The 60,948-nt window shown below is 47.8% G+C and overlaps 1 protein-coding gene across 1 annotated transcript; it reads left to right on the top strand.

Annotated features, from left to right (window-relative positions):
- Nucleotides 1-2,239: 2,239 nt before the first annotated feature.
- On the top strand, nucleotides 2,240-39,416 carry Cdh26 (cadherin 26). The gene is given in 14 exon segments (XM_035446558.1): nucleotides 2,240-2,488; nucleotides 5,829-5,990; nucleotides 13,026-13,173; nucleotides 15,210-15,376; nucleotides 15,921-16,049; nucleotides 17,458-17,643; nucleotides 18,918-19,186; nucleotides 21,886-22,028; nucleotides 24,616-24,861; nucleotides 26,525-26,740; nucleotides 27,255-27,385; nucleotides 31,971-32,024; nucleotides 35,362-35,436; nucleotides 39,213-39,416. Coding segments are annotated over 14 exon segments (2,379 nt in total).
- The last annotated feature ends 21,532 nt before the right edge of the window (nucleotides 39,417-60,948 follow it).

Here is a 60,948-nt window from a genome sequence, read left to right as displayed (position 1 = left end):
ATCATCTACCTATCCCAAATATGGAACCAGCATCATGCGGCCCAAAGTAATGGTAACACCGAAGACCAACTTGGTGAACCAATGAGTTTATTGGAGTTACTTCCAAGAGTATGGGTTAGGAGTACTTACAGACAGGAGTACTTACAGACAGGAGTACTCACAGACAGGAGTACTCACAGACAGGAGTACTCACAGACAGGAGTACTTACAGACAGGATACTTACAGACAGGATACTTACAGACAGGATACTTACAGACAGGAGTACTTACAGACAGGATACTTACAGACAGGAGTACTTACAGACAGGATACTTACAGACAGGATACTTACAGACAGGAGTACTTACAGACAGGAGTACTTACAGACAGGATACTTACAGACAGGACAACTCAAAGGCAGCTGTATCATTGAAAGCCTACCCTAGCAGTCATGATGGCTCATGAAAGGTAGAGCTCAATGCACAACTTACAAGCAGCTCTATTAGTTGAAGGGTCTCCTCTCCTTAGCCCTCCTTACTGCTTATATAATCTTGAAATCAGGGAGGGACTGTAAATGGAAGTTTCTCTGTCCCACCTGGTCCCACAGGCACTTCTAAATAATCACTCAGAGGCTTAATATTAATTACAAACTGCTTGGCCTCTAGTTCAGGCTTATTACTAACTAGCTTTTACATTTAAATTAACATATTTTTATTAATCTATGTATTGCCACATGGCTGTGGCTGTGGCTTTTAGCAGTCTGCTGGTATCTTGTTTCTTGGGTGTCTGGTTTGTGTCTCTTCTTGACTCTGCCCTTTTTGCTCCTTGTCTTCTGTTTGGTTTTCTTTTCTTTTCTTTTTTCTTTTTTTTTGTTTGTTATTTTTCGAGACAGGGTTTCTCTGTGTAGCTTTGGAGCCTATCCTGGCACGCACTCTGGAGACTAGGCTGGCCTTAAACTCACAGAGATCTGCCTGCCTCTGCCTCCCGAGTGCTGGGATTAAAGGTATGCGCCACCACCGCCTGCTTGTTTGGTTTTCTCACCTTGCTATATTCTGCCTTGCTATAGGCCAAATCAGCTTTTCTTATCAACCAGTGAGTGTTGTAGAATATTATTTTTGTTTATGTTGTGAAACATTTGTTTTAATGATGCAAAGATGTGTTGCTTTTGTTTACACTGCATTTGTTTACCTCTGTGAAGTTGTGTTACTTTGCCTGCCTAAAAGTCCTGATGGTCTAATAAAGAGATGAACAGCCAATAGTGAGGCAGGAGAAAGGAGAGGCAGGGCTGGCAGGCGGAGAGTATAAATAGAAAGAGCAAGATAAAACAAGGAGAGGAGGACTTCAGGGTCCAGCCTCCCATTCACCCATCCAGCCACAGTGGAAGAGCAAAATATATATAGAAGTAAAAAAAAAGGAAAAATTCCAGAAGTAGTCAGGTTAATTTAAGTTAAAAGCTGGCAAGAAACAAGTCAAGCTAAAGCAAGGCATTTATAAGCCTGTGTGTGTGTGTGTGTGTGTGTGTGTGTGGTGTCTGACTGGTCTATATGCCTGTCTGTGTTCATGTGTGTGTATGTGTGTGTGTATATGTGTGTGTGTATGTATCCATTGTGTGTGTATATTGTCCGTGTCTGTGTGTGTGCATGTGTGTGTGTCTGTGTGTGAGTGAGTGTCTGTGTGTGTGTGAGTGTGTGTGTGTCTGTGTGTGTGTGAGTGTCTGTGTGTGTGTGAGTGTCTGTGTGTGTGTGGTGTCTGACTGTGTCTGTATGCCTGTCTGTGTTCATGTGTGTGTATGTGTGTGTGTATATGTGTGTGTATGTATCCATTGTGTGTGTATATTGTCCGTGTCTGTGTGTGTGTGCGCGTGTGTGTGTGTGTGTCTGTGTGTGTGTGTCTGTGTGTGTGTGTGTGTGAGTGTCTGTGTGTGTGTGTGTGTGAGTGTCTGTGTGTGTGTGTGTGTGTGTGTGTGTGTGTGTTTAAAGGGAGACTAGTAGATATTAACATTAAAACCCTGTTAGCACCAAATGGAAATTTGCTTGTCAATGATTTCAGGAAAACTGAGAGACAATGAAGGGGATGACTCTCTCTTCATTATGTTATTTGCTTATTGTTGATGGTCACACATGCATCCCTGGTAGTTAATGATCTTTAATGCCATGCCTGTATAACTCCTAAGGCTATCTCACAGACCTTGTGAAATCAGTAGGTACCCGGGCCTCCCTCTTAGGAATGACAGCAGCCATTAAGAGGACAGACACTTGCAATGCCCAAGCTCAGCTGGCTGCTGTGGCTTCAAGAGACAGAACACTCACACCGAGTCAGCTCAGTGCCCTGCTATGAAGCTCAGATACCACGGATCCAGGCTGCTGGCCTGACCACCATGAAATTGTCATTCTGTGCCCTGCAGGGACAGAGCCACCAGCCTCTACGGAGATCCAAGAGAAGATGGGTTCTCACCACCCTAGAACTGGAAGAGGAAGACCCAGGGCCCTTTCCCAAACTAGTTGGGGAGGTAAGAACATACTTGTACTTCTATGACCAGCGCGTCCCTTCTGGAGGGAGGAGTGAAAGGATTCCTGCTGGCATTTATTGATTATCTCTTTAGGGAAAGGCATTTATTGATTATCTCTTTAGGGAAAGAACCCAGGACCACACCACCCACATTAGAAAGGGCCCGACTCACAGTCAAGCAATGAGGACAAGCAGGCAGGACACTGGCTGGGACTCTGATGCCTGATTGCTGGGGACCATCTGAGTTTGTACCTTTGGGCTGGTGGCTTCTCCCTGTGACTGTGTGATAGTAACTCTAACATGCAGGTCTGCTTCACTGGTCCCATGCAGACATTTATTTTTTATTTCATTCTTGATGTAGGGAGAGCTTATTTAAAGACCTGCATTGCTATAGGGTATGGTGGTATACACCTGTAAAATTCCATCACTGGGAGAGAAGATGCTTGCTGCCAAGCCTGACAACCTGAGTTTGATCCCCAGGACTCAGGTAGAAGAGAGAACTATTTCCTGGTAGTTGTCCTCTGATCTCCACTAGCATGTACATGCACACACACACACACACACACACACACACACACACACACACACACTCTTTCACACACACAACACACACACACACACTTTCACACACACAACACACTCACACACACACACACACACTCACACACACACACACTCACACAGACTCACAAATGATGATTATGTAGTAATTTATTTTGAAAAGAGTAAGATTCAGCTCTTCATAGCGTCTCTTTGTGAAAAGTTAAATGTGAGCTTCCATTCTCTTCCTCTCAAGAGAAAGCCATTAACAAATTGGTATGTGTTCTTCCAGACATGTTGGTGCAGACTTAGGAATATGTGTAAGGAAAAGGTGCCAGCTAAAGAAACACACTTTGGCCCTGCAAACAGAACCAAAGAAATGCACCATGACCCTAAAACCAGTGCCAAAGAAACACACTTTGGTCCTGAAACCAGAGCCAAATCTGACCCTAAGCCTGTGCAGAAAACTGACCAATCCCTGAGCAGGAGATCTAGCCATCCTAAGCTTAAGGATTGAAATCTGACCAATCCCCACCCTGGAAAAACTCTGCCCCTTAAGAATCCCTATATAAACCCTGTGTCTGTTCAGCTTGTGGCTGTTCAGACTGCCTGGCTGTCCTCTGACACCCTGGCAGAGGGCAGCCACTCTCCTGGATTCTTCCCTCCCAATAAATTTCCTGAATGACTTTGGGTGAGACCTTCTTTTGTGGTGGAGCAGATCAGGGCTGTAACACTTTCACCAGGGAAACCTTCCTCTGGCAGAGCAGAGTTGTTACACCCGGCTCTCCACTCTCCCAGGAGCAGAGCTGTACTGTAACAACTTTGCTGGGGAAACCCTTTCCTGAAGGAGCAGAGCTGATACACTGGGGAAACCTTCCCTGAAGCAGGGCTGTAAGCTGCTGTGCTTACTGTATTCCTTGGTTCCCAAGCTCCAGGATACTTTTCATTCTGAGCTGTGTAACCCTCAGTATTCTGAGACTCCAGAATACCTGTCCCTTCCGATCCTCCCAAACCCTTACAATGTGAGAGTGGATTTATTAAAGGACCAAGATCACAGCTCGAGTTCCCTTCTGGGACTTGCCTTTCTTATTGAAGGGTGTGGCTGCCAGACTGTCCTGGCAGGACACATCCTTAACCTTCTTGAAGGAAGAAGAATGTCCGAGGCAATGGGATGGGCATTCCGGTGTGGGGGGTTTTCTAATCCCATAAACATCCGTGCAATTTCCAGGTTCTCTAGTCCAGTCCAAGGTGCAGCCCACATATTTTGTTGTTGTTGTTGTTGTTTGCTTTTCAAGGCAGGGTTTCTCTGTGGCTCTGGAGCCTGTCCTGGCACTCACTCTGTAGACTAGGCTGATCTCAAACTCAAAGAGATCCGCCTGCCTCTGCCTCCCGAGTGCTGGGATTAAAGGCGTGCACCACCAACGCCTGGCTCACATCTTCATTTTTAAAAAGACTTTTTTCTTCTAAGTGTGTGTGTGTGTGTGTGTGTGTGTGTGTGTGTGTGTGTGTGGTGTGTATGTGTATGTGATGTATGTATGTGTGTGTATGTTGTGTGGTGTGTGTGTATGAGTGTGGTGTGTGTATGTGTATGTGTGTGTAGTGTGTGTATGTGTGTGTGTATGTGTGTATGTGTGTGTGTTTGTGTGTGTGGTGTGTGTGTATGTGTGTGCTGTGTGTGTATGTATATGTGGTGTGTGTGTGTATGTTTTGTGGTGTGTGTGTATGTGTGTGTATGTGTGTGTGGTGTGTGTGTATGTATGTGTGGTATGTGTGTGTATGTGTGTGTGGTGTGTGCGTGTGGTGTGTGCATGTGTGTGTATGTGTGTGGTGTGTGTGTGTGTGTGTGTGTGTATGTATGTGTGGTATGTGTGTGTATGTGTGTGCTGTGTGTGTATGTATATGTGGTGTGTGTGTATGTTTTGTGGTGTGTGTGTATGTGTGTGTGTATGTGTGTGTGGTGTGTGTGTATGTATGTGTGGTATGTGTGTGTATGTGTGTGTGGTGTGTGTGTGTGTGTGGTGTGTGCATGTGTGTGTGTATGTGTGTGGTGTGTGTGTGATTGTGTGTGTGTGTATGTATGTGTGGTATGTGTGTGTATGTGTGTGTGGTGTATGTGTGTGTGTGTGTGTGTGTGTGTGGTGTGTGCATGTGTGTGTGTTTGTGTGTGGTGTGTGTGTGTATGTATGTGTGTGTGTGTATGTATGTGTGTGGTGTGTGTGTATGTGTATGTGGTGTGTGCATGTGTGTGTGTGTGGTGTGTGTGCTCATGTGCACCCATGCATATGCGTGTAGGTGTCTGTGGATGCCAGAGGAACAGAATCTCCCTGGAACTGGACTTATAAGGGGTTGTGAGACTCCTGAAATGGATGCCGGGAACCAAACTCTGGTCTTCTGCAAGGACAGATAAGTAAGCACTCTTAACCACTGAGCCAGCTCTCCAGTCCCAGACTGCATTTTTATTATTTGTAGTGACATGTATCTACATGTCCTTGTGTAGGTTTGTGCATGAATGCAGACAGAAGCCAGGGGTGTCTCAGAGCTAGAATCACAGGTAGTTTTAAGCTATAAGGGAACTGGGAAGCAAACGCTTGTTTTCCGGAAGAACATGGTGCTCCTCTCCAGCCCCCACCCCAATGTCATCTATGCTGAGCCCTCTGCTTCCTTAGCACAACCCCTCAGAAGTGTGATGGCTTGCTTAGACTCCTGAAAGAGGCCTTGCTTCTTAGCCTTGATTTTTGAGGATCACCATGTTTGTTAGCAGGTTCCTGTAATTTTTTTTTCTGTCCTCCCCTACTTTCCAGCTGTTCAATAATATGTCAAATAATGTGTCACTGATGTACTTGATCAGAGGACCTGGCGTGGATGAATTCCCAGAGATCGGTTTATTCTCTATAGAAGACCACCAGAGTGGAAAAGTGTATGTCCACCGACCTGTCGATCGAGAAGCAACGCCGTCTTTTATGGTATCTACAAGGGGATATATTCTAAGCTTGTGTTTAGTGCAAAGCTCTTGTAAGACATTGAACTTGGTAAGCACTTGTTGGCTAACTCTGTTGGGATCTGGGAAATTGGTGCATTATCTGGTGTGGCAGGTTTTGGAGGTATGTGTGGGGCACAGCTAACTTTGGAGTCACCGTTGGAGTGTGGTGCAATGGGGATGGGGTACTATTGACAAGCTTTCAGGCCAATGTCCCAACAGGACCAAGAGACGGGAAGTCACTTGGGGGATGGAGTCACAGAGTGTCTGTAGAATGCTGTGATTTGGTTTCTGGCGGCTAGCATTTGGAGTGTGGAGAGCAGCTAAACACAGAACCAGGGGTTGCCAAGTAGCTTCTACAGGATGGTTTGCTGACCAGGTCTGTGTGTGCTCAGGGACTTTATCACTTCAATGCCTTTGTTGAGGTTGAAATTCAGGTTCCAAACCAGGAATGAGAATTACAAAGAAAAGAGCCTCAAGTCACAGTGGTTGGCATCTCATGTTCCAGCCTCCCCTGGCTACACAGGTTGTCATCCTTTGTTCCTGTAGATTGTGGGAACAGACCTTGGCTGTCAGTTAACCCCTTCAGGGTGGGAGTGCGATGTTTACTATCTGAGAAAAGTAATTTATAATGCATTCCCTCAGAAGCCTCAAAATACTTACAAACACAACAAAATATAAGTCTTAAAGTCATCAGAAGGCTCTGACTCATTTTTAAAGGCACAGGAATGCTCCTCAAACCAAGCTCCTCAGGAGGCAAAGTTGAATCTGTGGTTCTTCTCTAGCCGCGTGGTCTTTGTCTTCTCTAGCTTCCCTGTCTGCAGGATTTATGATGTCATTAAAAAGGGTAAAGTATGAGAGAGATGTTGAAGGAGCTTCTCAGTTCTTCATAAACAAACCAACCACCGGAGGATCTTGGGAAAATGCAGATTCCGGGGTGGGGCAGTGTCTCAGTGTGCAAAGTGCTTGCTGTCCAGACATGAAGCCCCAAGTTTGAGTCCCAGAACCTGTGTAAAACTCTGAAAGCTGTGTGTACCATGGCATCAGAGCTGGGGATGCAGAGACAGGAGGATGGATCCCTAGGGCTGGCCGGTCAGTAGAGCAAAAACTAGTGAGCTCCAGTGTATGAGAGACACTTTCAGAAAAAATGCTGTGGAGAAATTGAGGCAGACACTTGATGTAGGCCTCTGGTTTCCACGAACAGGTGCACACATGTTTACATATTCATGAACACACATGTACAGACTGCTCATTCATTTGGACAGGACCAGACAGTCTGTATCTCTAAGGAGCCCTGAAGTGATGCTGGCCCTTCTGTTCTGGGCTGCTGTGCTAAGGGGCATGGTCCTGGTGCACTGTAGAGAGGAGCTTCAGCAAGATCGAACCACATGTTTAGTTCCAGTGTGGTTGTTGTTTGTTGTATGTGTTTGACACAACTCGGGCTTGACAGTATGTTTGGTACCCGTAAGCCGTTAACAGCCCCATCCCTAGGAGCTTTTTTAAATTTTGGGTTGGACTGAATTTTGGGTTGAACTGAATGGTTTTGTGTGTCAACTTGACACAAGCTAGAGTCATCAGAGAGAAAGGACACACCGCTGAGGAAATGACTCCATGAGATCCAGCTGTAAAACATTTGCTCAAGTAGTGACCAATGGGGGCCGGCCCAGCCTATAGTGGGTGGTGCCAACCACGGGCTGGTGGTCCTGGGTTCTGTAAGAAAGCAGGCTGAGCAAGCCATGGAGAGCAAGCCAATAAAGCAGCACCCTCCATCAGCACCCCTGTGTTATAGGCTTCTGCCTCCAGGATCCAGCCTTATGTAATCTCCTGTCCTGACTTCCTCCAGTGACTACGATCTGGAAGTGAAAGCTAAATAAACCCTTTTCCCCAACTTGCTTTTTGGTCATGGTATTTGACCCCGACTAACATACTGTGTAAGTCATAGATAGTTCCCAGGCATTTAGAACAAAAAGCTGTAACATGTTAGACACTCTTCCAAAGGGACATGCATCTCACTGGATGTGTGTGTGTGTGTGTGTGTGTGTGTGTGTGTGTGTGTGTGTGGAGGGGGGTGGTGTCTGAGGTAGCCACTAGAGCAGACCACCTGGACACAGGTTCAAGCCAATAGAAAGTCCTTATTAGCCAGCTGGTGACTAAACTGGGTATTTGGGACCCAAGTGCAGCCCAGAGCCTTCAGGATGGGCTTTTAGAGCACAATAATCATATCCTAGGTTGGCACACCTCAGTTAGCAAGAACAGTTAGCCAGAAGCAGAACTACAGAAGCCAAAAAGCAAGGTTAGTACATTCAGGGGCTTTCCCCAGAACTATGGTCTCTGATGGATTAATTAGGTCTTTGTTATGCTTTGGCAGTTGGTGCCACCTGTGCCCTGGATCCCAAGGCCTGAATGGTACTTCCATCATGGTGTCAGTTTTACAGAGGTCTGGGGCCTGTTGCACCATGACACCAAAAAATCACATTTGTCTTTTTATATTGACTTGAGTGTGTGTGTGTGTGTGTGTGTGTGAGCGTGTGTTGTGAGTGTGAGTGTGTGTGCATGTGTGTGAGTGTGTGTGTGTGTGTGTGTGTGTGTGTGTTTCCGTGAGTGTTCCTGTGCATGTGGAGGTTTCATGTTTTACTCTATTACTCTCCACCTTATTTTTGAGACAGGGTCTCTCACTGAACCCAAATTCACCTATTTTCTAGGCTGGCTGCCCAGCCAGCTAGGAGGGCCTACTTGTCGCCACATCCTCAGGGCTAGGGTACAGATGAATGCTACTAATGTTGGTGTTTTCATGGGTCCTGGGAATCCCAACTCTTTTTGCATGGTAGATATTTTACTAGCCAAGCCATCTCTCCAGTTCCCTATAATGGTCCTTTATATAGATTTATTTAAATATTTATGTAAATATGCAAATGCTACTAGAAATCAGGCCACCTGGCCCTCTCATTTGACTATCAGCTTCCACAAGGGAAAATACAGGGTGGGAATTCTGAGCTGGCACCACCCATCCATCACCCTCTATTCCATGACTCCAATTCACTTTCTCTTTAATGTCAGAATTTTCTGGAATTTGGGCACTTGTATTTGGTTTTAAAGTCCATCTCTCCCACCAGAATATATGTTCTAAGAGGTGAGAGAGCCTGGCTGCCCTCATGACCATCTCTCCAGACTTAAGAGCAGGGATCTTTGTGTACTGGTGTCTCAGATAAGTACATTGGATGACAGGTGAGGTACCAGACTGGTGAAATCAACTCTTCTTTCCAGGGTCTAGGAGTCTAATCACTAATCACACCTAGCAAAAAAGATGGGCTTGAATCTCAATCCATGGCAGCCACGAATGTGTTCTCATTAGACCATGGAGTTAAGGCGAGGTTACACTGGACCAGGACTGTCCAATGTCCTAATAGGAGGAGGGATATCTGGACAAGGAGACAGAGGCAGAGAGGGACATGGACATTGGTAAGACCAGGGATCCTCAGACTTACAGTAGCCAGAAACCACATGCAGAGAACCCTGAGCAGTCTCCAGAGGTCCCCCGGGTATACTGCATTGCAATCCTAGCCTCCAGAGCATGAGGACAAATTCCACTGTGGTGGTGAGAATGTCACCCTCCCAGGGCAGAAGCATATCAGATGGAGATCAGCAGGGTGGGAAGTGGTGTAAGCCAAGTGTCACCTGGCACGTTTGACTCTAACCAGCTGCTTCTCTGCACAAACACTGGTTATCGCTTCTGAGATACTGGAAAGACAGGACACACCACTACAAACCAAGCAAACACATGGAGGCTGCAGAGAGAAACTCCAGAAGCATGCTATTCCCGATACAACTTGGTGGGGGGTGGGGTTCTCTAAAATCAGACAAAGCATGTAGAATTTGGGTTTTGGGGTATGAAGGGTCGGACTAGCTTGTTAATGTTATAAAACGAACATCTGTAAAAATCTGGCAAGAACTGCAATGTGGTGTGTGATAGATTCATAAAGAGAAGAATGTATTTTTTTTTAGCCTTCTCTATTTCAAATCTCACTTGTTTCACAGGACACAAGTGCCCGTCCAGCCCATCCCTTTACATTCTTTCAAATCCTGGTGTATTTGGCCATCCCTGCACCGTCACTCTGACCCACTTCTAAGTCATGCATGTAACTGATTTCCCACTGGGCCTCTGACATCTCAGATGCTTCCTTCTGCTGCTTTGGGTGTGAGGCTACAGCCCCTGTGTGTGTGATTACAAATGGCCATATGGTGGTCCATCATGCAAGTGCTGCATGGTTTGTTTATCCAAGGGTGTAAATCTCCGGGCTATAACAAAAGGCTGAAAACCATTCCAAGTACAGAAAGCACCGGCAGTATTTCCTTTCTGCGCTGTGACTGAGTCCCCTGGAATTTCTTAACATCTTGCCAATGAATAAACAGCACTCACGCTCCTCGGGCATCTGTCAGAACTAAAGGCCTCAGATGTAGCTTTTAGGATAATAAATGGAATATGAAATAATAAACAGAAAACAAACACATGGTTCTTATTTAAGTGGGAGGATTACGGTTGGCCCCGTTTGAGAGCTAGGAGTCAGGGTGATTAAGGAGCAGAGCTGCCAGCACCGCAATGAATTATGGAGGAAGAGGGAGCAACAGTGTGGGAGAGAGCCAATTTGCTTGTGAAAACTTTAAAAATGTATGCTAGAGTCCCTGAAGCGGAGCAGCTCAGGAGTAGGAGCCTTGCAGCATCCATCAGCCTTCCTGGGGGGGGGGGAGGGGAGGGCGCAGAAGCTGACCGGAAGGAGACTGAGAAGCATCACGCTGTCTCTGAGATGCCGGGTGAGAAATGAAAGACTAGACCGTGCTTCAGGCTCTGCCTGTCTAGCTGTGGTATAGGTTCCTCTACCTCTTCCAGGGGTTAAGTATCCAATCACTCTCGGTACCGAGGAAGCAAGGTGCACCCTAGCCTTGCCAGGGTGCAAGGGGTTCATCTGCCCATGCACTCCCCATTCTTCCTTAAGGAACCCATTTTTCTTGATACCTCTAGCAGGATCCTGTGCCTGCAACCAAGGTCCTGTTGCGGAGTGCCCCTGTGCTTGAGAGCACCCCCACACTGCAGCTCATGGGCATTGTATTCCTCTAGCTGCAACTGACTTCCTGCAGGCTCTCTGCAGGCCTGCCAGCCTTCATCAGATCAGACCCTTGCATCCTAGAGCAAGGGAGACACAGCAGTCAAGCAGGCTACACTCACTTCAAAATAAACTTGCAGGTCTTGCAGCATGCAGCAGATCAATAGCTAGAAATATATTTATCATTATCCAACTTTTTAATTTCATAATTAATGGCATATTTTAAGTTATGTGGTCATCATTGCCCTGCTTTAAAATTGTAATTGGGAACATCCTGTAATTAGTGAGCTGTGTCTTTTGTAACAGTTTCAGATTTGTGAAAGAACAGAACAGCAAGTGGTGTGAGAAGTACCCCCTGTCAGCCTCTTGCCCGGGGTGGTGCATACATTTCTCTCCTTATGTGAACCAGGTTTTACATTAGTACAACCAAAGTCCATCGCTTGCCTAGTCTCTGCTCAGGTGTACTCCTGATGTTTTGCATTACATGGCTTGATAACGGTGCCCCCACCACAGCCTCCTAGAGAGTTGTTTCCCTGCTTTAAAATCCCGTGTCCTCCACCTGGTCACCCCTCCCTTATTGAGAACCACAAGCTTCTTATTATCACCACAAGTTTGCTGTTTCCAAGCAGTTATGGAGCTACACTCCTATAGCTTATTTATAGTCCTTTTAGACAGGTTCTTTATAAAGAAAAATTATGTGCACATGTGTGTTTTACTTGTGTGTATATGTGCATGCACATGCATGTGCACATGTGTGAAGGCATTCATGTGCGTGTGTGTGCGTATGTGTGTGCGTGTGCGTGCGTATGTGTGTGAGTGTGTGTGTGTGTGTGTGTGTGTGTGTGTGTGTGTGTGTGTGTGTTCTAGTTTCATTTCTGGTGCAGTGACAAAATACCCTGACAAGAAGCAACTTAGGGGAGAAAGGGCACGTGTCTCTCTTAGAAATATAAGATCGTTGGCAATGTCTCACCTTTCACTTCTGGTCTTGATGCCCTCTTTCGCCCTCGTCCTCTTTCTGTGCCCCAAACCCACATCAGCTTTTCTAGAGCATTGTTCATTTAATCAACCATTTAAAGAGCCACTGTCTAGTTCCATGACAGCTGTTTGGCGTTTTCCACTCCATCGATAATCTACTCTGATCTTTGTCATTTCCTCCTTTCTATCTGGGTTAATTAGTTTAGTTTTCCCAAATGTTCTCAACATACAAGCTTAGCTTACTAGTTTGATGCCTCCAGGAAGGGAGGGCTCCTGGACATGCTGGAGAGGTGTGGTCATTCCTCTTCACTACATCAGTGAGGACAGTGACCTTCTATTAACCTGACATATCAACAATGACTGTGTTGGTTCCCCTGGGCATCCCTGTCTCCAAAGCCTATCCTGGCTCTTCTTCTTCTTCTTCTTCTTCTTCTTCTTCTTCTTCTTCTTCTTCTTCTTCTTCTTCTTCTTCTTCTTCTTCTTCTTCTTCAATACAGGGTTTCTCTGTGTAGCTTTGGAGGCTGTCCTGGAACTACCTCTAGAGACCAGGCTGGCCTCGAACTCACAGAGATCCGCCTGCCTCTGCCTCCCAAGTGCTGTGATTAAAGGCGTGCACCACCAACGCCCAGAACCTGGCTACTATTCTAAAGGCCCAGTAATAGCCACTGTGTCTTCCTTTCTCAAGTCAACACTGATAAGCTGTAGCAACAGCTTACCTGCATCTTGCTTGGGTCTACCCAAATGCCTTGATAGCAACTGAAGTGTTTCACCCTAATCTGGGCATAGCCGCTCTGCCAGAGCCAGTGCTCAGTCCCTGGGGCAACATGGTACATGGTGCTTAAGCAATTCCTTGGGACTGTACCACACATCTTTGCATTAATAGGCTCTTTGATCAGTGCCCTCAGGTGTAAGCACCCACACTGTTTACAGAGTTCTCTTCTTCCCAGGTTTACTTTGATGCTGTGGATCGATCCACGGGAGAAGTTGTGGACGAATCCCTCATTTTCAACATTAGAATCAGAGATGTGAATGACCACGCACCCCAGTTTGCTGAGAAGGAATTTAACATCACTGTGAAAGAGAGCCAAGCTTCAGGTCTGTTGGGTGTGTTCTACTGAGTGAATACTCCTGTCTTGCTCTGTATGGCTCCCCGCTTCCTGCTTTGATAGCCATGAGGACTTTGATCCAGGTAACTCAGGGAGACTTCATTGCTCACATAAAAGTTGGAAGGCCCAGAATCATTGGAGGCTTTGCTCTCTGTCAGCTGTGTTTTGTGTTGGCAGTGGAAGGATGTGGACATTGTGCTGTGTGGAAGAGCTGGTGTGTAAATGTAGCCTAACAACAAAGCCACACCTACAGAGACAGAGAGGGACCCGTGGGAGGCTCACTGGGGCTCTGCAAGGGTCTCCTCTGCAGGATGGCAGGAAGATGACATCTGGCCTCTGGGTTTCAGAAACTAAATCTCTACATGATTTTCCTAGAAGGAGAATCTATTTTTATAATAAAAGCAGTGTTTAATATTTTAAAATAGTCTTTGGAAATTTCCAAGAACTAAAGCTGTGGAAATAGAAAGCATTTTCAGAAGTTTGTGAAATTTTAGTATTTTTTCCTTAGCGTTTTATATGCATGTTTACACACAATTTGTTTTGTTTGTGTTCACGCATTGTCAGGTTTTATATAGGAGTGTAAATACACATTTACATATATACTTTTTATCATAGCAGAAAATATACATGTATCAGTACTTAAACATTTATAGGCACTGGGTAATTACTTTCTTTCTTTTTTAAATCATTTATGGAGGATTCAGACCATTGATTTTTACAAAGATAATAAGCCAGAACAAGTAACAGAAATGCCAGAACAACTTTCTAGCAAACTGAGGGAAAATAAAGTTTTGTTTTTAACTTTTATATTTTTAATTAATTAATTTTACATACCAATCACATTTTTCCTTCCCTCCTCTCCTTCCCTCCCAGCCCCCCCCCCCGCCTCCCCCCCCCCCCTCACCCACTCCTCCTCGGTCTCCATTCAGAAGGGGTAAGACCTCCCACTGGAGGCAGGACCAAGCTTCTCCCTCTTACATCAAGGCTGGGTGAGGCATCCCACCACAGGGAATAGGGGTATTTCTTTTTTTATGTGTGTGTTTCCTCTTTTTGAAAGCTGTGTTGGATCAGTGTGATGGCTCAGCCGGTAAAGGTGATGCTAAAGCCTATACTCCAAGATCTATCCCCAGAACTCAGAGGTCGAAGAAGAAAACGGACTCCACAGAGCTGTCTGTCCTTGGACCTCCACAGTTGGTCTGTGGCAAGCATGCTCTCATCATACAGATGTGTAGCCATAATATAAATACTTAACCTACAACACTTCCCTGCACATCTTGTACACTAGGTCTTCTGTGGATAAGCCCTGAGATATCTTCCTTGGTCTCCAATTGTTGAGTGTTTTGTCAATGCCCTTTAAAAAGCATTTTTGTAAACTGTTTGAGGAACATACCTGAGCTAACTTACACTGCTGCCAGGCATCACTCATGATGTATAAGCTCAGGGGAGAAGACTGGCTGCTTCAAAAGGGCCGTGAGATTGACGAGGGTCAAGTACGCATTGGACAGCGGTGTGCAAGAGCGTGCCAAGTGTTGTCTGCATGTCTTTCCTACTATGGCTGAACATTTTCATACATCTCTCAGGCTTTTGTTTTCTTTTTAATCAATGGTTTGCTTCTTTGTTCTGTCCATTTTCTGTTAATGTGTTTGTTGTTTTCTTCCTGATCACAACTTGCTCCTTCCATGTGAAGAGCACATACTTGCCACGTACATTTCAAATGTATTAACTCAGTCTATTATCCACTTTCAAATTTTGTTTATGTTTTTTATACATTTAAAAACTTCATGAATCTGTTGTGCCCCCCAAACTCTTCTGCAACAGCAGTCATAGCTAGGAAGCTCTTTGAAGTTTACCCTTAGTTAAACTTCCAACTTTATTTTATGTAGTGCGTCTGTAAGCTGATTTCTCATTCAAACATCCCATTCATTCTGTTGTGTGTCCTGATGCCGTTTGTGAAGACTCTTCCCTCATTCTACTTTAGCAAACTACCTTCAGCCAGCAATAACATTCTTAAAAACTTCTTTCTAGGTCAACCTATTTTTCAGTTGTTAACGGTCGATTTGGATCAAGAAAACACTCCAAATTCTCAAGTCCTTTATTTCCTCGTTTCTCAAACACCATTACTGAGAGAAAGTGGCTTTCGAATTGATCTCATCAGTGGGGAAGTACGACTCTCGGGATGCTTAAATTATGAGGTTATGTAGATTTTATTATTTTAAAAGCACCAGGGCCGGTGAGCTTAATTCTGTCAGCAAAGAGCTTACTGCACTAGCAGGAGCACCTTGGTTCCAGCCCCAGCACCCATGTTACCTGAGTGCTGTGGCAGGGTGTCTATTGTCCCAATGCTACAGTGGCAGAGAAAGGCACATCACTGGGGCTTCCTGGCCAGCCAGTATAGCCAAATTGGTGAGCTCCGGGCTCCATGAGAGACATTGAATCAAAAATGAAGGTGGATAATGCCTGAAGAACAGCAGAACAGCACCCGTGTGTGTGTGTGTGTGTGTGTGTGTGTGTGTGTGTGTGTGTGTGTGTGTGTGCGCGTGTGTGTGTGCGCGCGCGCACGCGCATATGCACACACAGAATGTTGCTTACGCTTGAGCCCCAGATTGAGGTCTACATTTGCAGTTGGAAGTTTTTTGTGGTTAAGATTGCTCTGGAAATTGCTAGAAGGAAATATCTTTGTTAATGTTTCCCTCTCCTATGTTTGTGGGCTTAACATTCCTTCTCCTTTCCACATAGACTGCTCCTTGGTTTACTCTGGTAATCAGAGCCACAGATTGTGGAGAGCCATCCCTGTCATCCACAGCCATCATTCACATCAGTGTGGAAGAAGGCAACAACCACATGCCCACATTTATGGAAAACCATGTAAGGCATAGGCTGCCTAAATTGTAGGCCTTCTACAGATGGTCCCCAAGTCCCAGTCTTAGGTATTTCTTTCTATTGGGTCATGAGTAAGATACACACAATTCTCCAAGGTGACCTAGACTGGAACTAGGAAGTCCACCTGGGCCTAGAGAGATAGGCCAATCTATTCAACACTTGCTCCCCATGTGTGAAGACCCATACTCATATAAAACTCTGATCATAGTGGTATCCATTGAGGACAGGCAGGAAGATTCATGGGGTCCATTGGCAGCCATCCTTGCCTAATTTGTGAGTCCTAGATCTCAGAGGAAAACCTGTCTCCAAAAGCAAGGTTGGAGCCATCAAGATGGCTCAGTGGGCAAAGGAGCATGCTGTCATCCTAACAGCTTGTGTTCCATCTTTGCAACACAGATAGAAGGCTAGACCTGACACTTTCAAGTTATCTTGGTAGTGGTGGTGCGATGGTGGTGGTGGTGGGGAGACTTTGGCACAGGTATCTTTGTGCACACACAAATTGATTCTGAGAGGAATTTTCTTTGATGACCCCTGCATCCCTCCTGGTTACTGTGAGACTTTTTGTTCTTTCATCTTCTTGTGGTGTTCTAGTTAATGAATCTATTTATTCTAGTTTCTACCTAATCTCCTCCCCAACACTCACGTTCCATTGTCAGACCCTTGCCGTGCATTCTAGTGTCAGCTCATTATTATCATTTATTATTATTATTATTATTATTATTATTATTATTATTATTATTAATTGTTTTGCCAGGGCATAGTAATGTTGCATTAATGATTCAACCAATTAACTTTGTTGCCATTTAAATTTTTTAATTACATAAACCAATATAGAATGTTTTTAGATGAAAGCACCTCATTCAAAAGTTTATACAAATGGCAAAATAATGTCACAGTGAAACCTTGTGTGAGAATCCTTCCCTGGTTTAGGAAAAAATCTATGCACTCAAAAGTAAGTCTGGAAAAGAATCCCTTGCTGTCTGGCTGGGCTGGCTTAGAGGCTGTCTATGAAACTACTGGAAAATGAGCTGGTTCAACTATGTGTGCTGGTATTTACTTGACCCAAGTAAATATCTCCCCACTGTGGAAAAGCTAGGATAATTAAGGCACGTGGGCTGGGTGTGTATTGCATCTTAAAAATTCTCAGCAAAACAATGCACTGAGTTGGATTGGAAGAATGCTTTAAAATTGCCCAGCTTTAGACACAGTCTCAGGGAATGCCAGGTATAGGAGGAACCAAGCTCCTGACTTAAAGGTTTTTCTAATACGCCTGAAGGAATTCAGATGCTTGAAGGTCAAGGGTGTCTGGATGAGGGCCCAGCCCTTTCTTCTCTCCCTGCCCCTCTTCTCCACGGTGTGTCTGTGATGTGACAGTGATGATGATTTCTTCCAGTACAGGATTCAGATTTCTGAAGGTCAAGTCGAATGGGGAGTGTTGTATCTTCCTGTTCAAGACCAAGATTCACCATTTACAGCAGCTTGGAGAACACAGTTCCACATATTGGGTGGCAATGAGGAGGAGCATTTTGACATCATGACTGACCCTGAGACCAACCAAGGAGTATTAAATGTTATCAAGGTAAAGTCAGGGCCAGGTGGTGTGGATGCTGTGGTCCCTGTCGAGGGACAGCCGTGATGACTCAAGGGCTGGCTAGTGCCTGCTGAACACTCACTGTGTGCTGAGTGTCCTGTGCCACCCTTAGGAGAAGGCAGGACCCTCTGACCCCTTTGTGTAGAGGCCGAGGGCTCCTCCTGAAAAAGCCATAATAATCAAACCTTATTCTTTGATTTTTTTTCTGTTGTTGCAGGCAAAATTTACCACATTCACATAGGGCTGGAGTTTTTTTTATTTTTTTTCTGATGTGATAAAAAGTGAACTTAAAAAATATTTATTTGGGGGGACAGGGTCTCAAGTATTAGAGACTGGCCTTGAACTTCTGATCTTGTTTCTAACTCTAGAGTGTCGGGATTATGGGCATGCACCACCGAGCTTGCTTTATGTGGTGCTGGGGATCAAACCCAGGGCTTTGTGCAGGCTAGGCAAACGCATGGCTAGGTGGGCAACATTCACTCTTCCTTCAGAATGTTTCTCTAATTAAAAAGTTCTTGTTTATTCTACCTGGTTTAAAAACATATAAAACTTTGAAGTGTAAATATTGGGACATTCGTGTGGGTTGTAATGAGTGTGATCATGAGGAAGCTGGCCCTGGAGGAGATTATTGTGGCCATAATTTATGGGTGAGGAAACCAAAGGCCAAAGAGATCTTTATGTAAAGTCACATAGCTGAGAACAGTGGGCTCTGACAGAGGCAAGCAGCTGCCTTCAAGCAGACCTGAGAATCGCCAGTTCCTTCCTCACAGAGGACCAGCTGGTGTCTGGGTGGAGTCGAGATTCTCCCTGTCAGTTGGACAAGCTCCAGGAAATATTGAGGGGCCACAGTCTACACTGTGAATAGCAAATATCTGACAGCATGCTGCACAGTCACCTACCACTGAGTTTGCCAACCTTTTGGGTTCTCAGTCCTTCCAAGTCCCTGGCCACTTTGTACCCGAGTAGCTATGATCATTAGTATCTATATTTCTCTAAGTTCCTCTGATTTTTTTCCTGTGGCATGGTTAACATTTGAATGTTTCATGAGTTCTGGGTTTTGTTGCATTTTTTATCACCTTCTGATGGAGGGCGGCTCTGTGAGTCAGAGGAGGTGGAAGAGAGTGAACCCCATGAGTGATTTGAAAGGGAGCCAAAGATAGGCTTTTGATCACCTCCCTCCTCTGCTGGGTTTTTGATGACTCTGCTAAGCCTCCTCCAGCAGGGGAGCAGAGGGCGCTGATCAACCCTCCTTACCTCGACAGCCTTTGGATTATGAAACTCAAGCAGCCCACAGCCTCATCATTGTCGTGGAGAATCAGGAGCAACTCTTCTCTTGTGAGGAAGGCCAGCCACAGCCATCCACAAAGGCGATGGCCAGTGCCACTGTGAGCATTCACGTGGTGGACACCAATGACCCACCAGCCTTTCACCCCAGGAGCTTCATCGTCAGTGAGGAGGATGGAGCCAGGCCCGGCATCCGGCTGGGAGCTTTCAATGCTACAGACCCAGACAGGGTCGCTAGCCAGATAAGGTGGGCACAGAAGAGCAGGCAGAAGGGCTGGCTACAAGGTTGGCCACCGTCTGTTAGAGAATGTGGCTGAGACTGATTCAGTCTCAGGAGTAAAAATGTAAGAAGCTACTTGGTGAATTGGCTAGGTTAATCGAACTTGCACCCTCATCCTGAAGTACCTACCCTCCTGGAGTACCCCCGCTTACCCCACTTACTCCCTTTGACCTTTCATAGTCTTTTTTTTTTTTTTTGTACAAAAATGATGTGTTACATGTTTCTATGTTTTTCTTTGCCAGATGTTGTAGCTCTCTTGCTTCTGGATAAACACTTTTAACAATATTTGTTATTTTAAATGGAATACTTAATAGTCAATTCTATGTGGTGGTACATATGTGTTACCACTTTAAGAGTTCAGGCACTGGATACATTCATACACCACCCAGAACATGCTTTATCCAGAAGGAACTCTGTACCCAGTAAAGCCAACTCCCCAGGTCCCTCCCCAGACTCTCTTCCCACTTCCCCAGATCCCATCACTGTCCTGACCAGCAGGACGTCAACCTGAGGCAAGAGAGTCAGGGAGAGGGAATGGGGACAAGAGACACAGAAAGAACGACCACAAGACAGGATTCTGATCAAGTGGCAAACTTTACTTTTCTCAGGCTAGCTTATATAGTCGGCAGAGCAGGATATGGGGAGGGGTAGAGTGGGTTGTTTGTGAGCCACGTGTTAGTGTAGGCAGGATATTAGGAAGCCACAGAGAGGATGTTTGGCAGGGTAAAGAGTTCATGAGTAAGAGGTCCAGGAAGGGTTGCCTAGGTGACTGAGCCTGTGGGTGGAGGACTGGGTCAAGTTTTTCTTTTCTTGAGCTGAGGTTCTAAGGAGCTGCTATGTAAAGATTAATATATAATTATGTGGCCTAGGATCTCATGCTAAGCCCTGAGATTTGGCTCCCAACACATCACCAAGCCCCTTCCCTCAACCTGTTTTCCAGTCCACTTCCTCACTTCCCTTCCCCAGACCCCCCCCCCCCCAGCAACCACCACTCACCTCTGGTCCCTATGTCTTGACCACTCCAGTGATGGAATCCTAGTGTAGCCTCAGACACTGCTTGATCAAGGTGATGGTTGTATGTCTTCAGTGACAGAGTAGAGTTAGTTTTGATTTGTTCTGTCTAATTTACATCAGTTGAAATTAGTTTTCATGCCCAAATTTGCCTTGAGGGCTCTTTTGGCCTCAGATGATCTATGAATGAACTGTTGAGTTTCTTCCCCTGGCTTGTAGGCATTATAGAACCACAAAAACTTCTAGAACCTTCCCTAATTGTTAAAGTTGTACATGAGAAAACAGTCTCTTTAAAAGCTATGACTGACTATCAAAGAGGGGTCAAGGTGGACCCTGTTGAGAGCATTTTCCCAGATGAGGAAGACAAAGCCCATGGGGAAGCTACCCTTCTTTGGCCCTTTCTTTGCCTGAGCTTTGTGCTGCTGGCTTGAGTACAGGAATCCCATACTGTGGTCCCTCCAGAGGCATAGTGGTTGGTAACATGGCAAGGTTCTAATGGATACCGTCTGATGCCAGCCACTCTCAGGAATCCTGGAATATTCTGCTCACCTCTTTTTTGTTTGTTTGTTTGTTTTTGTTTTCTGAGACAGGGTTTCTCTGTATAGCTTTGTAGACCAGGCTGGCCTCGAACTCACAGAGATCCGCCTGCCTCTGCTTCCTCAGTGCTGGGATTAAAGGTGTGTGCCACCAACGCCTGGCTCTGCTCACCTCTTAAAATAGCTCCAGGTTTACAAATGAGGGGTAGAAAGATAACTCTCAGGCTGACATGCCAAGAGAAAGACCCAAGCTTCTGTGACACACTGTGCTGAACAGGAAGCAACCATCCAATACCTATAGACTCGCTCTGTTCCTGCACCAAGTCTTTCCCCAAGGCAGACAAAGTTCTGTTCAGGCCAACCAGGAAGAGGGAACTTACTCCAATGACCCTGGACCTGACACCGTGGAGCAGTCTTTACTGATGCCCCAGAGCCTTCTTTAAGCTTATGAGCACTTGGGTGAGCACTTGGATTTCAATTGTCTTTGAATTCCCAAATTTCTTGTGAAGGGAACTGTAGTTGTTTAAGTCAGTGCTCTGTTGCTCTGAAGAGGCACTCTTACCATATTACCATGGAAACTCTTGAAAAAGAAAGCATTTAATTGTGGCTTGCTTACTGTTTGAGAAGCTAGTCCATTGTCATGATGGCAGGAAACATGGCAGCATGCAGGCAGACATGGTGCTGGTCAAATAGTTGAGAGTTCTACATCTAGATCCATAGGCAGCAGGAAGACAGAGAAGCCCTGGACCTGTCTTGGGTTTCTGAAACCTCAACATTCACTCCCAGTGACATACTTGCTCCAACAAGGCCACACCTCCTAATCTTTTCAAATAGTGCCACTCCTTGGTGACCAAGTATTCAAAGCTTGGAACCTATGGAGGCCATTTGTGTTCAACCCGCCACAGAAGTTCTATTTGTATTTTGATTTGTCATTAAAAATATTTTTGAAGCAAGATCTTGAACCCTCTATGTAGTTAAAGATGGTCTTGAACTTACCCCCTGACTCCACATCCTAAGTGGCATGGACCACCATACACCACCATGGTCATGATTTGTCTTTTGTAAGGCTTTCCAATTTAAAAACAAACAAAATAAATGTGTCTGTGTTCCTTCTACAAGATACAAACTGGTTCATGATCCAGCAGATTGGATGATCGTGGATGAAAGATCAGGAGTTGTCACCACCAAGAGGCAAATAGACCGAGAGTCCCCTCATGTGAATGACAGCTTTTACACAGTCACTGTCCATGCAGTTGACAATGGTGAGTACCAAGGCAAAGCTGGGAACTAACAGGGCTGGCTCCTCCCTTGGGAGGCCATTTTTAGCATTGCTGAGGAAATTATAAAGTAAACCTTGTTTTCACTTTGCCTTGATGCTGGAGATTATTTTTGATAATAACGTCTGAAATGGTAAACTAGGGAGCAATACCTCTGAAAGAGGGGCAGTATTCACTCAGCAGAGACAATTAAACCAGCGAGGAAGCCGCCATCAGGCCCACCGTTTTCATCTGTTCATAAGATAACGCAGTATCTCTTTGTCAAGCCCAACGATGTGTGATAAATATTTAGCAGTTTCCTGTACCTGGAATTGCTCATAAGCTCCAGCAAATGTGACTGACTGGAATGTGATTGTCATAAACTAGGACTAGTGGTTTTAAAAACATGTCTTAGCACATTTCTCCAAATTCCCACAAGGCTGAAGTTAAACGCATCAAAATCTAAAGCTGCGTTGTGGGAACACTTCCAGTAACATTAACAATTGCACCTGAAGAAGTCTGTGGATGAAAACCCAGGTGCCAAGTGCTACGGGCCTGTCCAACCCATTTTCAGGATCTTCTGCTAGAATGTCAGTGAAGCAAGGTCCTAGCTCGTGTCCAGGGAAGAGAAGCGGCCCAACCTGAACTCCAGGGTGTCACGATTCTGTTGTGGATGGTTTCGTGATTGTCATGATTTATTTTTAATTTGGAAAGATGATTTTTAAATAATGACAAATTTGTTGCCATCATCCCATTCTGCCCTCCCTTGTGCTCCCCAGTCCTTGTGGTTTCCACCAGAATAATTCAGAGATCATATGTGGAAGTGTAGAGATGAGTGTCTGATAGAGAAAAGTGGGGGACCTCACGGGATGAGAGTGGACAGTGGCCCTAGGGCCCATTGAGGAGAAACACATACTTACGGGGTGAGGAGAATGGCCAGTGATCAGAGAGGCCACCCACTAACTTTCGCTTTTAAGTGGGCTTCATACTATCCCTAAAATGTCTAAATAGACACTTTCCCTCCCCGGTGATTGGTGGGTCTTTGTTCTTTACCAGATTTGTACTATTGTTTGTAGTAGGTTATTACCAGATAGTCATAATCTTTCAGACAGTTCTGATTGATTGCCATGTATCCGCCTGGGGTCAGAGACCAGAGTTTCAGTACCTGATTTTAGCAGCTGCTGACTGACCATGAGGGAAGATCCACCCTCAGTGACGCCCAAACCTGCTGGCAGATTCACGTGCGGCTTTAGCATCCTAGTACCCTTTACCCAGCTTAACCTGTATAGTCCACCATCACAGGCAACATCCCCACCAGGTCAGAACTGACCCATCTTCCCTGGGGATCCCACATGCTGCCCTTTTATAGGCACTATGTCCCCCAACACCTCCTTAACATGTAACATGGCTGACAGGACATGGAGAGCGTCTACACTCTACCTCATCTATAAATGCTCACGATGGCAAGGAATCAAATGCTTTTCCTGGTCTGCCTTGCCTTTTCATATAGACAAGACGCAGCTTGAGCACAGGCCTGGGTGGTTCCTGGTCTTGAAAGAGAAATGGCCGGCTGTTTCAGTGAGTGGATTTGTCTTGGCAGCCCTGAGCACGGTCATTTGCCAGGCCTATGTGCACAAGGAGGGCTCTCTCAATGGATGGACCAGGTCTGGAAGGCTCCACTACCTCAGCTTGATCCAAGTCCAGGCTTGGGAAGTGGGAGGGAGAGTAAAGCAGTCTGTCTTACAAAAAGAGCACCCCATCTTCACAGGTTAAGTCTTAGGAGCTGTGATGAGGTGATGGGTGGGAGGACCCTGCTTTCCTGCTCCTGGGGAAACTTGGGCCTCCTTTGGCTTCTGTGAAGGATTTGTAGGGCAGAGACTGGCTACAGCAGCTTCTTTGCAAATCAGGGTCCAGTCCAACCTCCTGTGTCCTGTTAGCACTCCAATTTTGCAATTCAAATATAGAGAGAGGCAGAGGAAGGAGGGTGAAACACAGGTGTGCTACCCCCCCCAGGACAGGCAGAAGCAGGGAAGATGAGCTCAGTCTGCCTTTGTTGGCATTGAGCCTCCAAGCTGGGTAAAAGGCTGGAGGGAGGTGGTTTCTTCCACTGAAAACCCTGCTGGGCTTTGTCTGTTTGATTGACTTAAATTATTCATTTAGTCACAGTTTTCTCAGTTCTGTGAGAATTCCATGTAATGTGTTTTGATCATGTTTACCCGCCTGCATCGCTCCCTCTCAATTGGCACCCCTCCCCCACACACCTGGCTTTGTGTTCTCTTCTTATCTAAAACCCATTGGGAATAGTTGGTGCTGCCCACATACTCGTGTGTGTGTGTGTGTGTGTGTGTGTGTGTGTGTGTGTGTGTGTGTCTGTCTGTCTGTCTGTCTGTATGCATGTCCACCAGAGGGTGGTCAACCAACCAGGGGCCACACCCTGACTGAAAATTGCCTCCCCCTCCAGAGAGCTAGCAATTGTCATGAAGCCGTCTAGTGCAGGAGCTGTTGACACTGCCAATTTTGTAAGTGCATTTTCATTCTCTCACTTTAGTATTTTAACCTACTCTGTCATTCCCGGGACTCTTTTTATTCCAAGGCCTCCCGCCACTGACTGGCACAGGGACCCTGGTGCTTTACCTATCTGATGTCAATGACAATGCTCCATCTCTCCAATCCCATTCAAGATACTTGGAGGTCTGCGAGTCTGCCAGGGACAAGCCCCTGCTCTTAGAGGCTGAGGACTCAGACCTGCACCCCTACTCTGACCCCTTTACTTTTGATTTGGACTCTGCCCAGAGAGATGTAGAAGATACTTGGATGCTGAGGACAAAGCAAGGTGAAGGTTTGTATGAGTTGGGGGCTAACCCAGACTGTAACAATGATTTAGGGTGGGGACACTGGGTCACACAGTCTCAGGAGACCCTTGGAGAACCTAAAGACCAGAGTGTGTTGTGTGGGAGGCCAGCCAGGCTTACTTACCAAGTCCCAGAAAGGACTCTGGGCATGAGGACTGGGGTGGGCTTGCTTAGATGGAGTATTGCATGCATGTTGTCACTTGTGGATTTCCTGACACCATGGAAGAAGATGACTGTCTGCTCTGTGCTCTTCTGTCCCCCAGTTTTCATCTACGCCCTTGTCCATGTAGTGAATAGCAGTCACGGCTCTAATAGTGTGCATGAGAATCTAGAGCATGTCACCATATGGCTTTTCTGGGATGATGTAAAGCCATGTGTTTACTCTGGGTAGAGAGACTGAAAACCAAAGAGAGGACTCCATCCCAGTTCAGCTTCGAAAACTGAGGAATTTTACAGGAGCATGGGGGAGTCGAAGGCTGCCGCTCATCAGGTGTCTCCAGGCAACCGAGAGGCAGTTGTACCTGATATAACCCCACCCTCAGTCAATCCTCCATCTCTTGCATAGCCTGCCTGTCCCCAAGACCACATGCAGTGGGGATAGGAATCTCAGTAAGGGTCTGGAGGTTCCTTCATCACCATAGACAGACTACTCTTTATCCCATTGCTGGGACCAAGGACTATAAAGTTTCTACTAGGTCCCTGATGCCAGTGGGCAAAAATGCCTGGAAGACATGTCTCCACTGCTGTTGTCAACCCTGGGCATGGTCATGATGGGATGTGAACTTGCAGTTGCTATCAGAAGTGAAACTAATCTTGGGACTTTCCCTCTAATGTTGCCGATGGCTCCTTTTGCCAGTGGCAAGCATGTGGTGGCTAATATGGGGTAGATATGATTGAGGCATGGATCCACGTTGTTAGGGAGAAAAGTTCCTTCTCCCCTAGGGACCTTGACTCAGGATTCCTGGCTTTGCCACAGGAAAGACTTTCAGGATGAGTCTGAGTGAAGGAGAGCTGGACTTTATTAAAATTTTGAGAGCAATAGGCTCTTGGCAAGTCTAAGACACACCCAAGTGTGGGTGTGGGTTTCTCAAGGCCAGATCCTGTGGGTGTAGACAGGATCCTGTGGTCCAAGTCACAACCCATGGGTATTGGCAGGGTCCTGTAGGTGTAGGCAGGATCTGTGGGGATAGCCTGGGTCTGTGTGTAGACAGGATCCTGTGGGTGTAGGTTCTTGTTCAGATAGTATAATTTACAGTAAGGTCTAAGGGTTACAGGTTTTCCTTCTGTCAATGAAGTTGTAAAGTAGGTTTATGAGGGAGTTGTTTATGTTTAGGAATGAGGGGAGTGCTAAAACCTCAAGGTAGTGAATCATTTGGGCCCTAAGTTAGCACAGCTAATCTGCCACCCTCATTTGGGCTGTCTTTAGGAAGACACATGTGGTCCTCTCTGTAGGCACTTTGGCTTTATCAATGGTATCCGATAGAAAAGGTTACCCAGATCCTGGGACAAAGGACCTCTTTTCTTTCCTACGTGCTCTTTGCTTTCTGATTTTCTATCTTTCCCATTTCCATGCAGAGACTCAGCTATGAGGGATGAGGAGATACACACGGGACGGATGAGTCTACTCATGTCTTTCTGCCTTTGCAGGAGGCCGCTCTGCTGAGCTCCTAATGCTGAGGAGCCTCCCTCCTGGGGATTACTTGGTGCCATTATTCATAGCAGACAGACAGGGCCTCACCCAGAAGCAGACGGTCCACGTGAGGGTCTGCTCCTGTCCCAGTGGATCTGAGTGTGAGAATCGCTCAGACGTGCGGCTCCTGTGGTGGGCCCTGTCCCCTGTTTGTGCAGCGCTTGCGGTTCTGGCAGGTTAGTGCTTCCGGGAGCTCAGCCCCGCTTATTGACCAAGGGGCAAGGGGACAGTCTCTGCATGGGTGGGAGGAGGATGAGCTCTGGGTTTGTTCAGGTCAAAGGTTGCCAGACACACCTAATTGCCAGAAATTCAGTTTCCATCGGCAGGCAATTATGTAAACAATGGAATCCACAGAGGAACACAGTCCAAGGGCGAGCATATGTTTGTAGTAACCATGGTTACAGCGGTGCACAGGTGTCTAGGTGTCTAGGTTCCTGGGCTTGGCTGAGGTTAATAAGGGCACTAGTTATTCCAAGAAACAACAGACTATTCCTGGCCAGTTAATATCAAGCAGTGAATTCAGCAAAGAGTGTTGCCATCTACCTGAGCCCCGCATGCTGCTCAGCTCCTGAGATGATTTAGATGGAGCCTGACCCTGTCAGGTGGCAGTGGGGTGGAAGTGAATGGAACCTGGTCTCCTGGAGTCTCTGACAGGGGCGAGCTTGTTCAGTCCTTTCTGTGTTCTCACAGCTGCTCTGCTTTGCCTGCTGCGGTGCCACTTTGCATTTGGACCCAAGAGGCTCAGAGGCTCCATCCCAAGTGAAAATGGCCACCAGACACTGATTGTGTACAATGAGGAAAGCAAAGCCCTTTCAGCCCAGGTAGGGACTGTGGAGCAGTGTGTTGCATGGCAGCGACATCAACAGCACAAATCCATAGAGCACACGTTCATAGATTAACGTATTTCGTGTGTGTATATGCCAGTGCCTGCATGTATGTCTATGCTCCAGGTATGTGCACTCACTGCAGAGACCAGAAAAGAGCCCTGGATACCCTGGAACTGGAGTAATGAGCTGTGATGGTTTTGGGCTGCCATAGGGATGCTGGGAACTGAACTTGGATCCTCTGGAAGAGCAGCCAGTGGTCTTAACTGCAAAGCCATCTCTCAGGCCCTCATTTCTTTGCTCTTAATTTGTGTTTGAGTGACACAGGAAAGCATTTCCTCAAAAATTGCATATCATAGCCGGATGCATTTGTGTTTTCTATCAGTGGTTCTCAACCTTCTCAGTTTGTCCCTGAGGGGACACTTGGCAATGACTGGAGGTACTTTGGATGGTTGCAATTAGAAGATGCTATGAGCCTCTAGGGAGCTGAGACCAGAGCTGTAGCCAACTATCATCCAACACAGAATTATCTGGCCCAGTGTCCCCAGGACTGGCTTGAGAAACCAAGCTCAGGTGAAAGCAATTCTGCCAGGTGGAGGTTTTCTGGGTGGCATTGCTTTTCTCCCTGGTGAAATCTGAGCTGGCTTCTCTGCCACTGGTCAGTCATCCTGTACAGAACCACTGCACCATCCTCCACAGAGGGCAAGAAGAGATCTCTCTGGTTTTGCAGGGACAAGACTCGACTCTCTTTCTGTCCTTACATTGTGCTAAGTTGGTGTATTTGAGCCAGCCATGCACTATTCAAGCTCACATTCCCATCTGTTGTCTGAAGTGTCCGCTCCCCAGGTACTGGATTGGGGGACAGGACCTAAGAAAGCTCCCAACACAACACAACTTGCACAGAGTCAGGACCAGTGACAGTTGGATGTCCCACCTGATGCTGCTGTAATGGAGCCTTTTGTCCCTGTAGCTACTTTGGGCTGGGTCCCATGGGCAAGGAGATGATGGTATCATGAACTCTCCTGTCTGTCTTCACTAAGAACTAGGAGTAGCTGATTAAGAAACAGCAAAACTGTCAAAAGGAAATCCTGTCTTTTTTGGTCGTTGAACATGCCTTGTGTTACTTTCTCTTTGCTGACCCTAAACTCTCAGCAGAAAAAACTTAAGACAGGCTGCTGTTTGCTTGTTTAGTTTCTTGTTCTTCTTGACCCATGGTTCAGGAGATTTAACCTATCACAGTGAGGAACTCATGGTGGCTGGAATGAGTGGGTCCATGGTGGCTGGGGCATACAGCAATGACTTCTCTTGTGGTAACAGAGCCCAGGCCAAAACCCAGAGTCATGCTATGACCCTCAAAGGTCCACCCCAGTGACCCACCTCCACCTGCTATGTCTTTCTCCTGCTAGATTCCATAAGCTGCCCCAAATAGCAGCTGAGAAACAAGTGTTCTACCCCAGGGTCTTTAGTGCCCTGAGAGCTGAGACCCAAGCAACCTGAGTTTTGATTCCACATTGGTGAGCAGCAGTTAGGTTACTTTGCTGGCCTGGGTTTTCCATATTTAAAGTGAGGTCAATGTTTCTACTCCCTTGCTGTTTATTGGACAAATTAATAAAAGCCATGTCCTCAGCTGAGCACAGACAGGTATGCAATAAATGCTGGCAGCTGACCCCATTGGTGCATAACACCATTCCATCAGGTGCATGCCCGCCTGTCTGTCCATCTCATCTGACCATGCTAGGCAATATGGTCCCTACACCAGGGACATTCTGTTTTGGGGGAAGACGCCATCTGAGATGCCACTCACCTGCACTGTCACATTCAGCTGCTGTGATGATCCCAGGGATCATGTGGACACCTGCCTATTTGTGGGGAGACTGGTGGCCCCACTGATGCACCCAGCATTGATTCCTGCTGAGTGAGGATGGGATGAGACCCCAAGGACCATTGCTGGTGCCTTAGAAGAGGAAGATTTTTGAGATCTAGGGTCTCATGACATAACGTGACATAAACTCTGCACAGTAGGAAGTTCACCACCCCCTCAAACAGCCGTTGAGGAAGACAAACAGTAAACCCTCCCCTCCCCAGATGCATCACCGGGGATATGGAATAAATAGCTCTTCCTCGACAGCTTTGCTGTTATATATGCTCTGGGTTGTACAGTTCTTCGCTTGCTGATTTTTATGACTCCCCTCTGACCTCTGTCATATTTCTTCCTCTGGTTTTCACAGATGCAGCCAACTGGGGAAGACCAGATGCCTGTTCTGTCCTTTAGCACAGCTATGTCCAGTGCCAGGCCTGACGTGAAGGTAACATGCCTCTGTAGACTCTGTCTGCTGCTAGTTCTGCAGGAGAAATGCCCTGGCGGCTTCTCTGGCCCACACACAAAGCTTCTGGAGAAGGAACTAGAGAGGGAAGCGCTTTCTCGCTGCTCAGTTTGGTGTAGCTTAGAACTGTTTACATACATGCCCAATCTTCCTTTACCTAAGTAGTAGGTTCCTCCAATTTTGGAAGCCAAAAATGACTGTGGGCTGCTGAATTTAAAGGCAGGACCAGGGGCTCCACTTACCCAGTTCATGCAGCCCTGCTAGTCAAGGAGGTCCACTTGTCCCCCCAACTGCAACCATGGCGGGTGGACTGGCATTGCTTTCTCTTTCTTTCTTAGTCTGGAACTTTCCGGAGGCCAGGTAATTACCTTGGTGTGACTTATTGGGCAACCCTGTGCATGCCCACTCCCACTGAGTTCACACTAGAACTATACCGGGGAGGGGGAAGTGTGTATCAGTCTTTTTCTATGATGAAATGCCATGAGCAAAGGTGACTTACAGAAGGAAGGGTCCCATCGTGGAGGGGAGGCATGGCAGGGGTAAGAGCAGAGAGATCACACCCTGATCACACACAGGAGGCAGAGGGGGAACTGAAGTGAGGTGAGGGTATAAACTCTCAAAGCGCACCCCCAGTGACACACTTCCCCCTGCAAAGCTCCTTCCTAAAGGGGACATAACCTCCCCAAACAGCACTAGCTGAAGTCCATGAGGCTATTTTCATTTAAACCACCACAGTGCTGGCCCCTACTTTACAGGAGGCCTTTTGCCCTCAAGTTTGTGGTATCTCTGGGCTTCCTTCCCAGGGTCCTGCATACACTAAGCACGTTCACAGTGGTGGTGAGATCAGCCTCTCTTCACACTTTTAGCGTCAAGTAGCCACTTGGGACTGATTGCTAGTGCAATGCCAGTGCGATGTGGCGAAGAAGGAGATATCTTCAAGCCAATGTCAAGAGCCACTGACAGCTGCATTTCCTTTGTTGTGTGTGTGTGTGTGTGTGTGTGTGTGTGTGTGTGTGTGTGTGTGTGATGTGCTTGAGGGTGCACACATTCTCTCTCTCTCTCTCTCTCTCTCTCTCTCACACACACACACACACACACACACACACACACACACCCCTGATGTTTGATAGCCCTCATCAAACATGACACAATTCAGACCTTCCACAAACAGAAGCATTTTCCTGTGTCCATCTGAGGGCACCAGAGCTTAGTCTCTCATGTCAAAGCTTGTGAACGAGCCCACACTGCCAGTGAGCAGAGCCCTGGTTCCCACTCCATAAAAGTGTCTGCATTTGCCCTACGTGCCAATTCTAGAATCACAGCCTTGTTTGGCAAAGTGATTTTTTATGGAATACTTTTAAAGTCAAAAGAAGCTATGGAGTAAGGGTACTTGTGGACTCTCCCAGACCCCCTGGAGAATACTTTATATGACCACAGCATATGTCCAAGCCAGGGAGTTACTTGTGCTCTCTCAACATGAGTCTGGGATGCCCATCTCATTGGGACCTCACCAGTTTGCTAAGCTACTATTTTAATAAAAGTTTAGTTTTGTGGCATATGAGGGAGAGGTATTCAAGGTGTGAATTGCCAAGGCCTCTTTACAGGAGGAGACATAGGATGGAACTCACAATGTGTGCAGGATCTTACTGTGGTCTCGGCTGCGCCTGGGAATTAGGATGTTGTACTTTGTACAGAATAGATGGCTTGAGTCCACCAGTGAGGGTCCAGGCCTTGAAGGCATGCTCCCCTGGTCCTGCAAGACTGGCTTTTTAGACATGGAATCTGTTCAGTGGCCTGGTGCAGGGCCTGTGGGGACAACACTTGAAAGCCCAGGAAGAATTCAGTCCTCTGCTGCCACCACCTTGCCAGCCCTCATGTTTTAACAAGTGGAGCTTCACCATTTCTTTGTGCACCAAGTCCTTCATGTAGCATGGCAAGTCCTGCATTCTAGGGTGTCCATGCACACTCTGAGGTCCTAGCCATGACCCAGGGTGCCTCCTTGGGTGCCTGAGAACACAAAGACAAATCTAATATCTTCATGCCCCAGTGCTACACAGCAGTGTAACCCTTTGTGAGGACTCCCTGCAGTGAGTGTTCCTGTGTGTGGGCTCTCTGCAATGAAGATGTGTACTGCTGTCTTTAGGCCTCTCCCCTTCAGCAATGAAAAGTAGCATCATCCCAAGGACTCCTAGTCTTGCATTTACCTCTGTCTCTGATTTCTATGAAATCAACAAAATCTCATTCTTCTTCAATTTAAGGGTCACGGCATGTTCTTTGAGCCAAGAGGCATGAGAAACCGATCTTCCACCCCGGTAAGTACAGCCATGCACGGCGCCATGAGCATTACGTTGCTCAAAACCACTAAAACAGGCGGTTCGGGAGAGGAGGGTGGGTTCAAAATACAGTTGACACCCAGCATACCTAGAGTGGATTGTGGAACATGGACTAGAAGTGGCCGAGACAGGCTCAGTCTGTAAGGTGTCCCTGCACACATGAAGGTCCCAGTGTGGGAGGGACAGGCATATCCTGAAGCTCGCTGGCCAGTCATCCTAGCCAAACTGATGAGTTTAAGGTTTACTGAGGAGCCATGAATCAAAAAATAAAGACTGGGGCCAGTGAGATGGCTCAGCAGGAAAATGTGATTGCTACCCAAGGATTGCTGCAGCTACATCCCAAGATCCCATGATAAGTGGTAGGAGAGAATCAACTCCTGCATGTTGTCCTCTGCCCTCCACATATACTCCGTGGCATAGACAGGACAACAGTCACCCAAAGGCATGTGCACACATGCACACAAATGATGAATTTTAAAGATAAAAAAGGTGGAATGGCCCAAAACAATTGATACTAACTTTAAGCCTCCACACATACATTGCACACACATGCGCACACCGAGACATGCATGTACACTAGTCTCCATTCACATGCACACAGGGGGTAGCTAAAGCACAGGTGTCTGAGGACGTGAAGGCACATGGGCGTCAGTCTTTGCACATGCATTTTGGCTGCTGCAAGCTTGGCCCTGGCAGATGTGTGTCTGCGCTTGTCTTTACCCTGACAGGCGTTTCGAGAGGTCGAGCTGCTGGAGGTGGGTGGATCCATTCCTCCTCTGAGCACCTGTGGTAGCAGACTCCCTCTTTCCCACTGAAATCCTACCAAGCATCCACTCTAAATGAGGCAGATGAGTGGCTGCTTCAAAGCCTTGCTGTGAGCGCATATTGACACAACTCTCGCTTGTTAAAGGAATGATGGATTCAGATAATGACTCAGGGAAGCTGGATCCCAAAGAAACGTGGATGCTGTGGTGAGGCTGCAGAAGTGCACATTCTCATACCCAATTCTTCCCTCTGGAAATTGCTTTTGGAGCATTGGGAAATGTTTGATATGTTCCTGGAATCATCCCAAATATCATCACTATTTAAACAGCCTTGGTCATCCTATGAAAATTCTCTTTGATTCATTAGATATGGGACAAAAAGCTTAATTCAAATTTCATAAAAAGCTGATTGGTGTGGCATCCCAGATGGGGTTCAAAATGATGAGGACCCATATTAAGAAATAAAAGGAGCTTGGGATAAAGATATCCTTTATTAGAAAAACACCAGCCATACGCAAGCCAGAGCGTGCCAGGAGCAGCAAGGCAGGGAGGCCAGAGAGAAGGACTTCCATGTGCTTTGCTGTCCCTTAAGAACACATCACCCATCATCCTGACCTCACCTTGACCACGCCCTAACAGGCGTGGTCAGGCACACCTGTAGCCAGCCTCTAACAGCTTACTGTCCCCTACAGAGCCACCCTCTGTTATATTGCAGAAGTAACATCAGAGAACACAGCTAAAATAGTTTGCAAACACCTAAGATGAGATTAAGTGTCTTTTGCTGAAGACTGTTGCATAGTCACAGACGTAGATACATGGCCCAAGACCAGCGACTGAGACCAGAGAGGTGCTGAGTCAGGAGATGGCATCGTCCTGGCTGTGGAGGAGTCTTCTATAGTGTGGTGTCAGGATGCTAGTGACTCAAGGCAAAACCAGCATGAGCTGTCTTTGGGAAGAAGACACACTATCTTCTGACCAGGAGTAGAAAAGACACGTGATAGCCTGAGGTTCTATGTTATACAAAGCCTGCATTCCTCCTTCCCTTTTCTCTGAGTGTGTACGTGCTTGCGTGCATGCATGTGTGTGTGGTGTGTGTGCACACGTGTGCTCTGGTGAGCACATGACTGTGGACTTTGTTGACATCCAGAATCATTCTCCATCACTTTTCCCCTTTCCTCCTTTCTGTAAGGCTGGTTCTTCCCCATCAACGCAGCCTCACAGGAGTGGCTGTTCCCCCTAGTCAGCTTTCTCGGGGAATCTCATCTCTACCCGTTGAGGCTGGAAGTATAGACAGACTGCTGTGCCCACACAGAATTCACACAGGCTCTAGAGATTTGAACTCTCGTTGCTTGCTCCCTTTGCAAGCACTTTAACCTCTGAGCCTTCCCTCCAGCCCCAGAGCTTGAATTTGAAGGAGTGTTCTTAGAGAAGCACCCAGAGCTAAACCGAGGACAGTGAGCAATGGTACCACATCTAATCCAGTGCTCCCAACCCTGGGAGCAGGCAGTGTATCCAGGACTGTAGGTGGCAGTCCATGCTTTGTTGCTGTTGTTGAATGTGTTTAGTTCCGTCTACCTTGGTGTGGTGAGCGCACTACTAGCCACTATGTATGCTCGTGTGTAAGTGTATATGTATTGAGACGGGTAGTCAAGCTTTCGTGTATACATCTGTGTGTGTACACAATGCATGTGTGTCATCAAAGAGATGTAAAATTGGCCTAGACATTGTCATATGTAGGTATGTCATTTGGATCAGGTATCTCAAACTCAGGACGGTCATAAGTCAGCTTAGCCACAACAGGCCACAAGTCCTTTATAGGCCTGGGTCAGCATGCCACTTCCACTTTACAGTCCCCAGCAGTTTGTCATTGCCCCGTGATGTCCTCCGTCTCCTCATCTCTGCCTTTGTCCTTCCCCTCCTCAGCGCTGCTTGCCGATTGCAGTGATCTCCTTCCCACCTAGATGAGGACACGCCACCCTCCCTCCTGACTTGGGGCCGCCTAGAAATACCTGCCCTGTGGCCCTCCCATTTCCCCTCGTGTTTCTCCATGTCCTAAGAGGTCTTCCTTAAAGGAACAGAATCGAACACAGGATATGGTTATTAATGGTATATTTATTAAGAAGGAATACTCACATGAGAGGCCGGTAACCAGATTGGCACGACAGGAAGTCCAGTCTCAGAGACCCGACCTGAACCCTGAAAAGAGGGCGAGAGCCTCCTCCTCAGTCCTTTTTATCCCATCCCTTCTGCATACCTGTGACCACACCCAAATCACCCAAATGGGTGTGGTTGGTGCTACAGGTACGTGGGATTTCTCCTACACTTTCTGGCTCTAGGACCCTTCTGTCATCCAGGACTCTTCATGTTTCTGCCACTCCTGGGTACTCGCCTAGCACATGCATGTATGAACTCAGAGTATTGGTGCTTGACAGCCAGGCCCGAGGCACCTGCCTGGCCTCTGCACAGGACCTGGCATGAGGACAGCAGGTACTGGTGCAAGAAGCTGTGTGGTAAGTGTTCCTCAGGCTGGATGCTTCTGATTCATCTTGCAGGTCTATCTGGATCCCTTGGTACCCAGATGCCCCCTGCAACTGATGGAAGGAAGGGTGGTGGAGACATGGAATCAGGTACGTGCTCTTTTTGTCCTTGCACTAGCCGTCAGCCCTTCCTCTCTTCTACCTTGTTCCATGTCTGATTGGGGACGCCCTCTCCTAAACCGCTGAATGGGTCAGCAAAGGATGCCATGACACAGTGTTATAATCTGATGGCTCAAGCCACAGAAGTTCATAAAAAACATCAACAGAGCCTCTAATCTGAGGTTCTGGGGCCCGGTCTATGAACCCCCGTGGTGCTGTAAGCCCGGGGTGCTAACAGAGCTTCTGAGATTAGTTTATTGGATCTTGTCTTGTGAACCTTCATGGTGCCGCTGGCATCTCCATCCCTGGTGCCACAGTGTGGACAAGAGACAGGGCTGTAGGAAGTGAGCCTGGACTGTTTGGATGTAGAGCCTCTGCCAGGGTCTCTGAGCACTGGCGCCTCTGCATTTCACCGCTGTTCCCTGGTTGGTGCTGCATATCTGTAGCTGCCATAGACTCCTTCCTGCCTGTGAGTTCTGCAGTATGGACCAAGCCTAGTGGCTGCTGGAATACACCAAAGGATAGATCCACCAGGCTCCTGAGTCAGAGACTTTGTGTCCAGATCTGGGCCTTTCTCAGGCCTGATCACTGGGAGGAATAGCCTTGAAATGTCCTTGAGGAGCCCCCTCTCCTTCCCCTCCCCTCCCCCTCCCCTTCCCCTCCCTCCCCTCCCCTCTTCCTTCCTATCCCCCTCCCCCTTCCTTCTCTGCTTCCCTCTCTTCCTCCCACCTTCCTTGCCTCCCCTCCCCTCTCCCTCCCCTCCCCCTCCCCTCTCTGCTTCCCTCTGTCCCCCCATCCTACCCTTCCTCTCCCTCCCCTCCCCTCCCCTCTCCTCTCCCTCTCCCTTCCTCCCCACTCTCTCTCCAGACTAGAACGTCTATGATGGAACCCTATATCCTTACAGAGTGCCAGATTTTCATCTCTGGAAAAATACCTGACAGAAAAAGGACCCTGAGCAGGAGGAAGGACTTATTTTGTCTCCTTTTCAGAGACATCAGCCCATGTTGGCTGTCCCCATTGCTGTGAGCCTATGGTTTGACCACCCATGCAGTGGGGACACATGGCACAGCAAAGGTGACCAACTCAAGGCTGCCATGAAGCAGAGTGGAGTAACAGGGAGAGTTCAGGGCAAGAGAGAGCAGGCAATGACACAACCCCAGTGACCCCCCTTCCTCCTCCCAGGCCCTGCCTTCCATCATTGCATCACTTCCCATTGGTGAAGGCAGAACCTTCAGGATCCAATCACAGTCCAGAAACCCCGCCCCTGAACTTCACTTCAGTGCACTTGAAGTCCAAGGGGAATAATCAGTGAAGAATGAAAGATGGATTTGTCAGAAAAGCTCCAGGAGAAAGGTGGGCCTGAAAACCAAGGCCCAGGGAGCTACTCTGCATGGCAGAGCCATGAAGGCAGAGCTTGGGCTGGACACAGGCCATGGACTCATCCATCCACAGGGTAGAGCTGAGGCTTGGCACAGGCTTCCAACTCACTCCCATTGAGCTATGAACGCAGAGCTGTGTCTGGGCATGGGCAGAGGTATGGGGAAATCCATCTGCGGCTAGAATAGAGGCCACAGAGTCCAAACCAGCCCACCTGGCTATTGAGCAATACCAGCAAAGCCTGTGCTTCTTAACCGTGAAGGATGGCTGGCCAATTCCACCTCATTGCCAGAGATGCTGTGCACCAACGAGGCCACCCACCTACCACACACCTCTCCTAGTGACCATGACATCTGGTGCCCATCTTCACATGTGCACACACCTAGCTGGAACCAAGTAGGCAGCACACATAGGGCCACAGGTCCTGTGTATCTAGTCAGGAGAAGGCTGTGTTCTGGTAGAGAAGCTCCCTCCTCCTGCGCCAGCCAGGCAAGCCGCTTTGTGCAGTACAACTTAAGCCCTGAGTTCCATGGTGTGAGAAAAAAAGAAAAAAAATCAAAAACCCAGATGAGAAGAGCAGTTCTTTCCCTCGTGAGCCTTCAGACTTAGTTGGTGGTTTGTGATGAATTATTGATCTTAGGGGACTCTGGAATTGCTGAATCAGGGCGCAGAGCCCTGCTGCTTGGCCCAGCCTTGGGGGTTTGAAGTTGAATTCCTGAGGTGCAGCCCCGCTGCTGAATCAGTTTTGCTCTGCACATACCGGGTTTGTCATGAATTATCTATTTAGCTTTGCCCAAAGGACGTGACTGGACTCCTAACATCTGGGCCAGGTTCCGACATTCCCTTCTCAGCCTTGAGAACTTCCTTTCCACCACCTGGGCGTGGAGTGCATGGCCACAGTCCTCAGATAACAGACCCAGCAGGTGTGTGGGATCCACTCTGGGTCTCTGGGCACCAGATTCCATGCACAGTGGGGGTTGGGTTTCTGCTCTGTGGAGGAAGGGGTGAGACAGGGATCTAGAGAGCAGCTGGCTGCCAGCTGAGAGTGCACCAACTGATGGTTGCTGTTAGGAGAATACGTGCAGGGGTCCTCAGGGCCCCACAACTTCCCCCCAGGCCTGACTCCAACTCCCATGTCGTGCTCTGAGCCACCATGGTCCAAATGCTTTCATCCTCCACACGCGGTGTCTGGAGTCCGTTTACATAACAACAGGCTAGGAAGCCCCACTAGATCCATTCCCACCACCACTGACTCAAGTGGCTCAGTTTCAAATAGGACCATTCTGGACCTCAGGAAATAGGTTGGAGCTCATACTTCACCCCTCCCTTCCTCCATCTCTTTGTCATCCATCCATCCATCCATCCATCCATCCATCCATCCATCATGCATACATTATACATGCATGCATGGTGCATAATACATGCATACACACATTTCTCCACTCGTATCTCCATCTGTCTGTCCCTTCGTCTTTACTTCTCTCCCTCCCTTCATAGCTCTACCACCCTTCCACCCCTCTACTATCCATCCTGAAGAACTCTGTCTGTCCACCTGCGCACCTACCAATTAAACACTTACTAAGTGACTCTGGAAGAAAAGGCCAGGCAGTGCTGCCAGAGGGATGTCTGGGCCCTGAGCACTGAGCTGGAGCTTCTAGACAGGAAGTTGGCTGCAGGGACCATCGTTCATGGAGAAGAGCAGCAGAGGCCAGGGGGAGAGCAAGCCAGTGACTCAGCAAGGCCACAACCCTAGGCAGGAGTGGTGTGTCTGTGCAGTGAGACGGCCTTAGGGGTTGGGGTAGGAAGATATGTCTGGCCATGTGGGAGATCTGCCTTGCTTGGGATTTGACAGTCTCTAGGGGTTTAGAGGCCAAGATATTGAGGAGCTTGGGGGGGGGGTCCAATTAGTTCAGAGGCCTAGAAAATTTTTTGGTCCTATTCAGAGGGTGGAGGAAAGTATGGAAGTTAGTGAAGGGCAGGCAGAAGGGAAGGGCATTTGTGAGTTAGGAAGGCTCCCCAGACAAGAAACATGGTAAGCACGAGAAAAGAGAGGGCACCGCCTTAAGTGAAGATGCAGGTGGGTTAGAAGTAGGACGCGTCCAGGACGTGGAAGGTTGAGGACTGTGCCCAGGACAAGTGCACAAGGGAGAAAGAACGGGTGACAGGTCCTCAGAAGAGCCTCTACCAGTGCCTAGGATGTTCACCATCATAGCTGGAATAGGGATGAGAAGGCAGTATCTCCCACTTCAGCTTGGCCACCACAGTTGAGTCTGTAGGGCTGAGGTCTTCCCCCACAGTACAGAGACTTCCCTCAAGTCTACCCGAGAGGACACTGATGCTGTCTGGGCGCCCAGGACAGTGACTGTCTCCTTCCCTGGCTTTCCCCACAGAAGCTCCACGCTGTTGATGTTCTGGACAGCGACACTGGCTACCAACCTCATGTCTACAGAGAGGAGGGAGAGTATGAAGGAGCTGAGACCCTCAGCTCTCTGACCGTCTTGGAGCAGGACCTCTCCCCTGAGTTGCCAGACTGCTTGACTTAAAAATCTCCTCCATCTGAAACAATGTGTTCTGAATCAAGAGTCCCCTCATAAAGACATTTGGGAGGATGGTCACTCCTCATGGACCCCTCCTTTTGTTCTTTATCCTTAAGTACATCCTAGTTCACAGTGGTTAGTGTTGCAAGCTTGGCAATTGCTCGGGAAACATCTGGGAGATGTACCTCTGGCCTGCCAGTGAGGGGTTATCTTGTTGGCATTGAGATGGGAAGAGATGTCCACTGTGGGTGGCACCATTCCTTGGCTGAGATCCTAGATGTTAAAAGTAGAGACAGAGAGCTGAGCATCAGCCTTCATTGCTCCCCGATTCCTGATTGAGCACGTCATGTGACCGGCCGCCTCAGATTCCTGTCACCTTGACTTCCCTCCATGATGGATTGTACCCTTGACTGTGAACCAGAACAACTCCCCTCCATCCTTTAAGATGCTTTTGTCAAAGTGTTTCATCACAGCAACAGGGGAGAACCTAAGATGTGGTCCTAGGATGAGGATCAACCATGAATCCAAACACAGTGTCTTGAAGCAAAGTGGAATGGTGGGCTGTGTGCTTTATAAATTTGATTTGTCACATTTTCTTGAAAGACTTAAATCGAATCATGTATTCTTTTGCTTCTGTTGGTGACCCAACTCTGATGGTGAATGAAAATATAACCCATGGATCACCTGGCTGTTTGGTGAGCAGTGGGTAATTCTGGAAGAAAATGAAAATGGGTTTTTAAAGGATTATTTACATTTCCATAATTGTCATTCTGCTTCATTTTAAGTGGAGAAAGCTAATAAACGGGAAAGTGCTTCCTAGAGTATATGTAATAAGTACTCTCTGTGATTTTAAAAAAGATAACAGTCCCTTCCACGCTTTGATTAGCTAAGCCAGCTATGTTATTTTGAGAAAAATAATTAAGCTTAAAATCATATAAACAGAGTGTGCTTTGAGAATCTAAGACGTGCTATGATTTAACTTCCTCATATCAGTATAGAAAAAGAATTTAGCAAACTTTGAAGGAATATGTTCTGATTAGATTTCTGTTTAAACAAAACCATATCTTTTTTTTAATAGCATTTCGTTGCCCACTCAGTGTTCATGTAAATTGTATGGTAGAAGTGGGGCAGGGTAGGAACATTCTTTCAAAACTTATTCACAAGGACATGTGTCTTTTGAAAAGTCTGAGCAGGTAGTAAGTTGTCCTCTGGGCTAAACATGTGCACTATGGCATGTGTACCCATGTACGAACATCATACATGCACACACATGCATTTTTTAAAGAAAACACAGTTTTGAGTCTGAGTTATGGACTAGGGTTGGTAGGTGGTCATCAGATCTTTCTAGACCTAAAGCCAAGAGAAAGAGAAAAAAGAGCACCATGGGGGAATCTGGCCCCTTGTCTGTTCTTGTAAATAAAGCTTTATTGACACTCAGCTCAACTTGTGGCACCAGGCTGCTCTGAGCTCTGACAACAGAGTTTCATAGCTACAACAGACACCTCCAAGGCCAGCAAGTCCTAATATGCAGCACTGGCTTCCAGGCTCTTCTGAGGAATCCAAGCTTGGCACCTTCCCTTAAGCATTCTTGGAAATCCCAGCCCACAGCAAATACATTCTGATGCCTCCATGCCTTGTGCTAGGAATACACGACTAGATGCTCCCAAGAGGTTTTAAGTCAGTGTGCCTCTGATGGTGGCTCATCTCAATTTCCCTTGGTCTTGTGTACACATTTGTAAATTCTTGCCTTGTAAGATGCTCTCACGGCACATTGTTTCCAAAAGTAATAAAATACTCATGCGATATTCATGAATGCAGATTCAGCAATTAGCAAGGAGAGCAAAGCGTTACATTGTGTAGACACTTAATTAGACATTTGTTAACACTTATCTTGCCAACATTTTTAGATATTTGTAAGGTAAGTCCCAGTATCCCCATGCCACTAGCTCATGGTCATTTCCCCAGGCCATAGACCTTGGGGTTCAGACATCCAGTCCTGTGGGTGTCTTCATGGAAATTTCCTAACTGTGACATGGCCCCCGTTTAGATGCCAGTTGGATACTGTCCTCTTCCTCTCCAGGAGACATTCTTGGGTGTCATCTGGCTGGTTCTTCCCACAGGTTCCTGCCAATACATGAACAGAGCATCCCTGAGTTCCATCCCCAGTGCCACAAAGCAAACCCTGAAACAATGAAATCTATCCACACCCCTGAGATGCTTCCTACGGGCAATGCCAGCACCAGGAGGCTTCCTTGAAAACCATCCACCTCTATCTAGTGCATTTCTGCCTCCTTGTGAAAGAAGCTGGTTCTTGCTTGCGGTGACGGAGTGTGAAATAAGACAACAGTGGTAAACATTTTCAGGGGAATGTGCTTTTATTAAGAAGCTCAGCTTCCAAATGACTTGCTAATCCAAAGTTAGCTACAGCCACTGGAGTTAAAAATTCATTCCGTGCTTCATTTAATTAAATTTGCTTATTTATTTTTATTTGTGCACGTGGTAACACCTGGGTTGTTCAGCTCCCAGCTCTGGCATGTGTTCAGCTGGCCTTTAGGATTACTGCATGCAGAAGACCTTGCCTTTGGAAAGCTTTCCTTTTCTGCCAGGCATGGTGGGGGAACACACTTGCAATCCAAGCCCTGGGAGAGAGGACTGTGTGAGCTGCAGAATGAGAGCCTATCTGAAACACAAATGAGCAACTATGGAAGCAAACATGCATCCATGCAAACAAAACCCTCACTAAACTTTCTTCATTTGCCAGGGGCACATCATTTATGTTCCTGTGAAGAGTGTCGGTGGCCTCCTTCAAGGATGACCCAGCCAGCTAGTCAGGAGCCAGGGCAGCACTTGGTGGGGAGTATTTATGAGACCAGATCTCTTCTCTATACTGTCCACAAACCAGCCCCTTCTGCCATAAAGAAGTGATTAGAATTCTGGAGGCTTAAAAACTTAAAAACCTGTTACAATAAATCTTTCCTCCAAAGCCGCCCGAGCGCTATCGCCACGTGGCCCGCTGTGTGGATGGACAAAATAATACAGAGACATATTAGGTACAAAGCTGCTTGGCCAATGACTAGGATTCCCATCTGTTAGCTCAGTCTCAATTATCATAAATCTATATATTTTATAAGACTTATCTTATGGGACGCCTTATTGGCGTCCCTCCTTGCTGGTGGATCACATCGTGCTGCTGGAGGAAGAGCGGAGAGGGAAAGGGCACACTTCCTGTTTCTCCTTGCTCAAATATGAGTCTTCTTGCTATGTCACTTCTGGCCTGGATCAGCACTTCTCTACTACATTTCCCAGAATCCTCTTTGACTCCTAGTCCTGTCTAACTTGCTATTTCATTGGCCAAACAGAACTTGATTAAACAATCAATAAGATAAACATACACAAAAGTACTTACCCCATCAAAAACCCTCAAGCTTTTCGTCATCAAGGACTCTGTAACTAAGTTTCAGGGGCTGCAGGAGGCCAGATATCCCCCCATATGCACCAATATAGGCTGTCTCTTCTTGCTCACGGAAAGAACCCAAAATCCCACCGTGCAGGAGCCGTCCGTTCTAGTAGTGACATTTCAGTTCCTCCAGCCAGACGCAGACATGTGACTACATTCTGGTCCAGGGAAGGCCACGTCTAGGAAGTATCTTTGCAGGGTGGAGATGCTCTGTCTAGTCCCTACCTCGGAGGGAGGGAGAGTGTGATGGTTGGAGCTGGGGCAGCCATGCCATGTTCCAAGGGCCACAGGACGGATGGAAGAGATTCCTCGACTCCCATGAGTCCCTCTTCTTCCCTCGCTTCCTCCCTGCACCACTTTGAGACTCAAAAAGAAGAATTAAATCCTCCTTGTTTAAGTGATTGCTGTTTTATAATTTCCCCGGCCTGGGGCCAGATTGAATTTTAGCTGACACAACATACAGAGCAGAGTGGAGTGAGCCATGAGAAGCAGAGCTTAGGCGTGAGGTATTGGCTTAATGAATGTGCCCAGGTGGCAGGGACTCACATACAGTAAGTGAGAGCTGGCGACTCTGGCTACACAGAAGCATGGCCTTGGATAACACTGGTTGTCTTTTGAAAAGCAGCCTGTGATCTGGACAGGAGTGCGCTAGGAAGCGGCAGGGGACATCCGTGATGTAGGGCACATTAGTGGCTGCTTTTAGCACCACACTAAGAGAGGGATGGGGACTCTGGCTAATGCCAGCCAGGAGACAAGCAGGAATGAAAGAGACACAGCTGTGCTAATGGGGCTGCTGTGGCCAGCTCTGCAATCTGTATCCACCAAGAGCTGGGCAATTTGGAGATTGAAAGGGTTGAAAACAGGGACTGCTGTGTCTTTCAAAGGACATCTGCCATCAAAGTGGTGTCTGCAACTCAGTACACTTAGCAGAAAATAAAACCAGTGCCCCATCTCGGATACTGGGGACCCATGTGAGAGTCACTGTAAGTACACTGCCTCCCCGGCCGTGATATTGCTCAGGCTGGCTCAATGTAAGTGCCACGGTGCAGGGCAGAGACCAGACCGGCCTGGCTATAACCCTCTTCTCTCTCAGGGAACTGGGGGTGGGCATCTTTGAAGATTCACATGGGGTTGTATCAGACAGCGCAGAGCCCTGTGGCTTGTACTCCATCCTCCTCTGGTGTGGCCATTCTTCCTCTTGCTAGTACCTGTGTGTATGCCACCTTATCACCTACATCTTCACCTCACAGACCTACAGGAGCAGCCTCACCACCCCTTTCCCACACACCACCCTCTTTCCCAGTCCCTTGGTAGCCACTATTCAAGCTTGAGTTTCTAAAATTCCTTCATTTATAAGGTTATATACATATGATTATCCTGGTTATAATGTTTGGAGACAGGTTCCCTTTGATCTGCTGAATTTTAATGCCCATCTTCTCTGTGGAGACCTCAGAAGACCCAAAGGAGGAGCTGTGAGCTGGGTCCCCAGCATCTTGGATTGCAGAGGCAGCCCTGTTTGCTGGCTGAATGGGACACATAAAGGAGCAGTGGCCAGCTGGCACCTGTGTCTTAGAGCAAGCAGGGAAGAGGGCACAGGAGGGCATGACCCCAAGGATGAATGGGAAGTTCACAGGCTAGGGTAGTACAGGAAAGGACACAGTGGGGATGAAAGCCTGGATTTAGGACTCCAAGTGAGGCTGCAAGCCCAAGAATGGTTTGTGTAACCAGTGCTGAGAGTTGTGGCTGGCAAGGATAAGGTTCTGCATAAACAGGCAGAGGGGACGACGGGCCCTGTTGTTCCCACCCCAGCTCCAAACATCTTGCTCTTGCTTTCTGTTTATTTCTCTCTTTTTGTTTTCCCTGCAGCTTTATCCTCATTTGGAAAAATCACTTTGGTCTGTCATGTTACTTGTCAATTAAGACTTCAGGTACTGTGGCCTCTATTAGGCCTTATGATGTTGGTGGCTCGGTTTGTCTTTGTCCAACAGCTTTAAACACTGCTAACATTGAGTTCACCAGAAGCCAAGGAGGTAAGATTCATACAGGACAATCCAGAAACTGTAATTAATAGGTGGACAGCCTGAAGGTCTGATTGCTGTGGAGAGAGAAGTCAGTGTGGTTGAGTTTGATGGGTCAGGGCGGTCACTACTTATGGCTGTAACAGACAAGTACACAGGGCCTCACAACCCAGAAAATGCTCATCTTGAACAGTAGTGGGTCAGGATGTGCCCTCCTTAGAGCCCTGTGTTCACTGTGACATGGGAAAAATTGAAGACGTCCTTTGGTCAGTGTTGTATTTGTGAGAAGACTGGGTGGGAGCATCTTCATACTGAAGACTCTCAGTGTGGCCACCTCACCACCAAAGATGAGTCCACCCTTGTGTTTGTTTGTCAGAATTAAACCCAAGACTCAGGTTGTGACAGGGACTGCAGATGTGGCTGTTACATGTTTTTTTTTTAACCCTTCATGGTGCAGTATAGAGAAAGTGCCTGGCCTAAGTACTTAAGTGCTGGCCTTGGAAGCTGGGACTTTAAAGTAGTTCATTAAAAATGAATCTATGTGGCCAGGTGTAGTGGCGCACGCCTTTAATGCCAGCACTCAGGAGGCAGAGGCAGGCGGATCTCTGTGAGTTTGAGGACAGCCTGGTCTAGATAGCAAGTTCTAGACAAGTAGGATTTCACAATGAGAGTCTCTCTCTCTCTCCCTCTCTCTCTCCCTCTCTCTCTCTCTCTCTCTCTCTCTCTCTCCACTCTCTCTCCCTCTCTCTCTCTTCCTCTCTCTCTCCCCCCTCTCTCTCTTCCTCTCTCTCTCTCTCCTCTTCTCTGTCTATCTCCCTGACCATACACTCTGCAGATGAGAAGAGTTAGTTGCTCTTCCAGAAGACCCAGGTTCAATTCTGAGCACACACAAAAACTTACAACCATCTGAAACTCCAGTTCTAGAGGATCTGAGGTCACTCAACAGTGACACACACCCAGTGCACCTCCATCCATCCAAGCAAAACACCAAACACATAAAAAATAAAAAAATCTTATTTTGTATCTGAGTGTGTGGTGTAAGGATGCCATGTGTTCATTTGGGTGTGTGCAGGTGGGCGCATACATGTGTGAGGTCAGAGGTTAGTCCTGAATGTCCTGCTCAACTACCCTTCATCTTATGTTTTTTGAGACAGGGTTTCTTACTGAACCTGGGTTTTGTGGTTTCATCTAAATCAGGTGGCCAGTGAGCCCCAGGGATCTGCCTGTCCCCATTATTGTCCACCCCTCCCACCTGTGACAGTTCTGGCATTACAGCTGCACCTGGCTTTTACACAGATGCCAGGGAGCCAAACTCAGGTCTTCAGGTTTGCAGAGCAAACACTTTATGCTCTGAGCCATTTCCTCGACCCCTGTGTTTTAATTTAGCCCTCGTGTGTAACCGTTAGAGGAAACTGGAGTGTGGTATTCGTGACTACACATTCGATAACTTCCCCTGAGGGAATGTGAGCAAAGGTCTGCTCAGCCTGGGCATGGCACAAACAACAGACCAAAGACTGGATCCCATCAGAGCATAGCTTGGTTGATGGGTGATTTATTGGGGCAACTTATTAGAACATGAGTGAAGGGTTACTTACAGAAGTGTGGACAACTGCTGGTTACACTGCTGGAGAAGCTGTTCCCCTCAGCAGCAGGCATTACTGTTACAGGGATCTCACTCTGCCATCTCAGATGAGAAAATTTCTTTCATGCTGTGTGTGTGTGTGTGTGTGTGTGTGTGTGTGTGTGTGTGTGTGTGTGTGTTTATACACCCAACTACGTGCACTATAGATTGTTTCTAGATAAATAGGTAATAGACTTTTCCAGACATCCTACTGTTGCTTAACCTCCCTGGGGAGGGGCCTCTCCTGCAGCAAGGACTGTTGAGGGCTCAATGTCCTGCAGGTCTTGTTTGAGTAATTATGGCTTCTCTGATTTCAAGACCTCACTGGCTTTGTTATGCTCTGAGGGGGGAGAGCAATACACAGCAGAATTCCTTAAGGTGTATTCTATATACACGCAGATTAGGGGAGGAATTTATGAAGCTAGGAGGGTTGGAAGCCAGCAAGCATGGAAGAGCCCAGGACAGGAGGACAGGAGCAGACTGGGAACCCAGGCCAGAGAGTCTTCACTCTGACCTGGTCACTGTCGTCTTCCAGGCTGTGTGACCTGCTCTGTAGGTCTATAAAGCCAGCCCCTCCTGCTACAGACCAGTGCTGGAAGGATCAGCAGCTGTAAGGCCAGGCTCTGTCCCAGAACTCCTTGGGAAGAGCCCTGTGCTCTGGGGGAAAGGTCAGGAGGCAAAGGGTCACAGCAGTTGCCAAGAAAGTTTTAAATTAGCCGTGGGAACAGGCAAGGCCCAGAGCAGGGCACAAAGTGCAAGAATGTCCTGGCCCTTCTCTTGACTGACATCTGTGCTGAACCTCACAGCCTATGCCTGACAGACAGTGGCTAAAAATACCTGAGCTGGGCCTGGAGATCTCACACAGGAAGCTGCTATCCAGAGTGGTGAACACAGAGCTGGTGGCAGGCAGCAGGGGCCTTGTTGGGCAGGATGCCTGAACTGTTTCCAAGCTTGCCCAGCTCGGGCTGTGTCCACAGGGCTGTCTCTGCCAGGATCTCTCCAGCACTTGGGCTCAGATGAGACTTGGCCTGAGCTATTGGACAGGAGCTGTGAAGCCCAGGCCCCTCCCTTCCTGCTCTACTGTCTCATCATCAGGTGAACTGGGCAAGCTCACAGTGGAGCACCACAAAAGCACGGCAGCCTGGCTTCATCCTGGCTTTAAGGAACACCTTCTGAGTCGCTGAGCCATCCCACTGGAATCTGGGCATGCTCTCCGTGTCCCTGCCTTTGTGAAGTAGGTGCAGACAGAAGGGAAATTGCCTGGTACAAGAGGAGCAGGAGGGCTGAGCATTGGTGGCGCACGCCTTTAATCTCAGCACTCGGCAGGCAGAGGCAGTAGGATCTCTGTGAGTTCGAAGCCAGCCTGGTCTACAGAGCTATTTCCAGGACAGCCTCCAAAGCCACAGAGAGAAACCCTGTCTCGAAAAACAAAAACAAAACAAAACGAACAACAACAACAAAAAAAAAATAGAGGAGCAGGAGGAGGGGTGATACTGAAGTTAGGAAGGGAAGTTCTGGACTCAGGATTCAGAGTCAGTATGTACACTAGCCTGGATGGTCCTAGAACAAATTCATATGCAGAAGTCAGTCAGTCAATCCCTTTACAAAGCCTGAAAGCTGCTGGGGTGCACGGCTTTTCTTCGGTGCCATCTTGGCTGCTTTAATGAGCACTTAACAAGCTCTGGGCACTGTGCACAGAGCTGCTCTGCACACTGCCCTGTGGTGGGCTCACCTGCCCATTCTGCTCAGGGAGATGAAATGAACAGCTTTCATTCACACAGTTGCTCAGCTAACAGAAGGTGGAGCTGGCACCCGGCTCATTGTCACTTGCCTGGGTTGACTCACCTGGACCTGCAGCACAGCCTTTGTCAAAGGCATGCTCTTTTAGATGATTGTTATGTCCTAGGCTGCACTTTGGGAACCCCAAGAGTGCCAGTGTGGAGTCTTCCTAAAGCTCTGGCCACCTGGCTGCTGCATTGGCTCTTAGAGGAACAAGGCATCTATCTGGCTTCCTATAAAATAGGATTTCAGAGCACATTGGTCACTGGCCAGGATCTGGGGCCGGAGAGCTGCCAAGGCTTGATGAGGGGGAGCCATTGGCAAAGTGAGGTGTGTGTGCTCACGTGTGTGTGTGTGTGTGTGTGTGTGTGTGTGTGTGTGTGTGTGTGTGTGCATACTCGTGCATGTGCCTGTCTGCATGAGGACGCCAGAGGTCAACCTCAGGCAGCCTTTGTCAGGAGCCATTCACTTTATTTTTCTGAGACAAGGTCTCTTCCTGGCTTGGAGCTCCCAAGTAGAACTATCTTGCCGCCCACTGAGTCCCACAGATCCTCCTGTGTCTACCTCCCAAGTGATGGATTTATGAACATACAGTACCATGTCAGCTTTTACATGTGTGTCAACATGCCTTTCTGATGTTGACGTTGACCTGCCACTATGTCACTCTGTGATACAGAAGAGCCCTGCAATAGGACAGTATGTCCTGGAGGCCTGACTCCCTAGCAGGGGAGCCTTCAGGAAGATGGATAAACAGTACAGAAAACAGCCTTAGGACTGGGTCAAAGACTGTGGAAGCTGCAGCCTCATCGCTTCCCCTGACCTTGCCCTGTAGAGGGCTTGAGGCTAAACCAGGCAGGCCCCATGGGACAACTGATAGTGAGTTCATTTCTCCCCTTTGGAGCTGTGATGTTTGAATGACAATGGCCCCCATAGACTCATATATTTGAATGCTTGGTCCCCAGTTAGTGAAAGGTTTGGGAAGGATCAGGGGGTGTGGCCATGTTGGAGGAGGTGTGGCCTTGTTGGAGGAGGTATGAAATTAGGGGTGGGCTTTGAGGTTTCAAAGGACTGGAGCCATTCCCAGTCTCTCTCTCTCTCTCTCTCTCTCTCTCTCTCTCATTCTCTCTCTCTGTCTCTGTCTCTGTCTCCTGTGTATGTCTGTCTGTCTCTCTGTGTGTCTCTCTCTGTCTCTGTCTGTCTGCCTGTCTGTCTGCCTCATGTGTGTGGTTTAAGATGTGAGCACTCAGCTACTGTTCCAGAATCACTCCTGTCTGCCTGATGCCATGCTCTCCACTGTGATGGCCATGAACTCACTGAAATCCCTAAGTACACTTTCTCCTGTAAGTTGCCTTGGTCATGGTGTTTTACCACAGCAATAGGAAGTCACAAAGACAGGAGTCAATGCCATTTGCTCTCAAGTGAGTGAGATGAGGGAGAGGCAGAGCCAGGTCTCTGGGTAGTAAGAAGTGTTGACCTTGCTGCTGTTTTGGGACAGTGCCCTGGTGACAGGTGACAGGGTGATAGCCATTGAAGGCACCTTCTCTCCTGAAGGCGATCGTCACAGAGACATCTCTGACATCATAACATGCCTGGTTTGAGAGAGCCCTTCAGCACAGGTGAGCTGGGAGCAAGTGTGTTTGGGAACCACACTGTGCCTTGGGCTCCTGTCTTCTTTTGTGTGTGCATACGTATGTGTAGGCATGTGAGCATATTCATGTGTGTATTTGTGTGGATTTCACAGGCCAACATTGGGTGTCATTCCTCAGGAGCAGTCCATCTCTCACTAGGCTCTGTGTATCACTGACCAGGCTAATGAGTCCCAGGAACCCTCCTGTCTCTACTTCCCCAGTGCTGGGATTACAGGCATACACCACCATGCCTGGCTTTTTATGTGATGCCAGTGACTGAATACAGGTCACCCTGTGCAAACATTTTACCTGCTGAGACATCTCTCAGCCTCAGACCCTCAAGTGCACAGAAATCTGAGATCAAGGCTAAACAGTAACCTGTATTTCATTTTGTTCCCACTGTGGAACAGAGAGTCAAAAGGATGCACACTTCAGCGTCAGATGAGGCAGAGATTCAAGAGCTGTGTTCACCCTCTGTTTACTCAGAGAAATCATTACTGAGTGGAGACATTGCTAACTAATAATTCAGGGCTGGTAACCTGCACTCAACCGTGATTAAGGAACTTGTGCTGAGTGTCGTGAGGCTAGCACGGCACTTTGAACACTGATAGCATGATCTGCTTGCGCTATCCATCTTTCCTTTGCCCTTAACTAATAATTCCAGATGGAAGGACTTCAAATCAAGCGTTGGGTGTGTATGTGTGTGGGGTGAGACCAGGGCAAACTCGAAATGGCTATAAAGATGATTTTATTGCAAACTGTCTTCAGGTGGGTGGCATTTATTTAGCTTGAAAATAGGGCACTATTCTAGTGCTTCCAGGGGCATCTCACCCCGTTCCAGGGCAGTTCATGCCTGCCATGCCAGAGAACGGGGCAGGTATGAGTTTCTTGGCTGTATCTCTTTCCCAGTGCCCTCAGGGATGGAAAGCCAGACTCCCAGACTGCCAGTACCACTGGGGATTCAACCCCCCCACCACATCTTCTGATGCCAGAGAGCCTCACACAGAGAGCCTCATGGTGCCCAACGAAGTACAGCTCAGACAACCAATTTGGCCTGTTGTTTTTGGTGTGAAGCAGAATCTTCCCCAGAGGGTGCTGAGCTCCAGGGGAAGGAAGATGGCCTCATCAGAGTTGCCAGGAACCCCACCCCCTCCATTGAACCCAGGAGTGGGCACCAGCCATTAGCGTTCCCCAGACCTTCTCCATGTGGAATTTTTGACACAGTCTGAAGATGGGGAGGCTTTGGTTCAGTCACAGAAGGGACTTAGAAGATGCTCTGGGAAGATGGTTTTCCAGTTTCTTTCTGGGCTGAGGGCAGCGGTAGCAAGCAGATGAGACCAGACTCCAGAGACCAGGATGGCCTCTATCAGGCCTGGAGTGGTCCAGTGAGCCTGGACTGACAGAAAAGATGAACTGTCAAGGGGCTGAGTTTTCAGAACCAAAGTGAAGCTAAAATTTGCTGTGAGTCACAGAGTTCTGGCTGAGGGGTTGTGGACGGGCTGTTGGCAACACCATTGGGGATAGCAGCCTAATGTGCTCCATAACTGGACCTGTGGTGGAGCCTCAATACACTGAACACCCCACTCCATATCAGATGGCCATCTGACCTCATCCTGCAGGAGCACAAGGCCTGGGGCCCCTGGAAACTGTTTTATGGGGTGGAGGCCTGATCTACCCTGTAGGGAAGCCACACCCTCACTTCCAGAGAAGGGCAGACTGGCTTGCCCAATCCAAGAAATGGACAACTTTGAGCTTTTCCTCTTCCAGTGGTAGGCTGTAACTTGCTATGTTAAGAGGACAGTCACACTACCATTGTGACCACTAGACTTCCTGTGCAGTCACATAGGGGACATGGATATGCGCTCTGTCTGCATGCAGGGGACAGCTGTCTGAGCCAAACATAGATGGGAGAAGAGAAAACAACTTCGGAGGAGCCTTGAACTTGCTGTGCAAACTGAGGCTCTCTCTTTGAGAGCTTGGATTCTGAAGAGGCTCCACCACCCCCACAAGGCCCAGCACGGCAGCAGAGAAGTGGCTCTGCGGCTCAACAGTGTTTGGGTATCTGCCAAGAAGGAGGTGACACATTTGTGTCAAGGACCTCGTGGATTAGCAGCTTCTCAGGCAGCTTCCCAGAAGACAGGCTGGCTTAGACCATGGTGTTGTTACTGCAGGAGATAACCCAGGGCAGAGAAACAGCTCCTCTACGATAAGCCAGATTGTACTGTGCGCCAGTGTGTCAGAAGTGAAGGAGGGCTTTTCCTTCACCGGTGAGAAAACACCCAAGATGTGAAGGATAGGGTGCTGGCTGACAAGGGACAGGGGCATCTGGGAAAGGAAGTCACCTTGTCCACCCACCACAGATGGTGGGTGTCTTCTGTTTCTACTCCTTGGAGATGTCCGTGGCTGTGGTTTGAGCAGGTACAAGAACACACCTGAGCAGAGCATGGGACACCAGCAGAGGAGGTAGGTGTTGGGGAGCAGACCCTGTGAAATGGGGCTCTGTAACTGGGGGCTGCAGCCACAGGTCTGTTTTGTGATGCAGTTGCTTCTTCACTATGCTGTGGAGTCTCCTCACAGGAGCCTTCCCATCTTATCATGACCCTGTGGACACACCAAGCCAGGGAGAACATCACCAGGTGATGGGCTGAGGACAGAACACAGAGCCGAATTCACACCACAGCCAGGGTTGAACAGTGTGTGACAGCCTGGACAGAGACATGACACCAGGCACCAAGAGAGGTGGGAACACGGGTCTGTGGAAACTAGAGAGCACAAGCTCCTCCAATCTACCCACCTAGTATCCCCAGTAACATTCTGGAGAGGAGAGGTATTCCAGAGAGGTCTGAGAGGCGGGACTACTTTGCCTGGATCCTGAAGGACAGGCTGGTCCAGGGCAAGAGGACTGCAGGGGAGGACCGCAGGTGAAGGTGATCAGGAGTCATCCATAGAACAGCTAAGGGGATGCGTGTTTTGATGAGGGTAATCTAACCTAGTACATGATGTCATGGGCCAAAGAGCCCTGACCCTGTGAGTCAGAGTGGCTGGGAGAGTCTGTGTTACTGTCACTGTAAGGGGAGACCTTGCTGGTGGATTACAAATAGTGCACCAAGTTGAGATAAAGGTCACCTCAGGATTTGATAGCTGGGAGTGTTTTTACTGGCAACATTTTCAAGTTGTTAAAAATAATGGTGATGGTGATGATAGTGCTGATGATGATGAGGTAGCAGGCATGGTATTAAATTCATCTGAAGGATTTATTTATGTGTATCCGTGTGTCTATCCATGTGTGTATATGTACGCATAACTGCAGTGTCAACACAGGCCACAAGAGGGAGCCATACCTTCTGAATCTGGAGTTACAGATTGCTGTGAGCTGTCCAACATGGGTGCTGGGAACTGAACTTGAGTCTTTTGCAAGAGCAGCAAGTGTTCTTAACCACTGAGCTGTCTCTCCAGTTCCTTAAGCTCATCCTAAGAGCTCTTTAGGTGTCACACACTGTATTGGTCAGGGTTCTCTAGAGAAACAGAACTAACAGAATATGTAAGATTTATTCTGTAAAAAATATCTGAACTCGGGTCCTGTGGATGAGCAACTTTGTGTTCTCAGCTGCCAAGACCTCTCCAGCCCTGCCCCATCTATCCTTCCTTTCAAGACTGTTGATTCATGTATTTGATTTACTCATTCAATGATTTATCTAGTTCAAGTGCTCATTGAGAACTTCTGTGTGGAAAACCAAGGCCTTGCTCCCAAGGGTAGTCCAGGAGGCAAGAGTGGGTGTAACACCATGGAGCAAGACAATACTGAGCCTCAGCAGCCTCTGGAAGCTTGGGGGAGGGGCAGGAGGAAGAGCTGAACCCAGGGAAGGCCTGGGCTACAGCAGTGAGGCTGCAGAGGGCTCCTGCTGTGTCATATATGAGACTATAGTTTCATCTTCCTAGTCTTATGAAAGCCTAAATTATTGAGGTCTCCTCAGTGGGGGGGGGGTGGCCTCTTGTCTTCATGGCCAGTGTCCTGCACGGTGGTATTGTTTGGGGCATAATAAATCTTTACAAGACTTCTGCTCTGCCCCCCTAACCCCCACCCCATACCACTGATGGGGTGAGAGCCCACCTCTGAGTTGTATATATTACACGTTAGAAGCAACTAGAATCCAGTCACACAGGTGTCATTATATGGAGTCTGTGATTTGGAATATCATACCAAAACCATGAAACTATTTTATCATGACGAACAACTGTGGTTATTGGCTGCTTTTCTCTTCTCTGACCAAAGCCCTGGCATAAGAAACTCAAGGGAGAGGTTTGTCTTGGCTTGTAGCTTGAGGGTGCAATCCAGCATGGTGGCTGGCGTGGTTGGAGGAGCATGAAATGGCAGAGAGCTTAGGGTCAGGCATGAATGACATCTGGCCCTCAAAGCCCATCCCTGGTGACCCACTTCTGACCAGGCTATGTTTCTGAAGGCTCCACAGCCACCCCAAAGCCCAGCATCAGCAGCTGAGGACCAAGTATTCAAGCCCATAAGCCAGCAGGGAGCATTTCACATCCAAACTATAACTGCTAACAATAAAACGTTAGGGGAATATGAGAATATATTTTTATATGTTTCTAGTTTTTTCAAAGCCTAAAATGTCTGTATGAGTGTAAACGACCAGAAAGAAGTATGGTAAAACATTTATGGTGCCTGTTGCTCAGAGCTTGGATTCTCCTTCACAGTCTTTTATACTTTCCTACTTTGTGCCCTGGAGTAGTTGCCATCTACAGTCAGAAACTTTGAGAGCATTATGTGAGACCCAGACTTGCTCAGGCATGCCAGGGCCACGACTCACACCACCCCAGCATCCCACACCCATCACACACTGGTCTGCAGGGCAGGGCAGATCTAGGAGCCTGTCCCCTGTGGCTTTCCTGGCTTCTTTCCAGGGTCGACAGCAGCCAGTCTTCAGTTCCACAGATGCATGGTGTCGATTCACCTCTACAGAAGTATTTTGCAAAAAAACATTGTGAACAAGTTTTCATTTAAAATAAATAAATACACATTTAAATTATGGTAGTGCAGGCCTGGCAGCTCAGCTACTTGCAAGGTTGAGCAGGAAATCACAAGCACAAGGCCAAGCTGAGCAACTTAGTGAGAACCCGTCTCACTCTTTAAAAAAAAAAAAAAAAACACAATAATTTTCATGTGGCTGTTTGGCCTGTATATATGTCTGAGAACCACATATGTGCCTGCTTCCCTGTAGAGGCCAGAAGAGGGCATCAGATCCCCTGTGACTGGACTCACAAGCGGTGGTGAACCACCGCGTGGGTGCTGGGAATTTATGCTTGTGTGGTGTGCCAGAGACTCTCGGTTTGATGCAACACCCCAAATCAAGGGTAGAATGTGGGTTTGGTGCTCTGTCTGCACTTGGGGTATTTCACTCTGCTACAAGAAGCTTCTGAGGCAGCTGACAGACTTGGGCATGGGCCCGGCATGGACCTTGGGAATCGTGTCTAATGTTATATGAATGCTATGTGTGCCTAGTTGATCCTCCAGTGTGTGGTCCTTGTTGACAGGTTATGTGGTCAATAAAACAAGATCACCATTGTCACCTTTAACTTCTGTGTTCATAGCCACCCTGACTCTATTCCCAGAGCTATTTCCTTGCTATGTGGCTTTGAGCAAGTTGCCCAGCTTGTCTGTATCCTAGACTTCTCATTTATAGGGTGAGAAGGATACTTAAAGGGTGTGCCTCAGCCACACTTGTGTCTCTGGGAAGTTTGTGCTTGCCGTGGATGGGTCACACTAAGCACCATCCAGTTGCTCACTGTTGCCGTTGAGATTATTGCTGTTAGAGTGCAATGTCTCCTGCAAAGTCCTGGCTTCTCCATGATATTCCTGCCTGGAAACTTACTGTCCCCTCCTGCTGGCTGACCTGGCTCTAAGGTGAATTCTTCTGTCAGTCCTGCCTTTCCACCACTCACTTCCTCCCCAGCACTGTGGCCAGGAAAGCAGGCAGATGCTTTCCTCACCACCAGGCTGACCTAGCAGGAAGCTTGTGGCTTTTCTTCACATCTGGCCCAACCATCAGCCACACAACATTGCTGCACGCCAGAACGGAAGTGGACCTTACTACCCAGCCCCCTTCCCACGTCAGCTTAGCATCTTTGGTGACCCCAAAATGACACACTGGGGAAAAAGCCTTCTGGGGCTCAGGTCTCTTCAGGCCCTGGAAGCATGAGTGTGCTCTGCGGCAATTGGACTGATGGCGACATTGTGTTGTGGTGCAGACACCATTTAACCCTTTAAAAGAGATGGGAAATGGGATTTCCTTGTCTGCTGGTGCTGAAAATGGCAGCAATGGCAGAATTATTAAAAACGGTCTTCTCTGCCGTGGACTAATTGCCTGTGGCCTGTGAGGCTGGCAGGAATCCAGATGGGAAGCATTTATCCCAGGCCCAGGAGACAGGTGCCCGAACACCTCAAAGTCAGAACCACAGATGGGTGGGGATCTCCAACAGAGAGCCATCAGCTCAGAGGCAGGACACCTTAGGATCTAGGGGGTCTGAGGTCATATTTGCAGGAAGCATGGCTGGTGACAGTCCTGCAATTGCAGAAGGAGCTGTGAGGCCCAGAGTGGCTCCACAGCCACAGGCTTGGGAGTGCCGAGAAAGGGAAGTGGGTTTGTCTCTTGCAGGACTTCTCGGAGTCTTTAATAAGATGGTGACAGACAGTAACCCATGTGAGAAGGGAAGTTGAGGCTTAGAAATACAGCTCAGACATTGTCTGCTCCAGTCACACTGTCCACTGGTGGCTCAGGAGGCCCAGGCAGAGCCCAAGCTCCAACCTCCTGGAAACTAAAGGTGGGAGCGCTGAGTGTCAGGCTTGTTTCCAGTCCTGGGAGATGATCTGCTGGGGTGAACTCTCTGCCTGAGGGTGAATGGGGCCCTGCACCAGTCATGAGGTTATGGGTAAATTTGTGCCCTCAACTCCCCATGGCTGAAGCTCAAGTGTCAACTGCATCACTCTGTAGCATGTGACTTTGTAAACTTCCTGTGTCTGAGCAGCATCCAGGCTCCAGGCTAATACTGAGCATAATTCCCGTTAATAGTCAGGCTGGGAAATCTTAAGACCTTGGGCCAAGTTATGACTGGCTCTCACACACATTTAGAGTTCAGGATCTGATCCTTTTGACTTTCTTGAGGGACGGGTTGGCCCCTGTTGTACACAGAGAGGGCGATGAACACCGCCCCCAACCTCCACAAGGAAACAGCTGAGAAGGGCACTTCTCCGGTGCAATTCAAACAGTGACCAGCAGATGCCAGAAGCAAGCCAAGAATGGAGCTGGCCCTGCCTGACTGCTTCGAGAAATGTCTGTTGGGAGGTTTTCTGATGTAGAGTTAGCTCTGTCAACTTGATACATCCTAGAATTGCTTGGGAAGAGAATCGCAATGAACAACAGATTAGGTTGGCCTGATTGGGGAACTCTCTTCATTGTATTGATGTGGGAGACCCACCCAATGCGGGCGGCACCATTTTCCAGGCAGGCACTCTGGGGCTAAGAGTAGGGAACGGTGGTGGTGTGCACCTTTAATCCCAGCACTCAGGAGGAGGCAGAGGCAAGTGGATCTCAGTGAGTTCAAGACTAGCATAGTCTACAAAGTGAGTTCCAGGATAGTCAGGACTGTTACACAGAGAAACCCTGTCTCAAGAAACAAAACAAAACAAAACAAAATACCAACAATAACAGAAGGAGAAGGAGAAGGAGAAGGAGGAGGAGGAGAAGGAGAAGGAGAAGGAGAAGAAGAAGAAGAAGAAGAAGAAGAAGAAGAAGAAGAAGAAGAAGAAGAAGAAGAAGAAGAAAGAGTAGGAGAGAGCACTAGCAAAACCTGTTTATCTCTCTCTGACCATGCACGGCTGTGGGTGGGATGTGACCAGCTGCTCAAGCTTCTGCCTTAACTTCCCCATGACTATAGACTGTAACCTGATAAGCTGCCTTTTTTTTGTTTGTTTGTTTGTTTGTTTGTTTTTTCGAGACAGGGTTTCTCTGTGTAGCTTTGGAGCCTCTCCTGGCACTTGCTCGGGAGACCAGGCTGGCCTTGAACTCATAGAAATCTGCCTGTCTCTGCCTCCCAAGTTCTGGGATTAAAGGCATGCACCACCATCGCCCAGCCCTAAGCTGCTTTTTAAAAAAAGCCTTACTTATTCTGTGTGAATGAGTGCTTTGCCTGCCTGTATGTCTGTGTGTCGTATGTTTGCCTAGTGCTGTGGAGGCCCAAAGAGGGTGCTGGATGCCCTAGGGCCTGAGTTATAGATAGGAACCTTCAAGTGGGTGCTGGGAATTGAACCCAAATGCCCTGGAAGAGCAGCCAGTGCTCTTAACCACTGAGCCATTTTTTTTAATAGCAGCCTTATCACAGAAACGGAAATCAAATGAGAACTGTTGTATGGAGACCTCCTGTGTAAGAGCCCTATTTCATCCAGGAAGCCCTCTCAACCTATGCAGAGCCAGCTGGGGGGTCCTGGTCCCCAGCTGGCACTGACGCCCATGTTTGCCATGGCGCTGCCTAAGACTGGGTTACCCCTCTGGGCTCTTAAAGCAGAGATGTACTTTGTTCATGCCTCATGGCCAGGGATGTGAGTGGGGACATTATGTGTCTGTCTAGTGGAGTGTTCCTGAATCCAAGCATCCAAGGAGCAGCTAGCTACTGGGCGCCTTGTTCTCTTCCAAGAGGACACAGCCTCAGCATCACTGAGGCTTACAGTCCAGCCAGAAAGAATGAAAACAGCCAATAGGCAGTTAAACAAGACAAGGTAGAAGGAACGCACGGGTGCCTGGTGTAAGGAAACAAGCATGAGAAGATTGTGGAGGAGAATGTGTGTGAGCAAGGAAGTCTGGGGCCTGGTTCCTGAGGGTGCTGCCGAGAGCATCACTGGACCACAGAAGCCTGCGCTCACACTGGGAGAGCTGAAGCTTCTAGAGTTGATAAGCTGAGTAGAGGACGGGTAGCTGACGTGGAATCTAACCTAGAAGGAACAAGGGGGTTGAGTGCCAGGCTCACCTGTAGGCAGGTCAGGTAGGAGGATCCTGTTTGGAGAGAATGGGAATCACTCAATAGTTAAACAGAGCCATTTCATATGGCTGGGACTACATAGTTTCATATGGCTGGGACTACATAGTTTCATATGGCTGGGACTACATAGTTTCATATGGCTGGGACTATGTAGCTTGAGCAGGTCAGTGAGGGTTTGGCTCCTGAGCCCCGAGCCCTGAGGCCTTTTGCAGGTGGATTGCATGCCCTGGGGTGGCTGGGAATGTTCATAACACACAGGACTCCGTGCTGCTGCTAATGACGTTACCTTCCCTGCCATGCCTGGCCCTTGGGAAGTTGCACACCTGACTCCAGGGAAGCTGGGGGCAGACGGCTTTGCAAGCATCTCCAGCTTGTCCTGGCTCCTCCCTGGGGTGGGCTTGAAAGCCCAGACATGTTCTCCACATCCCAGCAAATGATCGCACTGACAATTCCTCCAGGCTCAGGTTCAAGTCCTCATTAAGCTGTTAAGTAGGTGGGGATTTCACTTCCTTCTAGTGGCCCCGTTTCTTGCCTTGGAACTCAGAGCAGCTGTTGAGGCTCAGAGCAGCTGTTGTTAGTTTCTATCTGAGGTGGAATTGGGGAGGCGTGAAGAGAGGGAGCCAGGGCAGGGAAGGGGTGGGGCGAGGCCAGGGGAAAGCAGGGTAGAAGGCTGGACATGGCCAGTGGATAGGGATCAAGTGTCCAAACAAGGATTGCCACAGATTCTGGTTTCCTGCTTGGGTGGCTTTTTCAGGACATTAGTACATACACACACCAATACACAGAAAAACACACGTGTTCACACATATAGACACACAGACATGAACATGAGCGCATACACTAAGATAATATACATATATGCACATGCTTATGTATGCACATTCACCTGCATGTACACTCATGCCTGCATACATGTACAACACATATATACACATAGATGTGCACACAGGTACACACTGATGTCATATATGCATATACATTCATACAAATGCACAGATACGAGGCTGGAGCTATTGCTCAGTGGTAAAGCACTCACTTGCCTAGCATCTGTGAAGCCTTGGGTTCCATTCCCAGCACTACAAACAAACCCTGTTTACATGTATGTGCCTGCCACATACATGTGTGTGCACACAGGTCTGTGTGTATATGGATGTGTGTACCCATAGCTGTATATGCCTCTGCACTACACCACATACAAATACATAGCACAGGCTTGCATCCATGCAGTGTGCATGCACATAACTGTATTCACAAAGATACATACATGCATGTGGAAATGCACACTTTAGTACACATATTTGCACACACACACACACACACACACAGCTACAGTTTGAGGGCATATGTCCCTCCACAATTGGTGCATTGCAGATTAAACCCCAATATGACAGGATGACAAAGTGAGGCCTGAGAGGGGGATTAAGTCAGGAGGGCAGAGCTCTCACCAACGGGATCAATAACCCCACATAGGCTGGCGGCAACTGATTTAGACCCTTTTGGGTCTGACATGTGCAGACAGCAGTGGCCCCCTTAGCAGGAAGCAGAGACAAAGGCCATCTTGGATGATGGAGGCACAGGTGTCAGCTTCCAAATTTCAGAACTGTGATATGTTGGTCTCTACATTCATTATGTGTCTATTTTGTTATAGCAGTGGGAAAATGTCCCACACATTCATGTTCATATATGTAAACACACATGAACACATATGCAAATACACAGTTACACACATAACCAGTACATATGCATTCATTCACATGTACTAATGTATACACACGTTCATACATACACATGCACACATGCCTACATACATGTGAGTGCATACACTCACACATACACATGTATGTACATACAGACACACATGCATACACATTCATAATACACAAATTTACACATACACGTACAGGTTAACATGTATGAATGTACAAATATTCATGGACACATGTATACACACATTCACTCTCATGTGCACACATACATACCACACATGTAGATCACATGTATGTCCACATACATGAGCACAAATATCATTTATGTATAC

The sequence above is a fragment of the Cricetulus griseus genome, chromosome 6, assembly GCF_003668045.3.
Source record: "Cricetulus griseus strain 17A/GY chromosome 6, alternate assembly CriGri-PICRH-1.0, whole genome shotgun sequence".
Taxonomy (NCBI): Eukaryota; Metazoa; Chordata; class Mammalia; order Rodentia; family Cricetidae; genus Cricetulus; species Cricetulus griseus.
Note: the sequence above shows the minus strand (reverse complement) of the source record. Positions and strands in the feature narration are given on the sequence as shown.